At 43.3% G+C, this 57,994-nt stretch overlaps 1 protein-coding gene across 14 annotated transcripts; it reads left to right on the top strand.

Moving 5' to 3' along the window:
- Nucleotides 1-8,684: 8,684 nt before the first annotated feature.
- On the top strand, nt 8,685-42,540 carry PDCD4 (programmed cell death 4). Of its 14 annotated transcripts, none has more exons than XM_053309269.1 (14): nt 17,570-17,722; nt 18,748-18,875; nt 23,152-23,315; nt 24,337-24,443; nt 26,077-26,376; nt 26,985-27,079; nt 27,877-27,990; nt 31,798-32,019; nt 33,796-33,893; nt 35,680-35,794; nt 36,940-37,047; nt 37,806-37,916; nt 39,902-40,041; nt 41,834-42,540. In XM_053309269.1, exons 4-14 carry the CDS (start codon nt 24,401-24,403, stop codon nt 41,892-41,894), a joined length of 1,407 nt encoding a protein of 468 aa, XP_053165244.1. In that variant the 5' UTR covers nt 17,570-17,722; nt 18,748-18,875; nt 23,152-23,315; nt 24,337-24,400; the 3' UTR covers nt 41,895-42,540. The 14 variants fall into 14 exon arrangements, with proteins under 14 accessions (XP_053165245.1, XP_053165251.1, XP_053165252.1 ...); XM_053309271.1 differs by having other exon boundaries at nt 17,628-17,758; XM_053309270.1 differs by lacking the exons at nt 17,570-17,722; nt 18,748-18,875 and adding an exon at nt 8,685-8,842.
- The last annotated feature ends 15,454 nt before the right edge of the window (nt 42,541-57,994 follow it).

Raw genomic sequence — 57,994 nt, 5'->3', positions numbered from 1 at the left:
AATTGTTTTTCTGTATCATCAGTTCTAAAACTGACCATGAAAAGGCATCCCTACCCCTCCAAACATGCCTTTTTTATTCAAGTCAAGTCTTTATTTCAGTCTTTGACCAGCATAACAACAAAGTTAAAAAACAACAACCAAAAAACCCAACAAAAACAGTTAGGACAATCTTCTCCTACAAGGTAATAGGGGATCTCTATAAAATTACCTAAAACATAATATAGTGAGTAGAAGAAGCTAAAAGTTAAGACTATGAACATAAAACTATATGTAAAAATTAACCAACACTGGTATCAGAATGATACTCAGTATAAAGGTAGCAAGACAGCAAAATTGTGTGCCTAATACAAAACCTCATACCATATTGTATTCTGTACTATGTATGAATACAACAGCATATCCAGCAAGTGGATGCAACATACCTATAGGTGCTAAAATGTTTAGTTCTTATTAAACTCTAGACGGATTTTGCTAGCTATAAGGCAGAACTTGGCCACATTATAGGATCTAAAGTCATTCTGATCTGTCAAGAGGAAATTAAGATAAAAAGAATCAGTACAGCCTGGATATGAGTTAATATATGGGGAGATAAGCTTATGCCGAATGGCACAATAGTACTGACAGTACAAGAGTACATGAGCCGTCCTTTCAATCTCACTGGAGCCACAGGGGCAAATACACTCTTTTTATGGAATTTTTTGATATCTTCCTTCCACCACAGCTGTGCGCAAGACATTGCATCGGGCCAGTGTCAGAGCTGTGCAATGCTTTGGGACTGTTAACCAGTTTAAATAGTTGGCGGGGTAAAGCTCAAAATTTGATTGCCCCAAACGACACCAGCCGGAATGGAGCCCTGATCAATTTGCCGCTCCATATCATAAACTCTTTCCCTTATTTTGACTCTGGCGCTTTCGTGACCCAAGGTTAGCAGTGTGGTGGGAGGAAAACCATTATGATGTAGCCTTTCCTCCACCCCTTTTCCCCACCTTGAGTGATAGACATCCTTTAGCACAAGTGGAGCTAGACCAATGGAATTGCCTTTTTTAATTGAAATGCAGTGCCAAGAACTAAACATGCATCTGGGATGTCTTCCTCAGTTCTCTTAATTTGTACAGCCCCCAAATCATACATGTATTTTAAAGTTTTGTAATTCTCACTTGGGAATCTTCTCCCACTTCAGTTAATGTGCATTACCACCATTCACAAATTATGTGGGCCCCCACCCACAGTTTAAACATCACCACACCCCTTTCCAGCTTGTGGCAGAAAAAACACTCTTGCACGTACATTTATCCATAGTGGCCTGCAACTAGGTTTGGATACAATCCATTTTTTAAATTGGGCTTGATTTTATGTTTTTATTTGATTATCATTATCATTATTGCATGCCACCGTGATTATTATGCAATGTGGTGGGGTGACATAAAAGTATTGGAAATCAATCAATCAATCCCAAAATACAGCGGGGAGGCGGAGTTCTGCCTTCTTGGTCGCACACCACTCAGCCCCAGCAGGCAAATTGTTAAGCAAGGTCTACCCTGATTGCATATGAATGGGAAACTAGAAGTGTGAGCACTGTAAGATATTCCCCTCAGGGGATGGAGCCACCCTGAGGAGAGAAGAAGGTTCCAAGTTCCCTCCCTGGCATCTCCAAGATAGGGCTGAGAGAGATTCCTGCCTGCAATCTTGGAGAAGCCCTGATTGCATATGAATGGGAAACTAGAAGTGTGAGCACTGTAAGATATTCCCCTCAGGGGATGGAGCCGCCCCGAGGAGAGAAGAAGGTTCCAAGTTTCCTCCCTGGCATCTCCAAGATAGGGCTGAGAGAGATTCCTGCCTGCAATCTTGGAGAAGCCGCTGCCAGTCTGTGTAGACAATACTGAGCTAGATGGACCTATGGTCTGACTCAGTATATGGCAGCTTCCTGTGTTCCTATGTTTTAAATTGCCTTGTGTAAGAGACATGTATCTTTGTCAATTTCACCTCTAGAGTGCTTTACCAACCTCTTCCACACTTAATTTTTTGGTGTGCCTGGGCATTGATGCACACATATGGGCTTTCAAGTGTCAACAACCACCACAACCATAAATGTTAAAAGTGTTTGGGGGTGGGGGATTTGGAGGCAGCAAGACGGAGAAGGAAACAGGTGACTAATGAGCAGCGACATGATTATGGGCCTGGAAGGAACTAGTTGCTCATTTGCCTTTTTTACCAACACTTTACTGTAGTGGGTGGGATGTGTGTGTGTGTGTGTGGGGGGGATATCCTGCGGAAGACAAACATAGCACCAGAGGAGTGTGGCAGTTTCTGTTACTGTGCTTTCTTTTCCTTTTTCTCCACCTCCTCCCTCCCATGGCTTCTCTTGCTCGCACCCTTTCACTAAAGCAGAGAATAGGGATGTGCAAAACATTTTGACATCAAAATGTTTTTACTCAGAACGGGCCATTTCGAGTGTTTCAAACTCAAAATAAAACACCCTCTAAATAAAGGGCCTTTTTCGAGCTCAGAACAAAACAAACTCGTTTCAATTGAAATATTTTGCCATTTCAAGTGCCATTTGGAGGCTTGTTTTTGCCTTGCTGATTGGTTTTCTGGCACTGGCTTCCAATTGGCTTGCAATTTCCTTGCTTCGTGGTTGGCTTGTTATCATACAAATAAAGTGTTGTCATGGGCCTCCATTGGTTGCGGGAGGGGGAACACAAAAGGAAGGAATTTCAAAATGTATTCAAAGGGTCTATCCTCTTGAAGAGGATACATCAGGAGAGGAGAGGAGGAAGGAAAGTTTGATGTTATGGTTTTGTTTTCTCAGCACTGAGTATAATATGCTGAGCTATTTCTGCTATACCTATCTGGTTTTGCTGGATTTCAGATTGGCAAAGGCAGAATTTGCGTGCCTGGCTTTTCCTTGAGTTGTGGTTTGTTTGTAAGATAGTGTTGTGGTGAGAAATGGATAGTGGCAGCTCTCTCTGTGTGTAATATTTCTTGGTGATTGCTGTGAAGAACTCCATGCCTGGCCTTGAGACTAACTTGTGCTTCACTCACTGCTCTGGTGTGCTCTGCAATCTGTATTGCAAGGTGTACTCAGTCAAAATGTGGCTGAACTTGCTCTAGTTGAGCTTACAGCTATGCTTGTTGCTAATGTAAACTGCCCTGAGCCTTTTGGAAGGGCAGTATAAAAGTTTTAATAATAAATAATAATAAATAATAAATAATGGTGCTTCTGTGGCAGCTGCTGAAATACTAGGAATGTATGGACTCATCATAACTATGTGTGAAAGAGCAACTTGTGCCACTTATGTTACTGCAAAGCAGGCACTGTGGCTGGCAGTGGTTTCTGGGTCAATGATTCGTTTTTGGCCATTTTTGCACTGTGTTTGAAATGTGTGTTCTGTGTTGGGAGGGACAGATTCTTTTTTACTGTGTGTTTCTGCAGTGTTTTTTTAAGTCAGAGTTGAAAAATGCAATGCAAATTGCAATGCAAAACTTGTGTGTGCATCCTGTGATAGGGATGTGCACGAACTGGTTCAGCGGCAGGCAGGGTTACCTTTTAAGGAGCGGCGGTTGGGTGCATGTGTCGGCTACTTCCGGTCCGACACTGGCCAGGGTGGCAAGGAGGTATGCTGCTGCCCCACCCCAGAGGTTTTCACAACAGTGCTGGTGGGGGAAACACAGTGGGGGAGGGGGATGAGCACCCTCCCCACTCTTTAAAGGTAACCCCCCCACCGCCGAACTGGTCCAGACCCAGTCCATGCACATCCGTGAGTGCAGCTTGTCATAGGGAACAATGGGGAAACTTGAAACACCCCATTGTTCCCTGTGGGTAGCTCCTAGGGACACCAGAGTGGATTTGGTGGTAGGGCATGATGGGTGCTACCTACTGCCCAACCCACAAAATAAATGGGCAAGCAGGTGATTTTAAACAAATTGTTAACCTTCCCGTCAAACCCCCATAGAATCCTGTGGGGTTTTTAGAGAAAAGGTTTAAAAAATGTTTAAAAATCACCCACTTGCCCATTTATTTTGTGGGTTGGGCGGTCGGTAACACCCATCATGCCCTACCACCAAATCCACTCTAGTGTCCCTAGGAGCTACCTACAGGGAGCAATGGGGTGTTTCAAGTTTCCCCATTGTTCCCTATGGCCAAAACACTCAAAATGTTTTGAGTTTGTTTTGTTGAAAAAACCGGTTTGACTAAATATTTTGGCCATCTGCATTTTGTTTTGAGCTCAAAACAGAAAGCACAATCCACTTTGTGCACATCCTAGCAGATAAGATTTTGATTTAGAATTAGGCCATCCATTAAATCTTATTTCTCCTCCCTGTGTTTCCCATTAATAGCCACCACTTGCACACAGGATGATGACAAACCTTAAGATGTAAAGAACAAAATAAAAGATTCCCAGATGAAGATGACGTTGTGAAGGAAAAAAGAAAACACAGGTTGACAACTAAAAATGTGTTTCCATTCACAGGTGACACATACATTGCAGGAAGGCTGAAGTGTTATTGTAAAACCCTCTTCCTGAACAGGCGGAAACTCAATTTAGAGGGATTCCAAACAGCAAAGAATTGTGGGGTTTGCAACACAAGTTCCGGGCTATTTTACTGACTGTAAGATGCTCCTGGAGGATTAGTGCAATCTTACCCTCTGTACAAAGACTGAGTAAGGGGCCTTGTGCGATTTTTGCAGCACCACCTGCTGACTGGTTTTTGCATTCCGAAAAGAACCCACCAGTTTTCACAGTTGCCAAAAAAGCAGTAATGAAAAGGGATGGGTTCTTTTTGGAATGCAAAATCTGGCTGGCAGATGGTGCTCTGAAAGTTGTGTGAGGTCCCTGCTTGACATGAATACAGAGAGTCAGATTGCAGTAGGAAAGAGGGCAGAAGGCTGCAGGGGCATCAAGGTAAGATCACACACTGAACTTGAGCAGAAGCTTTGCAGATCACACACTTTGTTACTGTCTAGAAACCATCTTAAAAACCTGCTCCAACCTCAATCAAAACTGCACTTCACATGTGCACTTCTACAACAAGAGGCCAAAATGCACTTTAAGTTATTATTATTATTTTAAAATTTTATACCACCCAAAACATGTGGATCTTTTATCATATAGTCAGTGATTACCTAGGAAAGCACTGACTGTATTATATAAAGAAGATATATTGCCCCAACAGTTATCCAAAACAGTGCTTTCTTTCTAAAAAGAGAGGTAAAAGGTAAAGTGTGCTGCCAAGTCGATTTCGACTCCTAGTGCCCACAGAGCCCTGTGGTTTTCCTTGGTAGAATACAGGAGGGGTTTACCATTGCCTCCTCCCTCACAGCATGAGATGATGCCTTTCAGCATCTTCCTATATCGCTGCTGCCCGATATAGTACCAGCAGGGATTCAAACTAGCAACTTTCTGCTTGTTATTTATTATTATTATTTATTATTATTAAAAGTTTTATACCGCCCTTCCAAAAGGCTCAGGGCAGTTTACATTAAAACGCCATTAAAATCAATTAAAAATTAAAACAAAAATTATAAAACTGCATAAAATAATAATTAACAATTAAAATATAATAAAACACCAATTAAATAACCAAAACAATTTAAAAACAAGATTTAAAAAGCTGAGAAACCTTGGTTGAAGAGATGTGTTTTCAGAAGTTTTTTTAAAATTGCCAGTGATGGAGAGGCTCGTATCTTAGTAGGGAGCGCATTCCACAATCTAGGGGCAGCAGCCAAGAAGGCCCGCCAAACGAGTTGGCGGCAACTGGAAAAGGACCTCCTCAAGTGACCTCAATGGGCGGTGGGGCACATAGTGAAGAAGATGTTCTCTTAAATACCCAGGGCCTAAGCCGTTTAGGGCTTTATAAGTTACAACTAGCACTCTGTATTTTGCCCAGAAACCTATTGGCAACCTGTGAAGCTCCATCAACAGAGGAGTTATGTGGTCTCCAAGATGACCCAGGGACCAACCTGGCTGCCACATTCTGAACCAACTGAAGTTTCCGGACTATGTACAAAGGCAGCCCCACGTAGAACGCATTACAGAAGTCAAGTCTGGAGGTTACCAACAAATGTATCACTGTTTTGAAGTCATTGATCTAGAGCAGGCTTCCCCAAACTGCGGCCCTCCAGATGTTGCTGAACTACAACTCCCAGCATCCCTAGACACAATTTTATGTGGCTGGGTATGCTGGGAGTTGTAGTTCAGCAACATCTGGAGGGCCGCAGTTTGAGGAAGCCTGATCTAGAGAAACAGGCGTAGCTGGCGTATCAGTCGAAGCTGATAGAAAGCACCCTTGGCCACTGCCTCAACCTGAGAAATCAAGGAGAGGTGTGGATCCAGTACTCCCAGACTGCAAACCTGTTCCTTTTGGGGAAGTGTGACCCCATCTAGGACAGGTAGATTAAAATCATCTCTGGAGTTCTTACCCTGCACAATAATTACCTCTGTCTTATCTGGATTCAGCTTCAGTTTATTATTAATTATTATTTATTTATTAGATTTATATACTGCCCTTCCGAAATGGCTCAGGGCGGTTCACAGCATGAATGAGGGTTTATTCTCCCTCATCCAGCCCATTACTGCTTCCAGGCAGGCATTTAGGGTGGATATGCCAGCTCCTGAAGAAGTTGACATGGAGAAGTAGATCTGGGTGATCAGCGTACTGGTAACACCCAGCTCCAAATCCCCCGATGATCTCTCCCAGCAGTTTCATGTAGATGTTAAATAGCATTGGAGAAAGTATGGAGGCTTGAGGGACACCATACTTAAGCTCAGATTTCGAAGAGCAACAATCTCCAATCGACACCATCTGGAATCTGTCTGAGAGGTAGGAGCGGAACTACTGTAAAACAGTGCCTCCCACCCCCCAACACTCTCAGACATTGTTAGTCAAGCATTTCCCCGCTGTGCCACTTAAGGTGGTACTGGAAGTCAGTTCTGCAGGCCACTAAGCCACCTGACCTGGAAACTGTGCTCTTGAATCTACAAAGAGCTGGAGAGGCTGTGGTTATTCAGTCTGTGTTGCAACAGGCATTCTGCTAGGGTTGCCATTTATTCAAGCTTCCAAAATCCGGGTGGCCTAATTTGCATATTTTGCAGTAACTAATTTGCATTTTATTTATTTATTTATTTGACGGATTTGTATTCTTTCCCCTCCTTCTCTGTCTTCCCATGTGATCAGATCCAGAGTGAAATACGGGCAGCACATTTGAAATCTGTGTAAATCCAGGGGGAATTTAGAAGCAGGGTGGAGGAGCCGAAATCTGGGGGCTACCCTAAATTCTGGGGGACATGGCCAACACTACACTTGCCCTTGCTCAATGCACCTTCATATACACCAGGAGTCAACCTCATAGTGAAGTCAGAGCAAAGCCTTGGCACATATTAAGCTGTGGTTCGAACTCATCCAGAATTCGAATACTGTGCCCAGAAATAAAAGTCTTGTTTGAGTTGGAAGGTTGTGCACTGGCACTTCAAGAATGCCAAAGCAGGGGCGGGGCGGGGGGAATCGAAATCAAACTTCAACCTTCTTATATGGAAAAGAGAACTGTAGCTTTTCTGTTAAGGGATTTACCAAAGGAGCACAGATTTTCTTTGAACGAATTGCTGTTCTCCCTACTCTTGTCTTATTACTTCATTCAAGCTATCATCTTCTTTCGGCTTCCGCTCCTTCCTAAACCATAGCTCCTCCTCTTCCTTTACTGGGTCCTGCCATTTCTATTCGTTGAGTTCTTCAGTGATCAATTCCACTACAATCAGTGGCACTTGTTACTGAGTAAATATGGCTACAATGGATCTATAAACAGGTTTAAAACCGAGGTGTAAAGCTGCAGTTGAGGCTTACTACTAACTGGGCAGTACGACCCAGGGGCTTGCTTCTCCGTAAATGTTGGATTGGCTCAGACTGGAGTGAGGCGCCTTGAGAAAAACGCAGGCTTCAGTCCTGTGCACGCTTACGGAGTAACAAGCCGATCCTGTTAGAAGTGCTGACACGCACACACAATTACTCGTGAGTAGGCATATTGAAATTAGTGACAAGCTAGCAGCTAACTTGTCTTATCAATCAGTGGGACTACTCATGAGTAACTTAGTCTGAATGTCAGCCACAATGTTCAGTGAGGTACGTGTGCACAAGATTGCAATTTAGTGGGACTTAAGTTCGAGTAAATGCGCATAGGATTGCGCTGACAGAATGTCACAAGACTTGTATTTTATTTTATGTATGTATGTATGTATGTATGTATGAAAGGTCAGGTATCTTTTTTCCTACAGAAAATTTGATTCAGGTAAATAGAAGGCAATCGAGGAAAAGCGAACACAAATATCCGTTGTAAATACCACTGGGAAGTTTGCCGAGTACACTTTTGCTGAAATCAGAATGAATCGCAAGCGTGAGGACATACTAGAAATTGTAGTATTAACTAAGTGTATTGGTGGACTTGCGAACGCAAATGACAAGACTAGCATCTGAAGGAATTTTTCTAAACAAAATTATGTGCGCCAAAGAAAATGGCTGCTGACACCACCTCCCCAAACCCTGGAAAAGTAACAGCACACGCCCTACCTACTACACACCAAAGGACGGGAGACTATTCTAATTATATGGCCAGCCCCTTCCAATAGCTTTGTTTCTTCTGCTTTGTGGGCGGGACTGCCCCGTGGGCTAGACATGTGGGGAAAGCAAAGGACTGTTTGAAAACAATCCGAAGTGTGAGAGAGCGGAGGAATCCGGAGGTTCTCCATTGAAGAGAAGGCAACAGAAAAGAGTGTTCTGTGCCAGACTCGTATCAGCAACAGCAGAATAAAAGCAGGAGGAGGAAAAGGGTGACTTTCTATCTTTTGCTTGTGTAAGTAAGCTGGTAGTTCTCTGTTCCTCCAGCTGCCATGCTTGCTGTGAAAGAAATCGAGCGTAGTAAATTAGCCAGCCTACAGACCTCCTGTTTCAAGGAGTTTTGTGCAAAACCGTTAGTGGGGTTTCCTGTTACTTGTGAAGCTGTTTCTTAAAAGACTTTTGGAAATCGGATTTGACCTCTCCCCCCCCCCCCCCCCCGCACCTCTCTAAAGTGAATACAGAGTAATTTCTAGAAAAGGGAAAGGACATTTTCAGGGAATTTAGTGGTTCTAAATCGGATAACTCTGGCAGGAGTACCTTTCTTACAGTCTGATCCTATGCGTGCGTGTTCGATAAAAAGTTCCACTTGATTCAACCCACTTTTCTCCCAAGTCAATGTGTATGGGACTGCCGCTTTAGACGAGATGCACCACGATCCTATGCATCCCCTCCCCCGAAATATGTCGCACTCAGGGGCATAGCTACAGGAGAGGGGGCCTAAGTGTTCATAGGAGTATGCTGTAGCAACTCCTATGCTTTCAATAAAGATGCGTAGGATCGGACTCTTAGACGACCAGCTCAGTAGATTAAAGTAAGAATACTTCGAGGTAAGCGAAATGCACTTATGCAGTGACTGCGTTAAACTTATTTTTAGGCTTATGGAAGTTATGGCTTTTGTTATTAACACGTTATTGCAAGATCAGTTATCTGCCCTGGCTGCCAGTCTTACGTCTTTGCCTGCATACTTTGCAGGGTTTGAGGCAAATTTGGATACATGTGTGAAAGAAATGTATTCGTTTCCATTGGTTTAGTTAAGGCCCAGTGGCGTTATGAAGGGGGCGAGGTCTTAGCAGCACCAAGTATAATGTTGTGGTTGTTTTCTCTTCTGGTGCAGCAGATATTGCCATAACTAGTGATAGGAAGTTGGATGGTGGTGCTGTTCAGTAATTATTATCTCCGACTCTGTTGATGACTTCTGCCTCTGTTCATTGTCTGATTGAGAGTGTTTTTCTGGATCCTCCTCGGTCTGATAATTGACTACTGACTTGAGAACCATTTGTCTTTCCCTGAATTGCATGTTCTGGCTTGCTTGAGTGATCTGGTGCATCTAGTAAATTTAGTCAGGATGTCAGCCACTGTGTTGCGTTGGGTAGCAGCCTTAGAAATGCCCCCTCCTGCCTTCCCCTGCTGGGCTAGGGAGGTGCAGGGAGAGTACTTTTAAGGCTACTATCTAGTGCAACCCGGTGGCTGACACCCTGACTAAATTTACTTGTGGAATTCCCTTTGAAATGAAACAAATTTCAAATGGGATTTCCTTGAGAATCTTTAGTCGGCATGTCAGCCACTTTCTTATGAGTACATAGGATTTCATTGTGAGGTACCCTTTCTTTCTGTTTCCAGTACTTTGTGGTTAGATGGTTCTGAATTTGAAGAGGAAAATTGACTAAACAATTTTTGGTCCCTTCAAAAACATCGCTTTGTTATCCTTATAATAGATAATTTTTTTAATATATATAGATAGATAGATAGTATATTGTATATTGTATATTGTATATTGTATATTGTATATTGTATATTGTATATTGTATATTGTATATTGTATATTGTATATTGTATATAATAATAACCACACTGAGCCATTTTTGGAAGTGTGGTATATAAATCAAATAGATAAATCCTTGAGAAACAGCAATCTGGTTTTCAGCTGCTTATAATTGCTTAGGTACAAAATTATAACCTAGACTCCTTTGCAGTTTTATGCAACACTTCAAAGGACACTTTGTGGGAACTGGGACAATGGAATGTTTAGGGCACTATGTACCTATTTAAAACTATGCTTCTCCTGGGTCATTACAAGGCGGGGGGGGAAGCACCTTGCCTCCTAATTTCTCCATAAGGAGAATCTCACTGGTCATATAAACCTATTCCTTTGACTTTCATTTCCACATAAATAGAATAGTATTGTGTTTGGGTGTGACTCAAAAGCACACTTGGTGCCAGTCATGTTATTAGCTGCAAAATGTGAAACTGGAAAGAAGGTTGGTTGTTTGTTTTTTAAAATAACATTGTATTTTTAGCACATGGTAGCCAACTTGTGGCAAGAACGCAAACAGGAAGGCCTAGCAGACTGGGGAGGATTTGTACTGTAGTAAGGCTCATACTTTGGATTTGATTAGTGAGTGGTACTGTTGCTAAAAAGGTTGGACACCATGATTTAACATATACCATCTGGCAGTGAGTGTCGGGGGTGGGGGGGGTGAGGAGACCTGTGTGACGGCTGTAGTAGTACAGTAGAACTGATGTGATAAATGAAAGCAATTTCTGCCATCCTGTTATGGACAAGATTGCCAATTTTTTTTCTGGTAGGGGGTCATGTGTCTGTCTACAGACACCTGCATGGCAGGAAGAAATTCAGTAGCTGAAGCTTTTCCCATCAGTGCCTCCACGTGCTTGGAAAAGGTTCACATGAAGAATTGTATCATGAAGCTCTAAAATCTCTGCCAGGCAAAAGTCTAGGTTTTTGAGAGTTGGTTTTGTGGTAAAGGTAAAGTCTGCCGTCAAGTTGATTTTGACTCCTGGTGCCCACAGAGCCCTGTGTTTTTCCTTGGTAGAATAGAGGGAGAGGTTTACCATTGCCTCCTCCCGTGCAGTATGAGATTATGCAGTATGAGATTATTACTGCACTCCCGTGCAGTATGAGATTATGCAGTATGAGATTATTAGGAGAGGAGAGCCGGTCTTGTGGTAGCAAGCATGACTTGTCCCCATAGCTAAGCAGGGTCTGCCTTGGTTACATATGAATGGGAGACTAGAAGTGTGAGCACTGTGAGATATTCCCCTCAGGAGATGGAGCCACTCTGGGAAGAGCAGAAGGCTCCAAGTTCCTTCCCTGGCTTCTCCAAGATAGGGCTGAGAGAGATTCCTGCCTGCAACCTCGGAGAAGCCGCTAAGCCAGTCTGTGAAGACAATACTGAGCTAGATAGACCAATGGTCTCACTCAGTATATGGCAGTTTCCTATGTTCCCTATGTTCCTATGCCTTTCAGCATCTTCCTATATTGCTGCTGCCCGATATAGGTGTTTCCCATAATCTGGGAAATATACCAATGGGGATTTAAACCAGCAACCTTCTGCTTGTTAGTCAAGCATTTCCCTGCTGCACCATTAGGTGGTAGCAAGCATGAATTGTCCCCTTTGCCAAATAGGGTCCATCCTGGTTGCATTTGAATGGGAGACTACATGTGAGCACTGTAAGATATTCCCCTCAGGGGAAGCTGCTCTGGGAAGAGCACTTGCATGCAGAAGGTTCCAGGTTCCCTCCCTGGCATCTCCAAGATAGGGCTGAGAGGGACTCCTTCCCTTAACCTCGAAAAAGCAGCAGCCAGTCTGTGTAGACAATACTGACCTAGATGGACCAATGGTCTGACTCTGAGTATATGGCAGCTGCCTGTGAACCTATGTTAGTGTGCAAGCCCCACTGCACGATAGGATTTGTGTAGAGCTGAACTGATTTAAGAACAGGCACATTCATAAGTGATTTGCCAATCACAAAAATCTGCAGAAATTGGGGTGTGTGTGTGTTGGAGGGAGAGCAAATATATATACATATAAATAAAAGCAACTGCTACTCTACACTAATCTTGCCATGAATTGGGGTTGGGGGTGGGCAGCTGCCCCCCTCCCCCCGTTCCCACAAATGCCCATGATCACAAATTAATAGCATGCATTTATAATATATTGGATTAGGGGCATTGCCTCTTTTAAACCAGTACACATTATAGCATTTACATTTTTAAAATGTACACACACAGATTCCTAGATGGTTGTTGTTGTTTACACTTTATATCCCGCTCTTCCTCCAAGGAGCCCAGAACAGTGTACTATATACTTAAGTTTCTCCTCACAACAACCCTGCAAAGTAGGTTAGGCTGAGAGAGAAGTGACTGGCCCAGAGTCACCCAGCAAGTATCATGGCTGAATGGGGATTTGAACTCGGGTCTCCCCAGTCCTAGTCCAGCACTCTAACCTCTACACCACACTGGCTCTCTTTATAGTGCAGACAATATAAGTGAGTACTGTCATTGCATGATATACAGATGATTTTTGACTTGTTTTAAAAACCTGATGCTAACAAGCCCAGCTTGTCTCTTTTATAGTTACTATCTTAGAGCACTGCTAACTTAGGTTGAAGTCTAGGCTTATCTTGAGACCACTGTTCTTGAAGTAGGACAGATTGTGCTGTCAAGCTGATGTCGACTCCTCATCGACATCTGCAGAGCTATGTGGTTTTCTTGGTAGAATACAGGAATGGTTTACCATTGCCTTTCTCCCGCGTAGTATGAGATGATGCCTTTGCCGTTGTCACTGAAGTGAGCATCCGCCTCCAGCACCTTCCTATATCGCTGCTGCCCAATATAGGTGACTACAAATATATATTGACTAGGCCCAGTATGGGAAGCACACCGGCGGGGATTTAACTAATATCATCTTGCTCCCTAGGCAAGCTGTACAGAACCTTAAACTTACACTGAAGAGGATACATTTGCAAAGGGATTAATAAATTTTGTTTCAGAGAAGAGTCGCAGGCATAGAATGGGAACACACAAAATATCTTGCTCCTAAAACAGTCCTGAAAAAGTGGTAGCCTGGGAGAATCTGTGAAGCATACTGATTTGCTTTGCAGGAAAGTGCCAGTAGTAACAATATTTAATAATGCAATTAGGATTGAGCATTCTAATTAGGGATGGTTATCTTTAGAATTCTACCAGAGTGCACAGTATGTAATTAAAAGGGAGGTTCAGGGTGTACTTTTACGCATATAAAGCAGGCTGACTGGGAGGTCAGGGAAAGGTCTCTTTGCGTGGGTGGAGTGAGGTTAATCTTTAGCCATTTAGCATGTATTTTTTGTGTGTGTGCTCTTAGAGCAGATCCTCAAACAACTTAAGTCAGTTATTTCAGTGTCATTGACTGTATAGAATTCAGCTAGTTTACTGCAGTTCTGCCAGTATGTAGCTTGCACAATTTTCCTGCAAGCCTATGGATATTTGTTTGGAAGTAAATTGCTCTGAAATCAAGGGGATTTACTAAGGATCAAACATGGTTAGGACTGGGCTTGTAGACTCGTTTACTTTAGTTTACTTAATATTGAGTTTGTGGACTGCAGATGTGAACCAGTGCTTATGCAGCCAGAGGGAATCATTCAAATATCTGTCTCAAGAGCAGTTGTCTACCTAACCTAAGACATTTGCTAGTCTAACTGCTTAATCTTGACACTAAATCTCCAAAGCCTTAAGCACTGCTTTTGGGTATGAGTGGGAAAGGAAGAAATATCAGGCAGATAGTACAAAGATCTTGTTCCAAGACAGAGGTGGCTTGGTTGCTTACAGCACAGTCTAGTGAATAGCACAGTATGGACTAGGTGCTGCTGTGCTGTACAGAGCTGAAAATGAAATAATTGTTATCTGCTTTGAGACAAAAGCCAACTTAAAACGTGTTCTTTATGTTCACTGGCTTGGATTTATGTATTAAAGAAGAAATAAGATGCTGGATTATGCACAGGAGATCATCATTTATTGTATAAAACAATTGAGTAACTGATGTAAATAGATTCTTTAAACTTCCTCTTGTGTACAAAGTTACAGGTTCTTTCTAACAAAATTTGTTTCAGTGATAGCTTAAAAACTTCTGAATTATCAAAATGCTTGTACTTCTGAGAAACAGATTGCTTTGCAAGACAGAAGGAAGGGAAGCGATATACTGCAAAGATAGCTTGCTTCCTTTGTGCTTCAGCTGTCTCCTACTTATTTCAATAGTAAACGCTTTACAATAATAAAAAGTATGCTTTACATAATTATTACATTTTACACAGTAAAAGATACAGATAATTGAAATACACATAAAATTATGCATCTCAGTAACTATTTATTTGAGGCTACAAAGGTAACTGCCAAAACAAGCCTATTAGTTGTCTGGATGCCATGACACTTTGCATCTTTTCTATGTACTTTATTTATTTATACCCCAGTATTAGACTACAGAATTTGGAATATTTTGGCAAGAAAAGATGAATGCCTGGTGGAGTGGGGGGACAGCAATAAGCAGACATGAAGCTGTGCAGTTCCAAACTTTCTTTCAAGCGCTTTATAACCATAAGCTTGCTTGGTTTCCTTAAAATAAAAAAGAATAAACCCATCTGATATTTTGATGGGAAGTGGCAAAAGCAACAAACAACCACAATGCTGGGTTAAAAAAAAAAATCAGTTAAAATGCAACTTAGTATTTCCTGATGAAGAGTAATCAGTGGTTACTGCCATATGCAGCCTTCAAATATTATGGTATTTCAGAGAACCAAATTATTTTGGAATACTATCTCTGCTAATGGCATGAGGAACCTTTTAAAGTGGGGTTCTCTCAGCAGGAGGAGAGCAACTGCCTCTATTGAGACCAGCATAGCATCTCTCAAGTGGCAGCTGCTGGTGCCTTTTATGTATTTCTTTTTAGATTGTGTGATCTTTTGGGAAGGATAACCACCTTCTATTTTCTTATGTACATCACTTTGATAACTTTTGGGGGGGCGGGTTGAAAGATGGTATATAAATATTCAGTGGTTTTGTTCTGTCAGTTAACTAGAACAAGTACTAATATGCATTTTAAAATACAATGTGTTTAACAGGAATTAATTACAAGCTTTATGAATGTTTAGCCAGTCAGGGTTGTTAAAGCCTTCCTGTCTGCACAGACATTGTACAGATGCTATTATGGTCAACACCTCTGTTCTTAACTAGTCACTCCCAGAAATCACACCACTCACTGGGCAGGTGACAATGACTGTCATCGTACATAGTTCTATTGCAGTGACTGTTCTTATACTTCAGATGTTTATATGGTCTTCAAAAACTGTGCCTGATCTCAAAAAACACGGTTTTAACTTCTGCTGAAGTAACCGAGTTTTGTCTTAGGTACCATTGTTTGTGATTTTTAATAAGCATGTATTACAACTAACTCTCTCATGAACTAATATATGTACTTCAGCTGCAAACTACAGAGATATAGTTTGCTAGGGATTAAGTTAGTGGCAAAACTTTCATTAGTGTTACTGGTGTACTGTCTTATTCATTAAGGACGCCCTGCTGAAATCAAGTCGAAGTAAGTGTATTTGAGCTGTGGAATAGGTTTGGCAACCTTTTATTGAGACGGAAACATAACAGCTACATGACAGAAATTCAGCATTTGCAGAATATTTTATCACTGTATTTCCCTACTCAAAAAGCTTCAGCTCATGCCTTTCTGCCTGCCAGTCTGGTGAAATTATCTTGTGTCATTAAAAAACATGAAACACCTTCAGTGCAATCCTCTGTACACTTGTCCTTGAGGAGGCCCATTGCACAGTGTGACTTACTTCCAAAGAAACAAGAGTGCACAAGCTTGAACTGTACCTATGTGACTAAAACCTCAAAAATATGAATAAAATGCCTTCAATCGGTGTTCCACACTTGAATTTCGTAGTCTTTGAGAAGGGTTGGTTCATTGGTTCGATTGCTATATGCCTTTCTTCCAAAAATTGGAACTCAAGACAGATTAGTGTTTTAATAGATGGCACCGTACAAAAGAGGAATGTTTAAGAGGTAGAAGAAGTCCTTGTATATATTCATGAGAACAGCGCTGCTGGATCAGGCCCAAGGTCCATCTAGACCAGCATCCTGTTTCACACAGTGGCTCCCAAATACCGCTGGAAGCCTACCGGTAGGAGTTGAGTTCATGCCCTCTCTCCTGCTGTTACTCCCCTGCAACTGGTACTCAGAGGCCTCCTGCCTCTGAGGCTGGAGGTGGCCTATAACCCTCTCACTAGTAGCTGTTGCTAGACCTCTCCTCTGTGAAATTATCCAAACCCCTCTTGAAGCCATCCAGGTTGTTGGCTGTCACTACATCTTGTGGCAGAGAATTCCACAAGTTGATTATGCGTTGTGTGAAAAAAATACTTCTGTTTGCTGGCCCTAAATTTCCCGGCAATCAATTTCATGGGATGACCCCTAGTTCTAGTGTTATGTGAGAGGGAGAAGAATTTCTCTCTGTCCACTCAAAGAGAGAAAACTGTTGACTGGTCACAGTGTTGTGGTCCCACAGAATTCAGAGGTTTAGCTCTCTTTCTTCGTACTTTAGCAAGCATGACTTGTCCCCTTAGCTAAGCAGGGTCTGCCCTGGTTGCATATGAATGGGAGACAAGAAGTGTGAGCACTGTCAGATATTCCCCTCGGGGGATGGAGCCACTCTAGGAAGAGCAGAAGGTTTCAAGTTCCCTCCCTGGCTTCTCCAAGATAGGACAATATTTTTTTTTATTGAACCAACAAACTACCAAAGCATACAGTACGTTGCCAAAGCACAATTATATACAAAGTGGTTGTTTGTACATGATATATCTACAAAGATTCACACACAAGGATAGGGCTGAGAGAGATTCCTGCCTGCAACCTTGGAGAAGCCACTGCCAGTCTGTGAAGACAATACTGAGCTAGCTAGACCAGTGGTCTGACTCAGTATGTGGCAGCTTCCTATGTTCCTTGGTTCCTCCTCCGTATGCTGGGTAAATGGTTGCGCCCAGCACTAGCGTCACTCGCCCCTTCCCGTTTCCTCCTTTTCTACCTCTGGGGCTTTGAACCGTATATCCCCCCCCCCCCTTTGTTGGTTTTGAACACACCTCCGTACCGCCCTCTCGGATACCCGTCTTATCTCTTTTTCCATTGGCTGCAACCAGCAGCGCCAGGCTAGCCAATCAGACGCGGGCGCTCGTGGCTGGGTTGCTGGGCAGAACAAACACAAACGAGGGAAAGCGGACAGCGGCGGCGGCTGAGGGGGGAGCGGAGTGGTCGCGTGGGGCAGCTCCGGGGCCGCCGCCTACGGTAATGCGACCCTCCCTCTCCCCGCCCTCGGGAAAAGTGAGTGGGGGGTGGGAGTGAGTGAGGGAGCCCTTCGTCAGTAAGTCAAGCTCGGGGTGGGGGGCGCTTCCCCGCCCACCTGTAAGGTCTGTGTGGAGGTTAGCGAGGCGCTCCCGCCTCCGAGGAGAAAAGGGCGCGCGTGCCCGCTGGATTTGTGGTAGAAAAGGCTCTCTTGAACAGGGGGAGGGGTCGCTGCCGCCGCCGCCACCGCCGCCCTTCTCCCTCGCGACTAGGTCTACACACAGCAGCACCACCACCTCCTCACACCTCAAATAATGGCCCCACACAAGCACTAACGGGGCCGATCCTCTCCGCTTCCCCGAGAAGCGTGCCCATTGGAAGGCCGGGAGGGAGCCTTCCTCGGTCCGTTCGTCGCCCCCGCCCCCACCTGGTGTTGCTGGTCTTTGAGCAAGGCTGAGGATGCGCCATCAGCTGCCGCACCTGTCAGTCACTTAGTTGCCTCGCCTCGGGCATGGTCCTGGTTGTCCAGAACTGGAATCCCTTTTCCTTGCCCTCAGTAGTGCTTTCACACTGTGTTATGGAGAATCCTGGGGTTCCCTGGACGGTGGTTCCTCAGTGAAAATACCAGTTATGGCAGCCAGACACTTGCTCTTAAAGAAAGAAAAAAAGAAAAAGCAACTGCCTGCCAGTTGCAGATCTTCCTCCCTAACACAACCAAAGGGTAACAGTGTGGGTGCTCTGTGTTGTCCTCGAGTACCTTTGCAAGAAGGAACCTGGAGTCCTAGCTGGCCTGGCCTGTGGGTTGCCTGCATAATTACACCATAAAACAGGGAGGAAGTCTGTCAGTAGTTCCTAGGCTTGATGGCTATAGGCTGCTTCACATTCAGAGGCGGGTTAGTGGTAGGGGAGCAGTGGTGGAAAAGGGGGTATTCTCTTCATCACTTACTTGTGGGCTTAATTGAGGCATCAAGTTGGGCTACTGTGGGAAACAGGATGCTTGACTAGATGGCCTTGGTCTGATCCAACAGGGCTCTTAACATGCCCCAGAATCCTCTGCAACATTCAGAGGTTCTGCAGCAGACAAGTCAAGGTGGTGGAAGGAGTTTGCTGAAGTTTGAAAACCACTGCTCTACCTCCTCTACTTAGTCAAATTCAGGTTTGTTCCATTATCTGTCAGCTTGTGTCTGGAGAACAGTTTCCCATGTGGGTGGTTGGTTCTGTGCTTTAATATTATTGCATGGGAAGGTATCAAGTTGTGTTGAGTTTTATGCAATATTTCCTCATTTCAATCAGCTGCACTTATTTCCCCACAACCTGTTGCTAGGACAAATGTGGATCACTACAAGAATTGATAAGGGTCCCCAATGTGACTCCATAAAATCCATAAACATTCCTGTCTATTTCTCCAGACTACCACAAAATTTTCATTTTGCTGCTAAAAGCTAGTCTTTTAGAGAGCAGAGGTGTCTTGTGGTGGTAAGCATGAAGTGTCATTTTTGCTAAACATGCTCCACCTTGATCTGCATTGGTAACTACATGTGAGTGCTGACTGCTGTAAGATATTAATTACCCTTAGGGGATGAGGCCATAGCTCTGTGAAAGAGCATCTGCATGCTTGCATGCAAGAAGTCCCATGTTCACTCCCTGGTATCTCCAAGTAGGGCTGGATGAAAATCCTGCCTGAAACCTTGGAGAGCCACTACCAGTCAGTAAAGACAATACTGAGCTAGATGGACCAGTGGTCTGACTTACAGCTTCCTATATTCCTAGAATGTGTCTTCTACATGATATTTCCTTCACCATACCAGCTTGCATACTTGATGCTCAGGAGGTATTTGGTGGACTTGGAAGCTTTGTTTTGTTTCTTACATTTTTATACTACCATTTTAAAAAAGCAGTTCACAACAAAATTTCCATTAAGATCCCATTTCCAAGAAATATGTTTTCTTCTGAAGAATAGGGGCATTTCCTCACTTCATAGTTATCTGCCATTTCCCCTTATTAGCACTGTTTGTAGGAGGTCCGTATTAGGTTAATTAGTCAAGATTTAGGTAACTGAATTGAGGGTTCAGAGTGCTTTGGTCTGCATGAAGTCAAACTTGAGTGATCACAAAAATGTTTAAAATTATTTTTAGAATGAAAGTCCCTTAGGACATGTAAGGAGTTCAAAGGGATCCTATTCATTTGCAAATCAGTAAAAAATATTTTAAGATGGTCCGATGAAAACATAATTCTCTATGAAACATTTAATTCTGATTTAATAAATGATTTTAAAGATCATATTAAATTCATATCCCGTATTTAGTATAGATTACATTTATACTACTTAGTAATATTTATTATGTTAATTTGGGTGAGGAGGTTGCTGCCATGAACGCTCACGGTGCATTAGAGCTACAGGATTCATATTTTTGCAGCTGAGGAAAATGGTTTAATGTGTTCTGCCTGCTGTGCAAAAATATTGTAGGAAAGTGTAAGTTAATTTATAAGATCAACATCAAAATGTCATTTAAACCACAGTTTCCTAAGATGCTGCTTGTTAATCAGCTAACCATACAACCACTTCCTTTTTTAGTTTGTTTTAAAGTGTGCTATGCACAGATAGTAATCTTCAGAAGACAGGTCCTGCCACTCCGCTTAATTTTATTTTTTTTACAAATTGTGCAGTTCTACGGTTCCACCTGTTAATTGTCAGCTGTCAGACTTGCAGCCCCTGAAGTGTTTGTGAAATGGCAGTCATAAACTGTTGTTCATCAGATACTTGATTGATTTCTCTTTTCCTGTAGACTTCGGCCTATGTTTGCCACAAACATAGGAAGATTCAGCAAAGACCTAGTAAACGTGGCTAATGATACATGGCAGGTTTGTCTGAGTGCAGTCTGAAGGCTTGCAGTTTTGACATGTCCTTGAGCCACCTAATGGCACAGCAGGAAAAGACTTGACTAGCAAGCCAGAGATTGCCGGTTCAAATCCCCGCTGGTATGTTTCCCAGACTATGGGAAACACCTATATCAGGCAGCAGCGATATAGGAAGATGCTGAAAGGCATCGTCTCATACTGTGCCAGAGGAGGCAATGGTAAACCCTTCCTCTATTCTACCAAAGCCAACCACAGGGTTCTGTGGTCACCAGGAGTTCTCAACGGCACACTTTACCTTTACCTTGGATGTGGTTGCCAGATATTTAACTGAGGTGATTGAATTTTGTGTTATTCCTGCCCTGATCCATCCCTCTCACCATCATATTTCGGTTGATTTGTTTATGCTGCAGCTTAATACACCTCATATTTGCATGGTGTTGGTTTATAGGATGTTTCCTGCATTTGTATGTGACAGTGCACTTGAGTTAGAAGTTAATAATCTGTTGTAACCCAACCAAACAGCAATTGGTTGGGTTACAATCTGGCTCAAGGCTTCATCACTATCTTTAACTGCTGTCTTAGGAGCTATATAGGGAGAATTTTGCTTTGCACCCAACAATGTTGTCATATAAACATTATCTTAATTTTATAAGGCAGTACATTTGTTGTACAAGGAATAACAGTAAAGACAAATATCAACATCTCAGTTAACTATTTGCAGAAAAGATGGACCTATACACCTAGATGTAGCACTGACCTTTGTGCAATAGAAAATGACAAATATATTGGGGTGAGAAATGGACAGACAAGGGAAGGCATAAAAACTTTTATTAATCCTTATAGCTAGCTGTCCCCCCACCCCACCCCGCATTATGTTGTAAGCACTCTGGAACCACAGTCTGTTTCGCTATGTTTTAAGGCTGCTTCAGTGAGATCATTGGGTTCTAGAAGAAACTTCTGTAATACAGTAGTAAGACAAATGAACATCTACTTTGCAAAAGAAAAAAATCTGTATTAGTTGTATAGTTCTCATGTTAACTTTAGTGTTCTTTAAAGAATTATTGTGAAAATAAACTTTTAAATTGCCAACTACACTGTGGGCTTTCGGTGAGGCTTAAGGATAAACTATCTGAAAAACATGTATACATTCTTCACTTACAATTTTGAAGACTTTAAATTTAAATATAACTTCCAGAGGGATAGCCATGCTAGTCTGTTGCAGCAAAACCACCAAAAATCTTGTGGTACCTTTAAATACTAAGCAATTTATTTAGTATAACCTTTCTGGATGAGAGTTTTCATCTTGCATCCAATGAAATGGGTTCTAGTGCACAACAGTAAAACAAATGTGCTAGTCTTTAAGATGCCACAATACTCTTGGCTGTAATTTGAATATGTGACTGATATTTCAGTCTTCTACATAAGCAATGTTGATATTTTCTCTTCCCATTTATAGTATAGCTTGCAGTTCAGACAAAGTTATTCTAAGGCTACATAAATAGTTAATGTTTTTTACCTGTAGCCCCTTTACACCAAATAATTGGAATGGTAAGTCACATTTGAAACACAATATTTAACTTCAGTCTGAATGTCGGCCATTTACTTTCTGGTGACACTTACTGATCAATAAGATTATTCCAGAGGTAATTTAGTCTGGATATCAGCCATTGAGTTATGTTATCTTAGAGCAGGGTTGCACAACTCAAATGCCCTGGTGGGCCGGAACCATCTACAACTTGGTGTGCAGGGGCCAAGGTCAATTTTTAGCATATTATTACATTAAAATTAAAACTTGTGAATCTATTCCCCCTGTCAATGGACCCATAGTTTTAACTAAGGGTAGTGGCCATAAAATAGGTCCTGTCCCTGCTCAATCAGTGGGGCCCCTGGAGTACATGCCAGCCCCAAATGCCAAATCCTATCCTCTCCCTAAATTCTTTCTGCTTTCAGGCTGCAATGCTAGGTATACTTATAGGGGAGTAACATGGGAGTTACATGGCACACCAGTGGAGCATATTTCTAAGAAAGCATGCACAGGATGGCACTATAAGGCAGTTTCCCGCTCCTGTGTTGCTGCAGGGTACCTGGGGGCCCGTAAAATAGTCACTGTGGGCCGAATCTGGCCCCCGGGCCTTATGTTGTGCAGGCCTGTCTTAGAGAGTAATTGTAGTATCTAGGCAGTTGTAGTTTCTCATCTTGAGACTGAGTATACATACTGGATCTATGTAAGTGTGTAGTCTAGGACTGCACAACTCTGACCCTCCAGCTGTTCTTGGACTATGCTTCCCAACATCATTGACTATTGGCCACTGTGGCTGGGGGGGTTATGGGAGACACAGTCCAACAACAGCTGGATGGCCAACGTTGTGCAGCCCTGATATATCTTTAAAATTGTTGTCTTACTGAAAAGTACAGTGTAAATAAATTCCTTATGCTGTTGCTTGAAATGGAGACTTTTTGGCTGTTACAATTGGGAGAAAACTGAAGTTGCATTTATGTTATTTCTTAACCCCAGTGTTATGTTGTCACATACTTTGCTCTACAAATGTTGTTTTTGCCTTTTGGATTTGAAGGAGAGTGGATGCATGTAATGGAATACTCTACAAAGAGGAAAGAAATTAACCTCACAACCTAGTCATTCAATTTGGCATCTTCTGCTTTTTGAAAGGGATATAAGGGAATTCTTCTAGCAAAAATAAAGTGCTTCTGAACATCACATATCTCCTGACTGGCTGAGGTAATGCTGGAAAACCCTTTGCTGTGAGGTATGATGTAAGAGACCTGATGTCATAATCTCACCACTCAACAATGCATGGTGTTTGCTTGATAAAAGGTGGGAGAAGCAGAAAATACATGGGGCAGATAGTGGCTGGTAACACTAATGAGACTACTAAATACTTAATGAAACCTGTTCAGGTAAAATTGGTGTTGCATAGTATATGCTCCAGTAGGATTGTCTCTCTGCTTTCCCTCTGGGATAGTATTTTAGCCATACTATCTAAAACAAATATGATTAGAAATACAGGATGTGGATAATGCCATCTCTTTTGTAAGTACTGTCATGGAATAAAACACTAGAAGAAGAGCAGTTGGTTGAAAGTGAAAAGACAGCAGTCGGAATTTTGCTTTTAGACTGAAAAGTACAGCAGTGTTTTAATTATTTAATCTGTGGAGTATTTTGACAGGACAGATAACAATATTATATAAATACAACCCCCTGCCCTCGCCAAACCTGCTCCCATGTCTATAAAGCAGCTAAGCAGAGTTGGTGTTAGTGCTAAATAAATGTTAAACAATTCTGCACATAACAAGTAAATTTTATACATATTGCATATATTCAAAGGGACATAGTACAGGTCTTGGACTTAATTGGCCTCGGCTCAGACTTCTTTTAATGCTGCTGTTGTTGGATGGCCTTGAATAAGCACCTATTGCTAAGCCTCAGTTCTACCTCCAGCAAACAGAAATAGTAGTGACTTACCTCACACAGTTCTAATTAAATAAGACATTGGCCACCCTTTCCTTTGTTAAATGGGAGACTGTAAAATGAAACAATAATCCTTGAGAGTAAGGAATTACATTTAATTTTATCTGGCTAACTAAATTTTAAATATTATTTGAGTAAAATGGGGGAAAAATGAGTAAAGATGAATATTCACAGAGTACTTTCTCTTACAGTTGTCAGAAAAATTAGCATTGAACAATTAAGGTTTATGCAGTCAGTATAATTGCATTAAACTATTTTGTTCTGTATTTAGGTCTGAAAGAAAAACTTCAAATTGGCATTTACATTCAGTTCAGTTGAAATACTGTTGAACAGCTATGGAAATAGAAAATGAGCAGACAGACAACATCAATGCCACAGGTGAGATCTTGCCCTCCTAAAATAATGCTGTGTGTGCTGGCATTTTCAGACCAATTCAGATGTTATGGCTGCCATATGGGATACAACAGAAAGGATTTTTTGAAATGGAGGGAGCATTATGTTTGATGTTCTTCATGAATTATTTTGCTCATGTGAAAGATCTCCACAGTAGTGCTGTGCATCCTGGTGGTGACTTGTGTTGACATGCTTGTACTCTCCATAGACTTGATCACAAGTGACTAGCTGAGCAGTTTTCAAACATTATATAACTGTCATGTGGGAACTTTTACCATATGCTAGTATCATGAGCTTTCCTAAGCAAGAGCCTTTCTCATCAGATACATGAATGGGATTGAGACTTTGTCAATGACTGTGTTAATGACTGAGGTTTTTCTATTCCAAAGTATCTTGTTCTAAGTGCATAGATCTTTGTGTTGCATTGAACTCTGGTGTAGGCCCAAAGAAAAATTAGGTCCTTGTTGCTTATTGTTTTCAAACATTTCCTCAAAAGATTAATCAGAACAATTGGAAAAATACATTCCCGAGAAACAGAGCAAAAGAACTGTTGAGTGATAAAATTGGCTTTTAAAATTGGCTTCCAAGGTAATTTAACAGAATGTTTACATTACCTTTCCACACATGTGCACAATGACAGTATATTATAATTAAAATAATTGCCTATTCTTCAATTCTCCACCTTCCCTTCCTTTCCCTCCACTTCCTTTATTCTCTTGTATCGATTTTCATTTGTGAGCTTCTTAGTCTTAAGTGTAATGCACCATGCATGCTGATGGCACTCATACATACAGTACATACATACATACAATGACTAAAACCACAGAATATGACCAATTATAATTTAAATAATAAACATCACTCAACCATGTTGCACTGCAGACCATCCAAGAATGACAGAACAGCCAAAGAGCATTATCTTCCAGACAAAGGCTGACTAATATGGGTCTGATGAAATAGGAATGTCTTGATAAGATACCAAGTGTGTGCATATTATTTGTATTAAAAATATGTGGACAGAAATCCCCAAAGTACTTCATAGATTCATTTCAGCCACATCATGAAACAAATCATAATTAATGTAACTTGCAGTAGCTGAAGACAGTTGACAGAACTGCAGTAACATATAATATGATGATGTTGATAGGGTTTCACAGCAAAAATAGCAGTCTTACTATGACCATATTAGCATGCTAGCTTTTGTCAACTGACTGTTTTTCTCCCCTCAACACCTCTCTTTCTGCCCCCTTAGCTTATGTCATAGGAAGCAGCCTTATACAAAGTCAGACTGTTGGTGTATCTGGCTCAATATTTTCTAAACTGACTGGCAATGGCTCTCCAAGGTTTCAGGCAGAAGTCTTTTCAAGCCTTTCCTAGGGATGACCGGGCCTGAACCTTCTGCACGAAAAGCAGATGTTCCACCACTGAGCTATGGCCCAATCCCTTTTCGCGCTTTTCAGGTAGAATATAGGAGTTAGATATACATAGCTGGTTCACTGTATGGTTTCATAGTGCTTCAGAATGTCATTGCAACTTTACCATGTTTGAAATTAATATAATGTGCAAAATAACTGCTTAAGTTGGTAGTTGAACTGATTGGTATTTTTTTGTTTTCGAGAACTAGATAATCTAAGTGATACTCAGTTTTCTGGTGATGAAGAAAATGGTGGAACTGAGGAAGTAAAAACTGAAATCAATGGTAACTGGATCCCTGCAACATCTATCAATGAAGCTAAAATCAATGCCAGAGCAAAGAGGAGGCTGAGAAAAAATTCTTCTAGAGACTCTGGAAGAGGAGACTCTGTGAGTGACAATGGAGAGGCACTGAAAAGTGGAGTCACTATACCAACAAGTCCAAAGGGAAAGCATCTGGATAGGCGATCCCGTTCAGGAAAGGGAAGGGGTTTGCCAAAGAAAGGTTGGTGTGTTTTGAATGCAGAAATAACCTACAACTAGGTGTGTGTTGGATTTGGTTTTTTCTACCTGGAATGCTTTTTCCTAATTATTATTCCAGTTTTGTTTCACATTCATATAATGTTTGAGATCTGCAAAGTAGTGTAGTGTATATTTACATGTTTAATATTTTATCTTCTTTGGGATTCTGTTTAATCATTTTACGTAGTCATTTATTTAGATACAAATTAGTATTTCTAGCTGTTTCAACTTATGAGCCTTCTGGGTCAGGGACTAGTCTTCTCATTACATGTAAATCACCATGTATACAGATGGTGCTATATAAATTATTATTATTTAGATTTTGAGATTCCTCATTTTAATATTTGTTAAATAAGACAAACACAAATATTTGGAGACTCAGTAATGATTAGCCAAATATTCTATTTTAATTAGCCTGATTAAAAGTGATGGTTTGTCATGCTGTCCAGAACTGGAAAGCTACTGAAATATATCAGCTTTGCAGCATATATTCGGAGACCTTCACGTACATTTGGGATTTTGGTTTATTTGATATATTAGAAAAGCTTGCACTGATAGTTATAGACTCATTCTTGCTATCTTTTTCCCCAGGTGGTTCAGGAGGCAAAGGTGTTTGGGGAACTCCTGGGCAGGTGTATGATCTGGAGGAAGTGGATATTAAAGATCCCAACTATGATGATGACCAGGTAAGAAAATGTTTAGTTTGCTATAGGATAAGGTTTCATGTTTGTAATTACTAATACAAATACTAATTATTGTAATTAGTATTTGCATTGTTGCTCAAGTCGAGGAGCAGTTTTCTTAGATGTGTTCCTGTTGTTGATGGGATAGAGCTGTGTGCATAGCTGCTATAATAGTGAGCTTTGTTTATGCAGGGCTGATCTATGATGATTGTATGTTTGACTTTCTCATCTTCCCTTCTCATTCTCTGTTATTAAAAACTTTAAGATCAGTCAGGAGACACTGAGACCCATGTGTGGATGTGTTCCTGCTCTTGTTAAGGTATGAGGCAGTCACCCAAGATAGCCTTATAGTCTGGATAATTTGGCTGTGATGGGAGAAGTTAGATGAAGTTGGAGGAACAACATTGATGAGCAGAATGGAGACTGGGCATCTAACCTCCTTGAAGAGTTATTTCAACAGTTGGTATAATTAGTCTGGAACTTGCACTGGCTCATTCTAGCCTTGATAAAACAAAAGTTGGGCACATTAGTACTCTTGCTGAGCGAAATATGGAGGATGTAAATGTTTTATTAGTGGAACTCACTTTACCAGTTGCTGGAAATTATAAAATAATTTTAACACATAAGGTAATACAAGAAGGGTACAAAGCCATTAATGGCAGGTGCTTAGCTGCCAATATTGAAAGGGTAATGATTGACTGTTCCTTTTAGTGAAGCAATATCCTAAAAATGAATGACTCTCTATCTTCTGGTTATTTTTGTTTTGTTTAGTAACTTTGTTGTACTTTTGTTTAAAACAGGATAACTGTGTCTATGAAACTGTAGTTCTGCCTTTGGATGAAAGAGCATTTGAGAAAACACTAACTCCAATAATCCAGGAATATTTTGAACATGGGGATACTAATGAAGTTGCGGTATGTCTCATGGCTTGAATTTTGGAAACCCAAAGCGGTAATTAAGCAGGAGCGGCCAGTGAGGGCAATGCCGGGGTTGGCAAGAAGTGCCTTTTAAGGAGTAATAAGCAAGTGCTTACCAGTGAGGGAGCAGCACCTGCAAGCTGCCGCACTCTGCCCACAATCCCATGCGGGGTAGTGGCGCTCCATCCAAAGGCGCCGTGGCATGGCCCTGGTCTCTGCGCATTTGTGGAGCTTCTGTGCATGCGCAGAGACCAGGGCCTCGCCATGGCCCCACTGGATCCTAGGCAGAGCGCTGCTGCCCCACGCACAATTGCAGGTGTAGCGTGACTGCTTACATGCTGGTAAGCACCTGCTTATTACTCTTTAAAGGTGTCTCACTGGCTGCTCCTGGATTAAAGAGGTTTTCTTTGTCTCTTTGGAGAAGATATACTTAACATTATGGGTCTACCTTTTAAATCTCTTATATAAAAATGGTGTTTATCAGATTTCAAAATGTTGGTTTGGGGGTGGGTGGGGAACACAGGTAAGTTAATATGATATCTTATTTATAGGATCAACTTACTGGTAGAAATGCACATGTACAGAGCTTTCAAACGTTACACATCTATTCAGGAGAGAATGGATCAAAAATACAAATAAAGATGCATTTTGATAGATTTGGTGGGTTAGCAACAAAAATTGCAAAGAGGAACAGCTTTATCTTATGTATGTTTACTCAGAAGTAAACACTATGACTTCAAGATGGGGTAGACAGCCTTTGGCACTCCAGTTGTTGCTGAACTACAACTCCAGTCATCCCCAGCTGCAATTTATTGTGGTTGGGGATTATGGGAATTGTAGTTTAGCAACAACTGGAGAACCAAGGTTGCCTATCTCTGCTTCAAGGGTATGTACTCTCAGGGTGCATAGGGTTGCACCAGTCAGTCAAAAGGATACTTGCTTAGAGTGGTCACTAACAAAGTGACCACTCACTTTGTTAGTGAACAACTTTCCTCTTAGTTTCAAATTATCCTAATAGGTTTGTAAATTAAGCCAGCCCCCTTGGATACAAGGAGCCACTTTGATTTCAAACTGAAGAAAAGTGAGGTAATGTTTTTAAAATGACTGTATTCAAACTGATAGGCAATTTGAGACAGTTGGAAAACAAGATGTTCAGTATAAAATTTCTGTCATTACATTATTCAAGAGTTTAATGCTCTACCTTTCTTTACAATCAAGGCAACTATGTGAATTTGGCCTCTTTCTCCTGCTATATTGGATTTTCACAGAATTCTGAGCAAAAAAGAAAAATAGTCCTTATTTATTCATTACATATTATCTCTGCTTTTCTACAGTTTGAAATAAAAATGGCTCCTTATGTCCAAGTTTCAAATTACACTAGGATAATTTGAAACAAAATGGAAAATTTGTTCTTTAAAAAAAAGTCCAGTGAAAAAGATATCCTATTGGTTGACTTCTAGTTTTTCTTTCAGTCTAGAAGGATCTCCACGGCAACTTACATATATTTATAAAATGTAATTGCATTAGGACTGCTTAGGCTGTTGTGGCTGCTTACCGTATTTTACAGACTATAAGACGCTACAGACTGTAAGATGCACCTTGATTTTAATCCATTTTTTCAGAGTTTGAGCTTTCCTTCTCCTCTCCCCTCCATCTCCCCTCCAAGCCCTCCCACTGCGCCCCGCTCTTTCCTTTCCCTCCTTCTGCCAGCAGCAGCGAGCCCATGTTGGTGACCCGCAGCGGCGGCTGCTGCTGGTTGTTGCTCATCGTGGCCGCTGGCGGGGCCCTCCCGGGACCACCTCCTCCACTTCCTCTTGTGCCTCTGGCGGCTCCTGCAGGCTGGCACTTGCCTGCGCGGGTTCGTCTCCAGGTCGGGCCCCGCGTCCCCTCAGAGGGCGGCGGCACAGCAGCCTCCCTCACTGCAGCAGCATCGGGGCAGCAACCGGAGGGAGCCCAGGGAGGGGGGCAGTGGGCGGGCTGACTAGGCCGCTCCCGGCAGGCCCCGGCGAGAGAGGAAGGGAGGTGGTAAGCGAATCCTCCCTGCTTGCCCTTCCTCCTCCTCCCCCCTCTCTTTCCCGACAAGCCCTAAACTTCCAACTTCTCCCCGGCTCCGGCCGCACAATCCAACGTGGCAGGGAGTGAGGAGCGGATGAGACCAAGCGGCGCGAGTGGAGAGGGGAGGACGGGGCTAGAGGCGAAGTAGCCGGTACAGGGAGCAGCAGCAGCAGCAGCAGCAGCGTCAAGCTTTTTGCAGAAGAGCCCGTCCACACCTTCGCTTTCCCCTCCGCCCTTCCTCCTTTTCCTGTTCTTTCCTTCTCCGCCAGCCCGAAGGAGGATGGATGTTGAGCTGCAGCTGCCGCTGGAGCTGGCACAAGCAAGTCAAAGAGTCGCACAGGTTGCAGCCTTGGCCGCTTAAATACAGTATTGGCCGGCCAGTAAAGCCTGAATTTCTGGGTTGTCATCAGAGGACATCCTCCTCCTCTTCCTCCTCCCCCCGCTCTCTTTCCCTAAACTCTTTCCCCTCTCCTCCCCCCGCTCTCTTTCCCTAAACTTCGGAGTATAAGACACACCTGAATTTGGGCAGATATTTTTCGAGGAAAAAAGTGCGTCTTATACTCCATAAAATACGGTACATCCCCTTTAATCCTATCTCAGTGAGGCTGTTCTCACGAGCAGCCAAGACTGGGCTAGGGCAGCTAAGCCTGGGCTAGGCTGTCCGTGGGAACTGCCAGGAGCCAAGTGGCTCTTGGTGGCAAAGTTAGCTAAGAAGCCAGGCCTTTGAATGTAGTAAAGGGAGCGAGTGCTCCCTCAACCCTGTTTACTTGACCATATGGCAGCACCGACACTGGGAGGATCCCCACAACGCACCACACACCCACATGATTTATTCTGGGATTTCAGGGGGTGGGATGACATGTCACAAGCTCCACACCTCCATGCTGCCTGGGGCTGCAGCAGAATGATCGCGTGCCCAGACTCAGCAGCAGGATCGTCTGCGGAGAAGATGAGCTTCTGCAGCCTTCCTTATTGCCTGCCAGCTGGCAAGCCTGCTCACTTCTCTGTTTGTTCTCAGGAAGACTCTTGACTCACCTGATTTCTCAGGCTTTGAATTAGAATTAATTTTTAAAAACTTGTTTTAATAATTTGTTTTATTCTATTGCTTTTATTGCCATGTATTTTGATTTGTGACTTTTAAAAATATTTTAAATTTTGTACACCGCCTAGAGACTTATATATCAGGCGGTATAAAAACATAATAAATAAATAAAGGGCTCAGTCTCTCAGTGCTGGCCGTTGAATGTTCAGTTTTTTTGGTGTTATGCTCCTTTCTGCCCCCCACCCCAGGATGTTTTCATTGCCCAAGGGCAGAGAGAGAATAGTGCAGCAGCTTTGCCTCAGGTGATCGATGGAGGGATGTTAGTTACAAGTTTCTGTGCCTGGCTATGTACCCCTTACTTATTTATTCCTAGGATGGCAAATCTTTTCACTGTCTGAATGTATACAGGGAGAGCTGACTGTATTAGCTCTGCCTCAGGTGAACTACTGACTCCTTACTCCCTTTTGCCAGGACTGCAGGTCTTTTCAATACTCAGATGGAAAGCCAGATGCAACAGCTGTGCCTCAGATGAGCTACTCAGTGATGGCTTTTAGATACTCCATTGTCTGCCTGTGCCTTTTTTCCACGCTTCCTTCCAGAACCATAGGTCTTTGCTTTGTCCCTGTATCTTCATTGTATAGGGCAAAGCCCTCAAACCACAACACTTAAACTGAAATGATAGTATATTTTTCTTTTCATGCTTTTAGGAGATGCTGAAAGACCTCAGTCTTGGTGAAATGAAATACAGTGTACCAGTATTGGCAGTATCATTGGCATTAGAGGGAAAGGCTAGTCACCGAGAGATGACATCTAAACTCCTTGCTGACCTCTGTGGGACAGTAGTAGGCAAACCTGATGTGGAGAAGTCATTTGACAGGCTTCTCAGAGACCTACCAGAATTGGTGCTGGACACGCCCAGAGCACCACAGGTTTGTTCAAAATGTCTGTTATTTGATTATGTGATAACATCTGTTGGTCACATTTGTCAGAGTACTTAATGGTATAAAGTGGGTGAATCATCCAAATTTGTACAGTATTTCAAAAAGCCAATTCTGGTGTTTGGCACAATATGGCCTAGTTGCTACTGGGTTATGGAAACCCTAATCTACCAACTAAATGTGTTATATGACCTTATGTGAATTGTGCCAAAATACTTATTGATTAAAATGTTATCCATGTGTAACTAGCTCAATTGTTGATGTGAAATATTGATTATTCAAACAGTTGGGATGTTTCCCTGTTCCTTGGACCATTTGTATTGATGAGTTACAATAATGTCTTAAGCAAAGCTTGATGGCCATTCAGATTCTAACTCCTCTCTCAAGACTTAATTCATTTCTTTTCTAATCATGGCTTTGCAGTTTGTTAGCCTTATAATGATCAATAGAACCCATGTAAGGCAATCCAGTTTAGTAACACACTCCTGTCCATGCTTTGAAGAACAATGTGCATTTCTTAATAACAGTGGCCCACATACCACACAACAAAATATAGGCTGTTGGAACACTGTCTGAGCTGCTGTGTGTGCGTAAACACCACCAATTGTGTTGTGAACAGGATTGTTCCACTGCACCTTACAGTTGCACAATGCGCATTGGAAATAGCGGGCATCTGGGAATTGTATTCATGTGCAAGTAACCATTAGACACTAAAATAATAATTTACATAGGCTAGCATGCAGACTAGTACTTCCGTGGAAATGTAGTTCTGCTGGTGCAAGGGCAGAGGGCTGATTTCCCTGTTTCTCCTTCTTCTCTCTGCTGCTCTCTGCACCACCCAATAATCTGCTCCTGAGGATCTCCCAACCCATTCCCTCTGCAGTCCTCTGGGCCCCTCTTCCTGAAAATATGTCACTGAGGGTTGAGATTTTGGTGGTGCAGCAAAGGCAAGGGGGGGATCAGCTAAAACTGACAAACGCACACACGCATAACTTCTTCCATGTGGGGAAGTATAGACACTACTCATAGAAGCACTGCTGCGTGGTGCCCCACCCCTTGGAGCCCCAGTAATGCACCTGTGCATTACTGGGAGCCACCCTGAGTGTGCCCACCGCAGCTGCTCGCAGCCACAGCAGATACACGATAAAAAACTGAGGGTGTAAGAGAGCACTTGCTCCCTTAACTTCATTTAAGCTGGAGGCTACTTAGGTGGCTTTGCTGCCATGTAGCCACCATGATTGGACATGATTCTGGTGGTTCACATGAGTGAGCAAAACCGGGCTGGGCTCCCTTAGCCCAGTTTTGCTTGCTCATGTGAATAGCCTCATAGAGTTAGTGTTAAAATCTCTTTGCATATATTATATTAGTAATCCTTGCAACAATCCAGTAAAGTCAGCCCTATCCCCATATTGCAGATGGGAGTTGCGGGGGCAAGACAGGCTTGCTTAAGCTACCTGTGAATATCTGACTGAAGTGAGATTTAAATTGGGGATTTCTTGCACTATGCTAACTTTCTTACCAAGTAGGCTGAAAAATAATCCAGTTAGCAATATATTTGTCATGTTTTGATAAGGTAGGCAGTGGGGATGATGATAATGATGATGGGGTAGCACCATGTGCTGGCTCAGGAGGAAATAGCAAGGCTTCTAGATATGCCACAGGTTCTTCCATCTTGGTGGTATACCATTTCTTGGTCTGAATCTGGCTGATCAAAGACCATTGTTTTTCTCAAATTGATACTGTATGATGGTTTCTTTTTCCTGGCAGTTGGTGGGTCAATTTATTGCAAGAGCAGTTAGAGATGGAATTCTATGCAGTAGTTACATTGATGGCTACAAAGGCACTGTGGACTGTGCCCAGGCTCGGTAAGTGTTTTGCCCTTCATGACTGAGCCTTGCTTCACAATTAAAGCTGGTAAAACCATCTGTAGTTACTATTGTTGTTTAAAATTTGTGTATTATCATTTTCCACACAAAAATTTACATCAAAAAAATTAATGATTTCCTGTCCCAAAAGGGCTCCAAATCTAAAAAGTAAGACAGATTATACAACAGTAATAGGCATTGGAAAGATGCTGTGCTGGTGTTGGATAGGGACAGTTATTCTCCTTCTGCTTAAAGACAAGAGAATCACCACTTTAAAAGATGGTTCTTTATCCAGTATGCCTAGTAGTTTTGGGTCTTTGGTTTTTAATTTATTTTATTTATATACTGCCTGACTCTAAAGGCTCTAGGTGGTTCACAAAAACACAAGAATAAAACCAACTATTAAAACAACAATTTAAAACTTCGCAACATTTAAAGATTACAGCAATTAATACATTTAAACAGCAATTAAAAAATTTAAAACATTAAGAGATTACTAAAGGCTAAAAAAAGTGTCTTGAGGGCTCTTTTGAAGGCTGGTAAAGATGTTAAACCACAAATGTCTATAGGGAGCTCATTCCACAGCCCAGGAGCGACTATAGAGAAGGCCTGCTCCCTAATTAAATTTGATTCTGTCAAGACTGGTACTCTCAATTATGAAAGTTAGTATGGCTTACCAGCTTAGGAATGTTGTGGCATCAGAAGATGGGGGTTACACACTCCCATTCATCCACCAGTGAGGGCTAAAAGCAGAATTTGGAGGAAAGGATTAGACAAATTTAATGGAAGGTGTAAGAAACTGCTACTACAGTACTTGGTAGGTTTGGACATTCAGGGTATTAATTCTAATGGTGGGTTCAGACAACTTGCGGCAGGTCTGGCTAGTGTAAACCTCTAGAATGTGTTTCCAGAGCAAGCTACAACTTACACTCAAATCATGTTTCTGAACCAGCCAATGTCCTGTTCCCAAGCCGCACTTTCCTTTTGCCACCCAACATTTGTAACCTACATTTGAAATTGGGTGGTGGATATCAGGTCACAGAGGGAAGTGCCGCTCGGGAACAGAACATTGGCAAGTTCAGAGTACACAATTTCAGTGGAAGTTGCAGCTTGCACCAGGAGCATGTGCATGAAGGAACTGGAGATTTGCATCAGCTAGACTTGCTGCAGATCACCTGAATCTGCCCTAAATCTTGAGCTGCCAAAGGCTAGGAGTGAATGGTAGGGAACAGAGTTCACTTTTTCAAACCTCTACATATAGTTGGAAACCGAGTACTCTACTACATGGACTATTGGTTTTAAGCAGTAGGGCTATGCTCTTTAAAATTAATTGATCAGGAAAGGATTGTGGGTAGTGTTTTCAGTAAAAGCTTTTACTTTATGTTGGAAAGATTTGATCATTTAGTCCACTAGTTTCTGAACCTATTGATATATGCTAATAAATCATAGCTAATTACAATAGTTTCTTATAGCAGAACTATGTTGGATAAAAACTCATGTGGATGTTATCTCCATTCTCTATGCTTTTGATATATGTGGATGATAAATGTTTGTATTGTAGTTTATAGTGAAGTAGCTTGCTTTTCAGTTTCATCATTAGATTTAGTAGTATATTGGGCCACTATACAATCACCATCATGTCGATCTTGCATCTCAATCTTAACCCAGATTTCAATATACTTGCTTTAAGGCTTCAACCAGAATAGTGAATGTATAGCTGTTTAAAGTCTGCCTCTATAAACTAGTGGAGTTTTATATGTAATGTATATTTCTTTTTAACCCATAGAGCTGCTCTGGACCGAGCTACTGTGCTACTAAGTATGACCCAAGGTGGAAAACGCATAGACAATGTGTGGGGGTCAGGAGGTGGGCAGCAGTCTGTGAAACATCTTGTTAAAGAGGTAGTTAATTGGTTGCTTGTTAATTGAATATTTTGAAGATGGTGCATACTCAATCATAATGCTTCAAGATGAGATTGATGTCATGAGCCCATGGGATATCTGTGCTTTGTACATATAGGATCTCAGATACCAGGGTTGGAAAAGACCTTGGCTTGAGACTTCGGAGAGTGGCTATCAATCAAGGTAGACGGTACTGGGCATTTGAACAATTAGCTTGATTCAGTATAGGTGAACTGTATGTGTGTGAAATTAGATTTAATTCTATGATTCATAGATTTATACTAGATATGTTGTCTAAAAATGATTCCAGTTTCTAGGGATTTTGGTGTAGAGGAGAACCTTAATTGTATATTTGTTGTTGCCAATGTGCATATTGTTACTATCTCTATCTGTTCAGTCATGTCTGACTCTCGGTCACTCTATGGGTATAGTGTTACTATACAGAAACCCAAATGAAATGCTATAAGTGGGGAGATAATTTAATGTGACTCTGAAATAAAGAGGTAAATTGACATTTGCTTGTTCCAAACTATCAACAGTAGTTGGGAACAGGGGCAGAGCCACCGTTGGGTGAATGGGTTCAAAGAACCCAGGCCAAAGAATCGTGGCCTTGACATGCCACCCGCATCTGATGTTTGATGCGGGGGGTGTTATTTTGCTCACAAACGGGGCTGTGCAGCCCCGTTTGGAAACGAAATGGGCTGGAACAACTCTCCCTGCCTTTAAAGGCAGGGACAGTTGCTCTGGCCCATGCTGCCCAACGCAGTGTGGACTGATCTCCTTTTCAAATGGGGCCGTGCTGCCCCATTTGGGAGGGAGATCACACCCCCGCATCTGACATCAGATGCGGGGGGCAGGGCCAGGGGGCCACAGCGGTGGCCGAACACAGGCCACCGCCAGCCTCGCTCCGTGCCTGGTTGGGAAGGAGACTTGTGAAAAATAAAAAAAGCTATTGAGTAAAGAGGAAAATTCTGAGTGAGTGAGCAAGTGCACAGCACCACACATTTGACATTTACACTCACAAACGTATGTTGTGTTGAATTGTAGGTTTCAGAATCGCAAGTTTAACCGCAAACCTAGTCTAATCGCCTAAGCCTTAATCGCAAACCTAGTCTAATGCAGTCTTGTTTTTTTTTACCTGTTAGATTGATATGCTGTTGAAGGAATACCTTCTTTCAGGAGATGTTTCTGAAGCAGAACGTTGCCTTCAGGAGTTAGAAGTACCCCATTTTCACCATGAACTTGTATATGAAGTAAGGCAGAATGTAAACTTCATGTCTTGTAATGAATGGCATAAGTTTATGCACCAAGTTCAGTTCTCAAGTTATTAAACAATATAACAGAAAAGGTAGTAGTAACTTTCTAGTGTGTAGAGAGATTTAAAATTAAAGAGTGAATGAAAGATAGAGACATTTTGTTGGCAACTCTTCTACTAAAAGAGGCATAATATGACCTCTTTTATGGTTGCATTATATCTGTTACGCAGCTGTAGACAGGATTCTTCTTAAAGCATCAGCCTTTATCATAAATTGGTTTATACAGTCCTTACTATGCTGTTTTGTATTAAATTATTATTCCCCTTATAAATATAACAAACTTATGTTCTGCAATAATTTATTGACTATATCTAAATTTCACATCTTTAAACAGAAGGAAAAACATATTTGTTTCAAGAAGGCATCTTTTTATATATCTTTTATTTCTTTTATATTTTTACTAGTTTCAGAAATGTTTCTCTTGTTTGTGATTTATCAAACAGATTTAGAATAGCAAAGTATAGAATTGCATTGCATTATGTCCCGTGAGGTCTCCAGATAGCTTTCTTGCTATTTCCCCTTTTGATTGATGGAAGATCATCTGTAGTAATTGTAGTCTTAGCCTTATGAAAAGTTCATGTATCTTGCACAATATCTGTCCTGTTTTATAATCCAGTTATAGTTTTGTTTGCTAAGAAATGAGACTCTCCACTGTTTAGCACTGAACACTTAGTTCATTTGTTTTTATGTATTAGGCAGTTGTGATGGTTTTGGAATCAACTGGAGAAACTAACTTTAAAATGATGCTCAGTTTGCTGAAATCACTCTGCAGATCTGCTGTCATTACAATGGACCAAATGAAAAGAGTAAGTGTGACTGAAGTATTCCTTATTAATACCCTCATCTATATATTTAATTCTCTTGGGACCATGCATGCCCAGGATTTGGCGGCGGAACTCTTGCGACACGCTGCGAGAGTTTGGGACTGAGGGATTAGAAACGTCGGTTGGGGGTTGGAGGAGCCCTCCTGGAGGAGGAGGCTGAGGGGGTGCTGCTCCAGCACCTGGGGCCGGCAGCGAGAGGAGAAGAGGCTAGGAGGAGAGGAGAGGAGCCTAGGAGGAGAGGAGAGGAGGGGCAGCGAGAGGAGGAGAAGAGGCGGCAGGTGGTTGAGCTGCACTGCCGAGAGGAGCCCGGCTGGGCGAGCGGCGGTAGGCTCCTGAAAATGGCCGGGCGGAGGCTGGCGAGCAACTGGGGCTGTTGTGGCGGGCATGCAGGCTGGGAGGGGGGAGAGCGGTGGAGGAGGCAGCGGGCCCTGGCAAAGGAGGTGCCAGCGGGCAAAAATGTCTGGTAATAGATTGGGGCAGAAGGTTGGGGGAAGCAGCAAGGAGAGACTAGCAGCGCAGATGCTGTGCACCGGTTCAGCTAGTTTAATTTATTGCTGTTAGGAGGAGATTGAATTTAGTTTGGTCCACCAATTAGCATATGCTGTATTGATCTTCCTTGGACTTGGATTAGGGAACACAAGGATTCTAGGCATGGCTTCATTGCATAATTTGAGAATTTTCCTTAAAAGAAAAAAGAAAAGAAAGCTTCAAATATTGTGTGGTTTGGTAACCCCCCCCCCTTAAAGCAGAGGTGAAGGTTTAACTATAATGGAAAGATTGCTATCTACATATAATCATTTGATAAACTGAATTTTTATAAAACTACAATTCCCAACCTGCAAGGCAAGCTTCCCAAAGCAGGTTTAGTCAGTATCTAAAAAGAGACAATGGGGCTATTCACACGATTAGCAAAAATCGGGCTAGGAGAGCCTAGCCTGATTTTGGCTAATCATAAGAACCACCGGGCTCGGCTGCGAGCCCAATGGTTCTTGAGCGGCCAACCCGCTCAAGTAACCTGCCCCTTAGCCCGGTTTTGCGGAGTGAGTGCTCCGCAAACATGGGCTATTGGATCGTGAATAGCCGCAGTGCAGCTCCGCGGCTACTCACAAGGAGACCCCCGGAGGGGAGGCAAAAAGCCGCCTCCCGGCTCCGGGGGTCTTGCCAGCATGCCCTGCGCGCTCGCGCAGAGCATGCTGGAGCTTGCGGGGGCCAATTGACCCCCGCTCCCCCAAGCCCCCGCCGGCACAGAGCCGGCAATCCTGTGGGCGGCCAATTCAGCCTCCCAGGGCTCCCTGCCCAATCATCTGTGTGGATAGTGTGCTTAGCCCGCTCTCCCCGCAGTTTTGGGGGAAGCGGGTCTCACAATATCTCTCTTTCTCCCCCTCCTTAGCTCAGATATTTGTGCCAAACCAGCCTTTCAAGTCAATGAAGTACAAGTGGCCCTGTGTCTTCCCTTTGCTGAGTTGGTGCAATAGTGCAACCCCTTGTTGCATTGCCTTTCCTTTCCTTGAGGCACTCCTATAGTAGCCCAGAGAACTTTTGCTCTCCTCTCTCTCTAAAAAGCTCTCCAGGCTCTTTATTGTGCCCTACTTACATATGGGATGAGCTACCTAATGGCTTAGTGGGGAAATGACTTGCTTATCAAGCCAGAGATTGCCGGTTTGAATCCTCCGCTGGTATGTTTCCCATCGTAGGGAGAGAAACCTATATCGGGCAGCAGTGATATAAGATGATGTTGAAAGGCATCATCTCATACTGCGTGGGAGGAGGCAATGGTAAACCCCTCCTGTATTCTACTAAAGACAGCCACAGGGCTCTGTGGTTGCCAGGAGTCGAAGCCGCCTTGACGACACATTTTACCTTTAAATTTGGGACAGTATTCCTTAACATAGTTTTGAGAACAAAGCAAGAACCTTAATTATGAGATGAATGCTAACTCTCCCCAACCCCCAATTCTGATGTCGCAGGGTTATGAACGAGTTTACCGTGAAATTCCAGACATTAATCTTGATGTGCCACGTTCCTACTCTGTGCTTGAGCGGTTTGTAGAGGAATGCTTTAGAGCGGGAATAATTTCCAAACCAATGAGAGACCTTTGTCCTTCCAGGTATGTAAAGAATAGTTTTGTGTCTTAGAAATAGCTGTGACCGAAGTTAACTACAAGGAATGCTGATCTAGCTAGCTTGCTAATTATGAGTAAAAAAAGTAGCTGTCACTTCATCTTGGCTTAACTTTTTGAGTAACTGCAGAGGTCCTGACTGGGATCATGACTGGGGGAGGAGAAAGGGGGTTCTAACCCCTAGCCTCTGCTACTGAGGCTCTGGATTAGGGCCCTCCACAACTGCTATTTGACTAAGGAAAAGGTTTCTATTGGGGTAAATGCGGGGGGTCCCTCTTGACAAATAACAGCTGGGGCCCGAATCTAGTTCAGGACTGAAGGAGACAACGATTAAAGCCCCTCTCTCCCCACTGATGTACCAATCTGTATAGCGCCCCCCCCCCCCCGCCCCGCTAAGAAAAGTTCTTATGTCAAGTTTGACTTTTTGCTGGGAACCTCTCATGATATTCAATTTTCACTTATTGCAATGTTTTGCTTGGGGTTTAAGCTTAATTGAAAATAATAATACTAATTATTATTATTATTTTGTTTTTAAATTCAATTTTTATACGACCCTCAGGGTGGTTTACACAGAGAAATAACAAATAAATAAAATGGATCCCTGTCCCCAAAGGGCTCACAATCTAAAAAGAAACACAAGATAGACACCAGCAACAGTCACTGGAGGTATTGTTCTGGAGGTGGATAGGGCCAGTTACTCTCCCCCTGCTAAATTAAAGAGAATCACCACGTAAAAAGGTACCTCTGCCAAGTTAGCAGGGGTTAACTACAGGGAGATATACAGCTCATATCCCCATATTGCTTCTCTGTACACTTTCGAACTTGCACATAGTGCCAGGCTGTTTACTCCTGAGCTCTAGTTACTATTCATTTCCATTTCTGTTGGGATAGTTTAAAGAAGAGAGATCCTGCAATTCATAAACCACTGATTTTAGTTATGTGCTTTTGAAACCTTGTTTGAGAAATCTTAGATTCCTGCAGAGAAAATGATTTTCAAGCATAGGCCTGTCCAAATTGTAAACTGAATGAAAAAATCACTAATGGTCTGAAATCTCAGTCTAGTATTTTACTGGGCTTCCAGGAATAGCTTATTCCTCTGTAGCTTCCTGACTTCTGCTCTTGTAGCTTTCCTGTTCAGAGTCCCAAATCCTGTGAGAAGCTCATCTGCAAAATGGAGCAAGCTAATGCATGTCAGTATCTGTAACTTACACACATTTGGCATGCCCATTCAATTAAAAGAACAGCCTTGCTGGATCAGCCCCAAGGCCTATCTAGTCCAGCATCCTGTTTCACACAGTGGCCCACCAGATGCCACTGGAAGCCTACAGGCAGGAGTTGAGGGCATGCCCTCCTGCTGTTACTCCCCTGCAACTGGGACTCAGAGGCATCCTGCCTTCGAGGCTGGAGGTGGCCTATAGCCCTCTGACTAGTAGCCGTTGATAGACCTCTCCTCTATGAAGTTATCCAAGCCCCTCTTAAAGCCATCCAGGTTGTTGGCTGTCACCACATCTTGTGGCAGAGAATTCCACAAGTTGATTATGCATTGTGTGAAAAAATACGTCCATTTGCTGGTCCTAAATTTCCTGGCAATCAGTTTCATGGGATGACCCCTAGTTCTAGTGCTCTGTGAGAGGGAGAAGAATTTCTCTCTATCCACTTTCTCCGCTCCATGCATGGTTTTATAGACCTCTATCATGTCTGGACTGTAGCAACTCCCCACTCCTTTTTAGGTCAAGTGAAAGACAAGAGATACTGAAAACTTATTTGTATTTAATTTTAGGGGAAGAAAGCGCTTTGTAAGTGAAGGAGATGGAGGCCGCCTGAAAGCGGAGAGCTACTGAATATATGAACTAACTATTGCAACTGCAGATGTTTAAAGGGAATATATATGTATATATTCTATAGTAAGAGTTGCTTAGCACAGTTCATTTATTTTTAAGAAATGCACTTGTTTGGGGGCACAAATGACTTCTGAAGTTCTTATAATTTGTGTTCATAAAGGAAATTCTTCGAAAACTTTCTTTTCTCTGGACCAGTAGTTGGACAGAACAAGTAACTGCCTTTCTATGGAGGTTTGCTGAAATAAGCTACTTTTTTGTAAGTGCCATATGTTTGACCTAATCATTCCGTGTTTTGCATTGATGCCTGCCTGTCACTCCTTTCTTTCAAAGACAGTGTTTTTGTAGTGAAATCACTGGTTTATACAAAGCTTTATAGAATGGGTAAAGTTAAGCTGCTGGAACCCTAAGTGGCTGCTGCTGTTGAAATACTGTGCTTTGGGAGGGAAAAGGTTATTTCTTTGTTTTGAAGAATCTAGGAAATTTAGTTTGGTCATAAGATGTATTCATCTTTTTCCAGGAGAACATAATGATTTGGTCTTAAAGACTAGTTCAGCAAATGGTGGCTGGAACATCTATTTTTCTACAAAACTGGAAAAATGAACAGTTCTGATAGAATGTATTGCAAAATAAATTTTTGTGAAGCAGATTCTCGCCTCATTCATTTTTAAAAACGGTTCTGGAAGTACATTTTCATTGGCTCTCACCCTAGAACTGGTAAAGTATTAGCCTGGTCCTAAAAGTAGCTTTATGTCTACTTTTAGCTTCTCTGTTCTACAGAACACTTGAGTTTTATTTTCATTACTATATGAATAATCAGGCTAACATGAGGGGCAGACTAATGGCTGTATGTGTGGCTGGAAAGAAGGCCCCGTTCATACACTTCTAATCTAGTCAGGACAGCAACTCTCACATGCCTCTTTGCACGACTATCACACTAATACTTTGTTACTATGCTTGTTCACATAAATCTATATACTACATATACACTTTTAGCCCAGTTTGGGAATTTACTCAAAGCCCAACTTGCAGGTGCAGGTAATAAATTGAGTAGTCTAAACCATGGCTGCACTTCAGCCCTCCAGCTGTTTTTGCATCACAACTCCCCATCATCCCAAGCCACAGTGACCAATAATGAGGGATGATGAGAGTTATTGTTATTATTATTTTACATTTATATCCTGCTCTTCCTCCAAGGAGCCCAGAGCGGTGTACTACATACTTGAGTTTCTTTCACAACAACCCTGTGAAGTAGGTTAGGCTGAGAGAGAAGTGACTGGCCCAGGGTCACCCAGCTAGTTTCATGGCTGAATGGGGATTTGAACTCTGGTCTCCCCAGTCCTAGTCCAGCACTCTAACCACTACACCACGCTGGCTCTCCAGAGTTGTTGACTACAGAATTGTAGTCCAGCATCTGCAGGAGGGCTGAATTTGTACAGCCCTGGTCTAGATAGCACAACATTAAAGTACTTCAGAAGCAAGGCTCTTGAAAGGAACATTGGCTTACCATGAAGGGTTCTTTTTCCCTGTGTTCGGAGCTCATCAGATAGGGTTGTGTACTAATGAGAATGTGTTTTCCTCGAACGAGGTGATGAAATTGGAGGAGAGAGAGGCGAACTGCCCGGAGTTCTAGGAAGCTTATCAACCTCTTTGCTTCGGAGGGAGACCACTGGGCTTGGGCCAGGCAACCTAGATAATGGGCTCCCCAACCAAGGAGGCTGGCATCCGTGGGGACTACCGTGGGGACTACGGTCGAAATAGGTTTGGATAGTGGAAGACTCTTGAGAAAAGCTGGTGGTAGCCACCAGAGGAAGGACCTGCAGACTGATTCTGGAAAGATAACCCACTTGTAGGCAGCTGCCATAACCAGCTCCTGGAATGGGAGGAGAAATCACTGGAGGGGGTGAGAGTGCCAACTGGCCCATGGCACACATTCCAGGCAGTCTATCATGGAGCCTAGGGCTTGAGAGAGCACCATGACATCCACGGAGTGGTGGTGCAGCAGTAGGTGCAGTTGGGATGCAATCTTGTCTGTGTATTCCTGTGAAAGCGAGCAGATATTAGAGCGAGTTTGGACTTGGTGTCCACATTCCAACTCTTTAGCCAAAGAAATCTGTATACAGCTACTCCAGCAACCATGGGTCTGGATGACTGGGAAATACAATCCAGGCTGGAATCAGCCATAAGGGCCACTACTTTGGCCATTTTGTTGATGCCCTGGCGAAGCTTGGTATTTTCAGGCAGAACAAGAGCTAAGAGTTCCTTGGCCCAGAGGCACGGGCAAAAATTGAATTGGTGGTGGTTATTATAATGGACATAGCTGAGGCCTCATGAACCTTTTTAAAAAGTTAATCTCGTTTCCTGTCTTCCTGGGCTCTTAACTGTTCTTGGCCTTCAGTATTAATGATGGAGCCAGAGACCATTTGTGCCATGGGTAGGTCTACCTTTGGGTTAGCCAGAAGAGATGTCTTAGGGAGGCAGTAATACTTTTTAGAGATATTGCCAATTGGTTTGGATGACACAGGGCGCTGCCATTCAGCACACATAATGTTGTGGAACATGGATGGAAAAGGCACTGTGGCAGTGGCATTGGAAGTAGAGGGGGAACACATTTTAATCCAGTGATGGGAGGACTCAGCAATTTCGGAAGGTACAACATCATCGATGGTCCTCTTAGCCTTAGAGAGGAGAACATCAAAATCTGCAGAAGAGCCTAGAAGAGATAGGGACTAGAGGTGCGATCTCTTCTTCAGATAACTCTCCATCTTCTTTGTTGGATTCAGTAGGGTCCACTGGGTTGTGTGCCCCAGCAGGGAGGACTCAGATGCAGGTAGATTGGGGCTGGCGGGGGCTGGTACCGGGTGGTGGGGGTTGGAGCAGGTGGGACCTAAGGAGGCACAGGTGCCAATGGAATTGCTGGTAAGACGAGGTTAAGTTCAGGAGGGAGGGAAGGGTAAACAAGTGCGGGGGGCTCTTCTAGGGTGCTTGGGCCTGGGCGCCTCGAGAGGAAGGAGGAGAGTGATTTGGTCGTCTTTTGCATCTGGGCAAGAGCCTAGGAGCAAATAATCCCCTTTCAGAGAGAAGAATAAAATGCCTACAAGGACTAGAATCTGGCAATGATGGGGAGAGGCGTTCCCTACCCCGCCTAATAGGTAAAGGCACAGGAGCAATAGGCATGATCGGGGCAATGGGCATCGGATTATCAAGGTTATCATTAGGAGCCACCGGTGGCTTAGTCACTAGGCATTCCTTTTTAAAAAATTCTCTCAGCTACGCCATAAGATGGGGAGGGAAGGGAGAGGTAGCATCAGTTACTGGCTCTGGAGCGATGGGCATCGAAGCCTCTGGTGGCAGTCTGGAAGGCACGGAGGGCAAGTCTGGATCCGAAGGCAGTGCGGAGGGAATGCGCAGGCTAGCTGATTCCCCCTCAGACACTGGGCCCCATATGGGAGAGCTCAAAGACACCTGGGGATCAACTGAAGGGTGCTGGTCGTTTGCCTCTGGCTGCTTTGGCTTGTGTGGCTCCAATTCTTTTACAGACTGCTTTTATCAGGAGCTGTTTGCTGAGCCGCACAGAGCTTTCCTGTCTTGGAGAGAACACATGCTTGTGCTTTTCTTTTTTCATCAAGGGCTGATCCCCGGAATGCTACGTCCTCTTGGGAGCCTTTAAAAAAAATCGCAGCCAGTGCCTCTGCGGGCAAAATGGCAGGCATGGAAACGGCCAGTACAGCCTGTTCTGGAGGTGCGGCTACAGCCAACTCCAAGCTGCACAGATCCTGCGGCAGCTGCGACCCCTCAGAGAGGGAGCCCCAGAGGAGCTCTTCGGCATGAGCCAGCTCCATGGGGAAGAAGGGATATCAACCAAAGAAAGAAAAGTTAGCAATTCCAATCAGCCAAATCAGTAAACTTAAGAAAATTGTAGTTTGAGCAAAATTAGAAAATTTGAAATCAAATTCTAAGAGCAGCTCCCCACCCTCACACAATCTAAAAAGGGGTAGTGGAGGGAGGTAGAAGGAAAAAAAATACATAATCTTGAAAATTTAAGAGCTCTCTCCCAGACCTGTAAGCTCAAGCAAGACAGATCTGGAACTGGAGCTAGGATGCCTTCAGCAACAGGAAATTAATATCACGTGATCCAGTTCTGTCTAGAGCATGCTCAGTATACAACCCTATCTGATGAGCTCCAGCACAGGAGAGAAACAATATGGTAGCTGGCAACCTAGGTTGCTCAAGGGGTAAAAGCAACTCCCAGGATGAGATAAGAAGTGGGAAGGAGCAAGGGAGTAAAAGCTTTAATCGCCTCAGGGTTGGGGATATGGGGAGAAAGGGGAGGAGAGAATGGAATCAAGAGCAGCTCTGATACCTATCTTCAGTTTGCTACTTCGTGAATGATTCCAAATTAGGCAACCCCCATCAGAGGAGATTAAAGGATCCTGACCACAAGGTTTTGCCAAAGCAAATCGGGCAAGGAGAGGCAGCAAGATGCCTGCTCAGCACCAAGTTTTAAGGTCTGCTCTACATGCCCACAGCTAGAAGAAGGGGGAACACTGGGCTTGCCAGGCACTCAATCAGGCCACAATAAATCCCCGTAGGGAATGGCCCAGCCTCAGCAGCTCAAGGATCTCATTCTGAAGTCCATGGGCTGTCATGCAGTCAGTCACAGGGATTACCTCTGGCAGGCCCACACAGTGAGTGACCCAAAGACTTAGGAACATAGGAAGCTGCCATATACTGAGTCAGACCAACATTGGTCTATCTAGCTCAGTATTGTCTTCACAGACTGGCAGTGGCTCCTCCAAGGTTGCAGGCAGGAATCTCTCTCAGCCCTATCTTGGGAGAAGCCAGGGAGGGAACTTGAAACCTTCTGCTCTTCCCAGAGCGGCTCCATCCCCTGAGGGGGAAGATCTTGTCCTGCTCACACATCAAGTCTCCCTTTCATATGCAACCAGGGCAGACCCTGCTTAGCTATGGGGACAAGTCATGCTTGCTACCACAAGACTAGCTCTCCTCTCCTGTTAGAAGTACAGCTACACAGATAATCAGGCCTAGATAAGGCAGAGTTAAGCTTTCTAGATTTCAAAACCCAGATGTGCAACTCCAAAGTCCTTACAAACAATATGTCCTACAGTAATAAAAATGCATATTTACAGAGAAGCTATACATTTTGCAGAAGTGTAAACATTTGCCTAAATGTTCTCATTTATGTAACATCTTTGGTAACAAGACGATTTTTACTTCAACTAGCAGTAAACATTACATGATATTTTTAAAAAGCTACTGAAAACAGATTTTGAACTATTGTGTCGACTGCTAAGCAAGATGTGCCTGCTGATGAAGAGTTTCCTGTGCTTCGTGCTGCATCTTCTCAAGCTTTTCTAGGGTAACTGATTTTAAAGGTAGCAGTTTGGGCTTGCACAAGACCATGGCAGTCACATCTTCAACTGCTAACTTCCCTAAAACAGAAAAACCTTCCCTAAAACCCTAACCCTTTGAGCTATTGGGACCAAACTTGACACAGTGACTTCTTAGGACTCTACAAGTAACATAGGGTACCCGGGAACCCCAACAACCACCTTGCACAGACAGATGGATATATGGTGGGTATATCCACAATACTTATGGATGCAATTACAAAGTGTCATAATGATTGTGAAACTTGTACCATAAGCCCAAGCAACACCAGTGGCTTATAAATGCATGGAGCAGTAGCACATGGTTTTTTTCAATGGCCTCTACACGGGAAGAGTTTGAACCACAGCTCAATACATTAAAACCTACCTCCAATAATATTTTAGGCAAGAGATAAGAACAGCCCAAAGGTAGCTAGTGGTTAACATCCTCCACTTTACAAAGGAGGAAAGGACACAGAAAACTACTGCATCTCTTTGACCAGTCAAAGCACATCTTTACCATACTGTAGCCGTTAAGAGGGTCTATACAGCTGGAACTACCAAAGCACGAGGAGGTAGGTATTCCCAGCGCAACCAGCATCAAGCAGTAGTTGCTGTTTCCAGAGCAGAGGGGCAACTTTGTACCGAAACCAGTAGTTGTGCAGGGGATGCCTGGGGACTGTAATTCCTCCCAGCATTTCCCCCCATGGGAAAAGCGCTGGGATGAACTACAGTCCCCAGGCATTCCCACGTGCCCTCCTGGCCTCCCCTGCCCAACTACCAGTTCTGGTACAAAGGCCCTTCTGCCCCTGCATTAGAAACAGCAGCTACTGCTGGGCAGCAGCCACATCCGCCACACTGTGTAGGCGGTGCATTTGTGTGCACGCAGCACGTCAGGAATTCTGACAACAGAGGCCTAGTAAATATGCTATCTGTGTTTACTGATATTCAAAGGCAATAGCACAATATATAGTTGTACTGGACCAAGAGTGAGGATGGGGCAGTATGGGCCCATAGGAAACAGTGTGTCCAAGACAATACCATACAAGTTTTCAACCTTGAAAAAGGTTTAGGGCAAATATGTTATCCAGAACATGAGAGTGGGGCTTCAGTGTCTTAAAGGTACACACAGGCAATAAGATTACTGAAGTAGCAGGTTGTTGCTATGAAAAAGGTTTGCAGACCCTGAGGACTAACGGGCTATGTAGTCTCAGGGTACTTGGCTCTTGCATGATGACACAATAGATCACAAAATAGAGCAGGCAATTTGAGGTATGCTAAAGTGCCTTGGTGTCTCAATCCAACACAACAAATAAGAGCAACTTGGTTGCATGAAAAGTGACAATGGAAAAATCCTGGTCTCCAAAATCTCAGGTCTCCATAGAACATCAACTGTACTGGGATGTGGACCTCTTATTACCGGTAATAAATACTGAAGGGTAGCCTTATTAACTGGTTACAGCATACGTAACAGTTCTATGGTATTGTAACCAATGTACTGTGACATGCATTTGCCAAGAGCTGAGTAACCTTCAAAACCTCATGCCATATATATTTGTTGACATTTTTAAGGGTACCATAGACCTCTACCTCAAAGCTTTGTAATTTTGAGACCGAGAGAATAACTCTCAACCCTTAAGCTCTAAAATGGGGAACTATTCTAAATAACGAGGTTCTAAAACCCGCATACATTTTGCAATTAACTTTAACGGAGATAAAATTTAGGATTGCATGCAAGTGGAGTTTGATCATGTAGCCAAAGATGGGGAAAATGATTCATCTTCCTTAGGTAAGACCTCCCAAGATTTTTGATACAGGCATTCTGCTGACAAGAAGTTGTCTTAGATTCAAATTAAGGGTGTTGTTGTGAATACTATGTTGTTAATATGTCCAATTCCCCACCCCATATCAGGTGAAGGAGGGGGCAACGTATAAAGGCCCTTTATTGGAGGCAACCCTAGACCAGTGTGTGGAGCAGAGGCTTCTCCACCTACACGCTCTCACCAGCACCACCAGTCAGCAAAGCAAAACAGCACTGCACACGCGCATATGCACACCCTCCAGGCCTTCCGCGACTACAGCCGCCTCCTTTCTCCCGGCATACTCCACCCACTGCTTTGAGCTGCAGCCCGGGGCTTCCCCCCTCCAGCCGACTCGGCTTCCTTCCTGGGCCTCAGCCGCCCCGCTTCCCCAGCTCCTCCCACACTCCGGGCCCGGCCTCCCGCGGAGCTGCTCTCTTCCTCCTTCCACAGCCTCCGCCGCCGCAGCCCCCGCCGCTTCGCCCGCTGAGGGTGGACTCGCGTCCTCCGAGCCTCCCTGGGCTGACAACCGCCGTCGCTTCTCTTCGCCGGCCCCGTTCTCTCCCTTCCTGGCAGCTCCACTGTTGTGGACCTCCCCTCGGTCCCTGCATACGAACTGCCAAATATCTCCCCCAACCACCGCTTTTGCTTGCAACGTCCCTCCCGGGACCGGATTTTTCCTCCTCATAATTTACGAGCCATTCAATGGAGTCGGGCAGAACTTCACCCAACTAAGCTTGCAAGGAAACGTGCATAAACGCTTCCGCTTGCAAAATGGAACGGCTGGGGCACCATTGGTCAGGGGACACCATAGAGCCTGGTGTAAAGTTGTTCTTTCATTTTACATTAAGTCCCTACCCCGCATATGGCGGGATTCAAATGGCAATCGGAAGTAAGGGCGCTTGCTTTTTAAAAATCTCTTCGTCAACCACGCTCCGGCGCCGCCTTGTTGGCCGAGGTCTTCAATGCATTGCTATTGGCAACAACGACTCCAGAAATGGGAGGAGAGAGTCAGGATTGCGCGAAGTTTGTGACGCATGTTGAAATCCGCTCTTGCTGTTAAAAAAAAAAATAAGTGAGACACAGAAGATGTGATATTAAATTATGCGAGCATCCAGACTATGTTATGTTATGTTATGTTATGTTATGTTATTTATTTATTTATTTAACACATTTTTATACCACCCTAACCCAAGGTCTCAGGGCGGTTCACAACAAACAAATACTAAAAACAATTTAAAACAAATAATAAACAATCAAAAGTTTAGAAAGCTAAAAGGCTTGGGTAAAAAGATAAGTCTTTAGACCCCTTTTAAAAGCCACTAGAGATGGGGAGACTCTTATTCACACGGGAAGCGCGTTCCAAAGTCTCGGGGCGACAACAGAGAAGGCCCGTCCCTGGGTGGCCACCAAACAACATGAAGGTAGCCACAGACGAGCCTCCCCTGATGAACGTAGTGGACGATGGGGATCATGCAGAAGAAGACGCTCTCTTAAGTTAGTCATGACTAGTCCGGCTGAAAAAATGGCCCATAAGCTAGTCATGACTAAACTGTGTCACTGATTTCAGCTGTGTGGTCATGTCCCAGTCTGTAACTGCTGCTCTCAATCTCTCTCTTCCCTCCCCACACACGAAAGGCGTGCCTAAGGGCTTAATGCATATGAGCATCCGATACATGACAGAAACTTGCCGCGTGTTAGTTCCCGTCGCCTCTTCCTTGTCTCAAGTAGCGTAGCCCGTGCACAGTTGCTACCTCGCTGGAGATTCCGCTCCTAGCACGCCACCAGAAATCCTTTTCTAGCGATTGCTAATCTGGGCTAACAACTGCTGAATGCCGGGCGTGACTGCAGAGGCACACGATCCTCTGGTCCTAGAACTGCTAGCTTTCACTTGATCAGAATCTGAAAATAAACAAAGGTTTAAAAAGAAACAAAACCAGATTCACAGGGCATGTGCAGAGTTCCTTTATGTGAACGAATTTTTTAAAAATTCTGCAGTTGGTACACTTTACACGCCCTCTTTAAAGTATTTCTTTTTAGTAACCAAATAACTTGCCTTTTAAACGAAATTCCAAAACCAAACTTTGCTTGGTCCCAGTAAAGGGATTGATTGATTAATTGATTAATTAAGTGCCATCAAGTCGGTGCCAACTCTTAGCGAACACATAGATACATAGATTCTCTCCAGGATGATCTGTCTTCAGTTTGGCCTTTAAGGTCTCTCAGTGGTGCATTCATTGCTGTTGTAATCAAGTCCCTCCACCTTAACCACCCATATCTGGCATGATTTGATATATATATATATAAATTTTACACATAACAGCAAAGTGTACATATAAAGATCATACAACTTATAGCAAGCAACATGATTTTAACCCATCTTTATCCCAAATAAAGTATAAATAACAGTCTTGCATTGTGGAACCAGATGCTTCTGGTGATTAATGGGTTATCAGCTTGTGGAAAGCGATAGCAATGACAAGTCATGTATAATCACACTGATTAATACACGTGTCTATAAAATTTTAGGTAAGGCTTGGGCCAGCTTAATGTCTTAGAGCATAAAGGGATCAGTAACTTGGGGATAGGTGCAGACTTGCAGGTAAATGCTCTGGTTGAAACAATGAGATGATTGGCACAATATATAAGTGAAACAATAAGGAAATGACTGGAGAGCAAGCATGTGAGGTCCATGACCTTACAGCACAGGAGATAGCAAGGTTTTCAACATAATGATAGCACATAGTCACTACAAGAAAGTAATATAAGAAAGTGGTGCAAATCATCAACTCCCACCCCCCTTAGTGTCCTCTAAAGTCTGTCATGGCCAAAAAGGAAGCCATGGAGAGCTTTAGAATTCAAAATCTAAAAGTCCTTGGTAAGGAAAAATATATTGTAGTCCTTCAGTTGAGAACCAAATGCTCTTGTAAAACGTTGCAGGATTTTGGCTATCCTGATCCGTGTTGTTTTGGCTTGTTTGGCTAGTGTCCACAGACAAGCTTAAATGTTCATGTGTTTGGGAGCCTTGACTCCCTCCCCTTGTGGGCAATCTGAGATAGTGTCTTTGGCAGAATTAGAAATAGTGTCTTTGGCAAGGTATCTTACCCAGGTAGGATGGTTCCAGGGCTTTACAGCTTGGGGAAATGCTGTTACGTGTATGACTCCACAGAAAAGTGAACAAATTGGCTTGCTTGTTTGTTATCAGGCAGTCTTCAGGCGTTTGTTGTCTATCCTTCTCCTATAACACTTGGAAGCAGGAAGATGAACTGTGCATTAGGCCTTCTTCCTCGAACACAGGACAGGGTAGTAGATAGACGTTCTGTCACATTGGGTTGGACTGGAAATGCAGATAGGGACTGCCCCCGGGTAGCTGCTGCTGCTGATTGTTAGTTTTCCTGGGTTGATGGAGACTCCCTTGGGATCACATTCTGGCGATGGATCCAGGTATTCCTTCGATCTGGGGAGGAACAATCCTTCTTGGAAAGACAATTCAAGGCACTGTTGGTTGCAAACCTGTTTACTTGAGAGAAAGACAGGCAAGTGAGTTGTCAATTCCCTCCCCCCCCCCCCATGTAGGGACAGCATCCTGAGACTAAGTCTCTGGGTGCCAACCGTTAGCACAAAAAGAAAAGTCAAGTTTTCAAGGCAAATAATACAAAGGGTGGACAAAACCTGAGGCTAATTTCAATTTGGTCTTTTGGCAATTTTTTCCTTTTTTTCCTTTTCCCAATTTATATTTTTGGTTCCCTGTTTGCCTTGGGCTCCCCTTTCCCTGAAGACCAGAACAGGGGATGATGTCTTCATTTGAGGCTTGGTGGCCAGGCAGGAGGCTGTGTGTGGGGGCCGGTGCTTCTTGGAGGCTGGCTGGCTTGTGTTGTAGGCTGGTTTTTGATCACGAGAACAAAACAGCAATCCTGGGCAATAGCAAAGCAATAAAGTCAAAAAGAAAAAGGCATTCACATTTTTCACCCCCCCCTTGTGAGTTTGGGGTTTTGAGGAGGCATTAAAGCCTTTCAGGTCAATCACAGTCACTGCTAACAAAGTCCAGTTTCCATGTGGCATCTCACATTCTCTTCTGCATCCTGTTCTTCCTCTTTACAACAACCCTGTGAGGCAGGCCAAATCATTTGAGTTGTAGGCTCTGTGTCGCCCAGCAAGTGTCTTGGCTGAATGAGGATTTGGACTCGGGTTTTCCCGGTAGTAGTGTGCACGGATCGGTTCGGAGGCCATTCTACTGGCCTCCGAACCGGTCCGGACAAGGGGTGGTTTTGGTTCGGGAGGGTTAGGGTGGGGGGTCGCAGAAGGCAGGGAAGGGGGCGGGCGGACAGACAGACATCTCCCCGCCGCCCGCCCGAGCGCTTTAGCACTCGGTCCGGGGCGAGATTTAAAGAGCTAAAATGGCTTGAGGGGGCTTCGGGGGCGGCAGGGAAGTATCCTGCCGCCCGATTTTGAAGTCAAGAAGGAGTCCCGGAGCGGCGAGCGATTCTGCGGCGCATTTTTTAAACTAATTATGGCGCCAAAGCAGCAAAGCGCGGGAGGGGTGAGTAAAGCCCCCCCCGCCCTTAATGGAACCCCCCACCCCAGTGCCGAGCCGCAGGTCCGCGGTCCGGTGCACACCCCTATTTCCCGGTCTTAATCCAGCACTCTAACCACTGCACTATGTTGGCTGACAATCATACTTACAGTCCTTTGTCAGGGCAATCAATCTCCATCCAGTATAACTGACTTCATCGTCAGTAATGTGTAGATAGTTGTGGTGTCCCAGTTCTCCATCTTTAGCCTCATAATTAACCAGTCACTGATGGATTCAAGTTTGGGTTTGACATTTCTGTAAAGCGAAAACAACCTCTCGAGACAAGGAAAAAGATAGCCCACACAGTATGTCCAGTGAGATACTATACCTTGGTAAAGTAGGATTGTTTACTACACAAATTACACAGGCTGTTGCCACATGTTCTGCAAAAGGGTACATCCAAGAGGCACAAAAGTGTCTTTGTATTGACTAGGGAAAAAAACCAAAGGATTGGTTCTGCAATAATTCCACATCCATCTGCTGTTCTTTACCAGCCATCCTCTTCTAAATGCGCCCCCCTGCTGTGGTGCAAAGTCGATGTCCTTTTTTTTTTAATATGTGGGGGGGTTGTGCCAAGATAGTTAGCACAGGAATCAAAGATGCTTGGAAACAGGAATAGAAGGAGCAGCAGTTTTAACTGCAGCATCTGCCATCCAATTACCCTTTGTCACTGGGTCATTTTCCTCTGGTGACCTCTGCTATGGATGACTGCAACCTCTTCTAGTAGTGTAACAGCAGTCTAGAGTTCTGATATCTGTGTCCCATATTTTACTTCCTTGTTTCCCACTGTTAAAATCTTCTTTCTTTCCAAGTGGCCCCATGAGTTGTGTAAAAATTACCTTGAAGGTGATGAGCTCTGCAAGCTGTGCTGACTGAGATACCTGGAGAAAGAGCATGGTCAGTCACTTCTCCATAGCCAGCTTACGTTGCCCATCTTACATGAAGCTGCCTCCATCTGTGTACAGTTCATCTTTAAGATCAGGATGGCTTGGCATAGATGCAGTCCACAGCTTGCAAGCAATCATGTTCTTGGTCTTCTGTAGACTCAAAAGGAAGTAAGTTAGCTGGATTAAGAACAAAGTAGTAGCCATGGAAACCCCAGGATCCTCACCAAAGTCACATGATATTCGGTCATGTGTGAGGGAGTCAGCCATCTACTGCCCCAGACTAATCCCTTTTAGCTGGGAAATTTCCAAGGTGAATTGCAAACCGGTGCTTTGGAACTCCTTGCCACTTGCAGGATTGGCAAAACAAAATTCCTTTCATTAAATCTCATGTCTGGGATTTTAAGATTCAGCTGCTGTGAAGGCAAAGCAGGGCTGGTGGATGAGTCAAATTAAAAAAATTTTTTTGAACCTTAGACCATTTGATTAGTAGCTTTCAGTTTACATCAAATTCAACTAGCAGAAATATTGCATAGATTTTGCAAAACATGACAGTAATACAATTAGACTCATTTATCTTAAAATCCATTTTTCCTTCTCACCCACAATTAATCTGGCTGGAACACAAACTGCTTTTCAGGGAACCTCTTGAGTTCACAGAAATAGGTAAGATAAGATAGATCATTGTCAAGGAATTCAGTAAACATAACATATAAAGGCTTATGATACTCAGTAGTGGCAGAAATATCACAATTAACTTGATATAAGAATGAATGAATTAGAGCTTGCTCTCATGCCTAATGCATTTAGCCATAAGCAGCACTTCTGCAGAGGTGGGAAGATTCAGCCCTCAGTTGGCCAGCTGACCGCTGAAAGTTCCCTGTGTTGCTCAGGCCATGACCAATTTTATGTTCAATTAATATAATAATTGTGAATTTTGGAATTCAATGTCAGAGCAAGTTTGGTCTGGAACAGTTTACAGAAAGGAAAAACAAAACAAAACATGTCACTAGTATAAATACATTCACAAATACAACAGAATAAACAGAATAAATACAACAGAAACCTCATCTTCACAGAGATGAGCTATAAAATTGATGTGGGTTGAATTCCTATACAGAACCAGAGCTTTGGGCTCCCTCTCAGAAACATGCACACACACACACACACACACACACACACACACAGGCTCGTCTTGTGTATTTCACAGAACAAAGGACTAAACAAAGAAAACTTCATATGAATCCCAAAGAATTTTATAGCATTTTAAATATGTCAGCCATAAACTCAGTTAAGAAAGTAGTCTAAACAGAACAACCTTATCACAGTTATCTATGAAAACAACCTGTAATTCTATATTACCTTTCCACATCACAATCTTATAACTTACTGGTGCTTTTCAAGCATTTTTCTTTTTGTTGTTGTTAACAACCTCCAACAAAAATCCTTTTACGTATTTCCTTCTAGGTTTTTTTTTTTCTTTTGTCTGCAATTCCCATATGCATTCCTTCAAAACTCCATTTTCTTTCCTCTTTTCCAACTCAAGTAGTTGAAGAGAGATAGAAAAAAGAAAAAGAGAACAAAAGCAGCCTTTTGTTCAGAGAAACTTTTGCAGCTAGGACAGTTATATTTTGGCTTCGTGACAACAGGACAGTAGCAGCAAGATTTTTTTTTTTTTGCAACACAAGGGCAAAGCCTGGAAGCAACTTGGAAACAGAACACAGAGAGAGAAATGATTTTTGCAAAAGACAATAATTCTTCCTTCCTTAACACTTATAAAACAGAGGCAAGTGCAAAAGGATGTTATTTTCGGAGTCAGGAGGCCTCTGACTCGAGTTCATAGTGGCCAAACTTTCATACAAAGGCATTTCAAAACATGTTTTCTAAGAGCACTCTTTGCTCCCATGATAATCACCCAATTTTTCAACACACACTCCAAAGGTGTACATGAAATCCGTTCAGATTTTGTGTACTTGCTATTTCTGCTACCCCCTTTGAGTTGGTTGGGCTTAGACTGTTTATTTCTGACTCAAAGCCGCACCTCCTTGGGCTCTTGGCTTAAGTCACTCCTTCCCAGGCAGCCCTACTTCGGCTGTGGGGTTTTTTTGTTTTTGTTTTCTCTCTCTCTCTTTCCCCCTTCTCGAGCTGAAAGATTAAACCGCCCCTGCTTGGACTTTTTGGCTTAAATTGCCCCCCCCCCCTTGGGATTTTGGCTTTCTCCCCTCTCGGGATTTTGGCTTAAATTTTCCCCTGCGTGGGCAGCCCTTCTTCGGCTGTAGGATTTCCCCCCTTTTCTCGGGCTGAAAATTGCCCCTCCCTGGGCTTCCCCCCCCCTTTGCCCCTCTTGGGCTGAGGAGAACCAAAAGACGTCTTTGGATTTCACTCTCTCACTCACTCACTCTCTCTGTTCACACTTTCATTCACTCTTGCCTCGATTCCCAGATGTGGCGCGTTGTGACGACTGGCGCATCCCGGGCCCATGAGAATCCTCCACAGACAAAATGCTGTGAGGCGCGCTGGATCTCATTGTCCCGTGATGGGTCAGACTGTCCACCCAGAGTCACATCCGACTGTCACGGCACCAAATTGATGTGAATTCAGTTCGTCCCTGGGTCCGCCTTAAGCCAATCAAACAGACACAGTGGGAATCAATTAGAGGCTTGGTTTAATGCTCTGCAGAAGCAGGTAGACAATGGGGCTCATGCTCCACATTGAATACAAATTGGTTATAGGTGCATCTTACATTTATACAGACAATCTGAATGATGCTGACATAGTATACGTGGCAGTAAAATGGTGGACTAAGTATCTAGTACGCATGCGAATGATTCATTGTTCATCTGGTGATCACTCCTTATTTGGTTACATCCTGTTTTATTAACTTCTCAGCAAAGAACGGTGAGAACCAAGTTTCTTTAGATACAATTTAGTGGAGAGAGATAATCATGTGAGGCCGTGTCCTTGAGCTGGCCTGAGCTGGGCTGGGGTTACTTTAAGTTAGAATTAGGTCTTTGGTATTCTATGTAAAATGGAGTTACTTTGGTTTACTCAAACACATCACCTCCACCTTGCTGCAGGTTGTTCTCTTCTCTTTCCTTCAACTTTCCCCAGCATTATGGACTTCTCAAGGGAGCTGGATCTTCACATAATGTGTCTGAAGTACAGGCTTGGACTGGCCCACAGGGCAACAGGGCATTTTCCCGGTGAGCCCCACCCATGGGGTGCCCCTGTGCCTCGCCGCACTCGGCAGCAGTGAATACTCCAACCTTTAAGTACCCATTTTGCTCAAAACCCAGCACCCTCCGCACATACATTCCACTGCCCTCTCCATGCCCCCAGTCCAGCCTTGCTGAAGTATAATAGTGTGAGCTGATCTTGTTGTAGCAGGCATGACTTCGTCCCCTTAGCTAAGCAGGATCTGCCCTGGTTGCTTATGAATGGGAGACTAGAAGTGTGA

Source organism: Hemicordylus capensis, chromosome 3 (genome assembly GCF_027244095.1).
Source record: "Hemicordylus capensis ecotype Gifberg chromosome 3, rHemCap1.1.pri, whole genome shotgun sequence".
NCBI lineage: Eukaryota > Metazoa > Chordata > Lepidosauria > Squamata > Cordylidae > Hemicordylus > Hemicordylus capensis.
This window is presented reverse-complemented; position numbering and strand designations above follow the sequence as displayed.

Coding starts and splice junctions, on each gene's coding strand:
- PDCD4 (XM_053309270.1), top strand. CDS start 24,401: ATGGAAATAGAAAATGAGCAGACAGACAACATCAATGCCACAG. Junction 24,444..26,076: donor AGACAACATCAATGCCACAG/GTGAGATCTTGC, acceptor TTTGTTTTCGAG/AACTAGATAATCTAAGTGAT. Junction 35,795..36,939: donor TGAAACATCTTGTTAAAGAG/GTAGTTAATTGG, acceptor TTTACCTGTTAG/ATTGATATGCTGTTGAAGGA.